This window comes from Anomaloglossus baeobatrachus, chromosome 3, assembly GCF_048569485.1.
Source record: "Anomaloglossus baeobatrachus isolate aAnoBae1 chromosome 3, aAnoBae1.hap1, whole genome shotgun sequence".
NCBI lineage: Eukaryota > Metazoa > Chordata > Amphibia > Anura > Aromobatidae > Anomaloglossus > Anomaloglossus baeobatrachus.
Genome location: NC_134355.1, coordinates 645,325,067 through 645,397,155, shown reverse-complemented (window position 1 = coordinate 645,397,155; position 72,089 = coordinate 645,325,067).

The following is a 72,089-nucleotide window of genomic DNA, read 5'->3' as shown; positions in this document are numbered from 1 at the left end:
CAAGAACAGCATTACAATCAAACAGCCCCAGCAACTCCCTTAGCACCTGGAGAACAAGTCCTCAAGAAGAAGCGGAAGACGCATAAGTTGGATGATCAGTGGGAAAACGAGCCCTACACCATTATGCCCTCCAACTTTGACAATAGTAAGGTATGCCTCATAAGCAAAGATGAAGGCAAGACCTGTCAAGCAATTTCCCGAGACCGCCTGAAAGCGTGCCCTGAACGGTGCCGAATCCAAAGAGAAATGGAAGGAGTACAAGGAAGTCCCCAAAGTCAAGAGAAAGAAGGGGAGATGATTCAAACCATCCTTGGGAAGTTCCCCAAAACTTGGACCCGAATCAACAATGCCATAGTGGTACCAGTTTTGGCGTTTCCGCAGTTGGTCGAGCCAGAAACAGAAAAGGTTCCGGATCCACCTAAAGAATCGTCCGCTCCAGCACGAGATGACACGCCAGCAGTGGAACAGGAGGATTAACCCCCTGTCAGTGGTGAACCTGTCATACCCTTGGCGACTCCTAGACCACAAAGGCAACCATCACGCTTACCTATTGGGGTTAGGCCCACCTGTAGTGCTGAGATAGAAGACGCACCACGTAGTCAGGGGCAAACACCAGAGCTACGTAGGTCCCAGCGCAGCACTCGGGGACAACCCCCTCTAAGGTATAGGGAGTCTACTGTATAAAGTAAAGAGTACTTATTAGAGTGTAAATAGTTATGCAAAATGTCTGTCATGTTGTGTACAAAATGTTTTCTTTTTCTTTGATTGCGAAAATGGACAATTGGGCCACTGGACTATGGGTGGCCAACACCTAAATTGTTCATAGTTAGCACCAGTGTGCTCAAACACCCCTGAAGAAAAACCCGTCCGGCGTGCATAGAGTGGGGTCATCAATGCTCTGACGCACGCCCAGAGCCTACGTTGGGGGTTTGATCGCGGCGGGTCCCCCATGGAGCAGTGTAATGGACACCCGGCAGGGAGCCACACTGGACTCTTATAGAAATGTTTAAGATTGTAACGTTAAAGAGAATGTGCCTCCCATATTGGGATGAAATGTATGACATGTTATGTTTTGTTTCTACAGTCCGGGAGTACTGAATTTAACTAAGGGGGAGTGTGGCGCCCTAGGACCTGGTCGCCACAACGGCATTGCCCTCCTGAGGGTTAATGCTGAGCCTGGAGGTAATGGGGAAATCTACTGGCCAGTAAGTTAACATCCACCGCAGTTTCTCTCTCAGGCCAGTAGGGGGAGCTCTGAACCTGAAGTTTCAGGGAGCTTCCTTAAGCCTGACCTGGGGGAGGAGTTAGTTAGTCTGTAGGGAGCAGCAGAAGTGAACAGACACAGAGTGAGCTGTCCTGTGAATCTGGGGCCTAGAGCTGGAGCAGTTTGGCCCAGAGAAGCAGGAGTAGCTGAGAGGCAGCAGAGAGACTCGGACATCGGAGTCTGTGGTTGCCAGGGTATAAAATCCGTCCCTGGTAGCCGAATCCGAAGGGCAGGGGAGCTGCAAGCCCCTGGCCCAGACACATCCAAGGTACAGCTGCAGCATCAGGGCCCGGTGTGGACCCCAGCGGAGAAGCACCAGAGAGTGGGCCTGCGCAGCCACCTACAGAGGGAAGGGACGTGCCATTGGTCCCAGCAGCAAAGAGGGCCATTGCTGGATTCAGAGAAGCAGGGTCCTATCATCACCAAGAAAGGTACAGGAGTAGGCCTCATACTCAGCTGGCCAGAAAGATCACCCCAAGTACTTCCAGGCCGACCGGATCCCCATCACCACCTGTAACGGTCTCCCAGGACTGGACTGTTCCCAGAGTAAAAGAGGAAAAGGTAAAGAGACTGTTGTTTGTGCCTGGTTCTTTCCTCGCCTGTCGGCCCTGCACCGTGTTAGTCACACAGCACCATAGACTTTCACAAGCACCAACTGTGCCCCGGGCATTGCTCCACCTGTGGGGAGCAGTACTACCATAGCTGCTATATCATCATCCCGGAGGCCTCACACAGCAGCGGCGGCTTAATAGCCGCATGCCACAGGTGGCGTCACGAACACAACCATTAACAAGCAAGCCACATATTCAACTGACACCCACCAGGGCCACGGAGCCGGGCCCAGCCACCACTGACTACCACCGGACTAGTCCGGCCCGGCACCGGGTGTCCCATAGCCCTGGGGTGGGCGAGTCAATTTCATCACGAATCCACCCAGAATGATGTCATAGACCTGCCCACTGACAACCTGGACCTGCCCACGATTGTCATAGACCTGCCCACTGACGTAATTGATCCGCCCACGATGATGTCATAGACCCGCCCAAGATGATGCCATAGACCCATTCACGATGACATCATAGACCCGCCCACCGACAACATGGAGCCATTCAAAATGACATCAAAGACCCACCCATGATGATGTTATGGATTGGATCTGCCCACCAATCAGCCTATGGTCTAGCCTATTGACCAACCCACTGACCAATGGACACACCTGGACATGCCCACTGTAGAGATGACCATGTCCCTTTTTCAAGTCTATATAAGTCGAAGCTCTGTTGAAATAAAGGTCTCTGGGGCCAATCTCTGATCAAGGAGAGATTTCACATCTGACCCTTTGTCTGGTGTGAATTCTTCAACGCATGCACTTGACCAATACCAATTAGGTCAGGAGCAGGAAACTAGTGCACATTTCAGAGTGTTCACAGGTACGTGCAATGCACAGTGTCTGGCTTGAAAATTATATCAAATGATAATTAATGTGAGGTATTGGTCCATAGTTTGGCCAAAATACATACGCTCGTAACCCACACTGCGAGTGCATTTGCCATTTTGACCTGTGCTGGCTGGTGGCTTTTTTCTGGTGAGTTTTTTTTATTTTTTTCTGAATTTGTCCCTTTTTGGTAAATTATTTTAAATATATTGTAGGGACTCGTAAGCGTGTGGACCTTTGACGTTTGGGTTACGAGCATCCGTATTTTGGCCAAAATATGGACCAGTGCCTCACATTAATTATCATTTTATATTATTTTCTATTGCACAATTATCAGCAGGATGCATCCAGACCCCTTGGGATGTCTGTCCTGTCTTTCAATGCACTTATATAGTGCTGGGTAGCCCGCCTGATCTACTAGTATGGGCGTCATCATTAGGCTATAAGGCAGACATTGTGCATTGCACGTATCTGTGGAACTGGTGCCCTATGTAAAACCAGCAGCCACCCCCTCCATGAGTTGGTAGGTTGAGAGTGGTTGTCTCATCGGTATTCTGCACCAGTGTTACCCCCACCTTAATCATAGGGGGTCGGCTGCATCCTGCGAGTTCATTTGTCATTTTGACCTGTGGCTGGTGGCTTTTTTTCTGGTGAGTTTTTTAATTAGTCATTTGGGCAAACAAACAAAAAAACACAAAAAAATGATTAATCCATCCTCCCAATATTACATATAAATAATAAACTAGGTAAAAGACTCCAAGATATTAGCGCCTACACAAACAGGAATAAAGATGGATGAAAATATCATTTTTTATTGAAATTCATTATTAAATTATGTTTATACATATCAAAATGGAGGCAGAATATAGAAAATTGTAAATGAAGAGAGAGAGTGGAGTCAAACATATTTTGATATAAAAAATAAACAAACAGGAAAATATATGGGTGTTAGGATAGCTCATCTCCTGAATCAATTTATACGAAAATATGAACAATTCAGAAATAAATAAAGAGAATACAATAAAAGGATACAATAATGAATCACTTTACTGTTATGTTACCTAAATGTAGCAAGGAAATATCAAAATGGAGATTAAAACAATAGTATAAAAATGTAGTGCTTACACAAGTGGTGCTATTGAAGGAAAGGGCCGACAGCATGGGGGCCACTCTCCTTAGCTAAAGAGCCTCCGTGTGCAGACATGGCTCCAGGTGAGGTGCATGGCACTTACTTGCTGCTTCGGGCCAGTGCTCATCACCCCTCCTGCCAAACATCGATGACATAAAGTAGTAAGACACGCAACACCAGCGTTCACTTAGCCAACCAGTTTATGTTCACTTTTATTCTTCACACCGTTATTATGGACATGGTGTTACTTCCTCTCTCTGTGGGGTACTAATCTTTGGTCTGTCACCCACTAGTTCAGGCCTCATCCTCAATACTCCGGGGTTTGCACCTCCTTCCCCTCCTTTATCCCATTCTGGGACCTCATGGCTTCTCTAGCCAGATGACTCTCTATGCCTGCCGGGGTGAGCCATAGGCTCCGGACTCCCAGAGGTTACCTCGGGGTTCCCTGACTTTCCCTATCACTGAGACCACATCTTCTCACTTTGAACCCACTTCTTGACTGACGTCCTCTGGAGCTTCCTCTCCGTACTACAGCTATCTCTTCTTAAACCCGATTTACCGCTGACTAACCCAACAAGATGGCAGCATTTGGTAACCTGAAAGACAGTCCTAACTCTGTTACATCATTACAGTATTCTTTTCTAAAAACACTTAAGTATTAACAAAATGCATTATATTCAACAGTAAATGTTAAATACATAAAACGTAGCACAGTTACATCATGGGGGCACTGTCCACCTATTGCACTATACTGTTTGTTCCTCTCTACACAACTTGGGTGAGGAGGAGCATTGGTTGTGTTTCATTTTGCAGCTTAGTTCCTGAACAAGAGTGGTGCTGTTTTTGAAATAAAGCAACCATGTTTTTCTTAAATCCCCCCCCACCTATTTACTACTACATAGCCATAGTGCCCCCAAAAATGTCATATGCAAATTGCTTTTTCAGAGAGGAAAAGAACTTAAACTCTAGTGCCACTTATTGGAAGTAGCAATCTTAAAAGTCAATGTCAACCCTTTCACAAGCCTTACCATATGATTTCTACTTCCAATAGGTGACACTAGAGTTCAAGTTCGTATTTCTCTCTGAAGAAGCAATTTGCATATGATATTTTTAGGGGCACTATGGCGAATTTAATTTCCCAGGGGAGCAATGTATGACCTATAAGACTCCTCAAACTGGTATGCCAAACCTGGTTTTCCCTTCAAATACTAGAAACATTGGTTCCACTGGAATACGAGTTGCTCCCCCTTCATTGTGTAGTAATGACCCCCATCCTGTACTAATATCTCCTATTCTGGACCAGTTCCTTGTAAATATGTCCCCCATCCTAGTATATGTCCCCATCATAGCCCCATCCTGGTATATGTACCCCATCATTGCCCCAGTCTGCTGTATGACCCCAACATGACTATGTCCTGGTATATATGGCCCCATTCTGCTATATATGTCCCCATCGGTATAAATGTCTCTAATCATGGCCTCATCCTGATATACATGTCACTGTCATCGCCCCAACCAGGTGTATGACCCCCCATCATGCCTATATTCTGGTATATGGTCCCATCCTGGTATACATAACCCTATCCTGGCCCCATCCTGGTATATATGTTAAGGCCCCACCCTCGTATATGTCCCCATCATAGCCCCATCCTGGAATATATGTTGCCATCATGGCCCCAATAAGTATGTATGTCCCTATCATGGCCCCATCCTAGTATATATCTCCCCATCATAGCCCCATTCTGGTATTTATGTCCCCATCATAGCCTCATGCTGGTAAATGTCTCCATCCATGTAAATGTCCCCATCATGTCCTCATCCTGGCCACATCCTGGTACATATGATCCCCCATCACGTCTCATACGGGAGGGTGGGGGATATTATGCTCACTTTCCCGGTATCTTCCTCTGATGCTGTCTTGCTGGCAACTGACCTCAGAGCAAATAAGTAAGCTTGACCAGATACCGCACATGTGCGGTATCTGGTCAAGCTTAGTCAATTAAATACAAGTTTATTCAGCTATTTGAGTGCCAAGTATTTGCTCTTTGCCACATATGGCACTGGATCCTAATTGAGCACCTAGCACACAGAAGTGCCGTGTTTATCCACAAGATGGCAACGGACCTCAGACTGAAAGCAATGCAGCGCATGACGTCATTGCCATGCACGGCCACTTACATCACTGTCAGCTGCTGGCATATTCATTGCTCCACACACCCGGGATTATGGGCGTGGGGAGCAGTAAATATCCACATTCTTTAATAGTAGCACACCCGACCATACAGCCTCTGCAGAAAGCTGGATGCTGGGTGGTCATGTTTGCTGCTATTACGAAATATGAATATTCACTGCTTCCTACACCCATAACCCCACCCATCTTTCAGCACTGGCTTCAGTGGGCAGATTATAGGCGCAGTAAGTAGTGAATATTCATATCAATAATCGGTGGCTGGCTAGCACTTTAGCATTCTATCACTGTAAATAACCTTGGATCATACCAGAATGGGTATTAAATACCATTCCTCAATAGAATCATAGAATGGTAGAGTTGGAAGGGACCTCAATGGCCATCAGGTCCAACCCCCTGTGAGTACAGGTTTTCCTAAATCATCCCAGCTATATGTTTATCCAGTTTCCGCTTGAAGATTTCCATTGATGGAGATCTCACTACCTCCCGTGGTCGCCTGTTGCACTCTCTGACTGCCCTCGATGTCAGAAAGTTTTTCCTAATGTCTTATCTGAATCTCCTTCCTTTAAGTTTCATCCCATTGCTTCTTGTACTTCCTTGTGCTAATGAGAATAGGGTAGTTCCCTCTGCACTGTGACTTCCTTTCAGATATTTGTGGACCGCTATTAAGTCTCCTCTCAGCCTTCACTTTTTCAAACTAAACCATCCCTAGTTCTTTTAGCCATTCTTCATATGACATAGTTTACAGACCTTCTACCATCTTGGTTGCTCTTCTCTGGACATTCTCCAATATATCGATGTTTTTCTTGAATAGGGGTGCCCAAAACCACTTCTGAGAAATCTCTTATTTTGAGGGGTAATGCATCAGGTAGTCTTTCTGACCATTTTTTCATATACAATGGTTCATTATTGCGGACCTTGGGTAATTGTGTAATTCCCCTGAATTATTATTACTGGGGAAATTGTCATCCTGTTTCTTTTTTGACATTTGGTATATACCCTTTGATTGGTGCATGAGTGTAGTGTTTTCACTGTGTGTAATTTCTGCTGTCCCTTTTTCATACTGATAGTGTACCGCCCCGCGAACTCGGCTGCGACCGCCGAGCCGCTCAGATCCGTGCTTGTACGGTGGGTGGCTCGAGCTCCTCACGGACCTGGGGGTCATGTCGCTCTGCAAGGGGGTTTGGCGCTACACGCAGGGACTTCGGTGGGGGGTTCCATGGCTGGGGCCGCGGTGGTTTGTAAGGGATATAAGTTCGTGATGCCACCCACGGGTTGTGGTGAATGGATGGACACCACCGCTGCCGTTGACTAGGCCTCCCGGGGACGGTGTTGCGCAGCTTGGTGTTGACCCCTCCGTGGGTAGGGGAGTGATGGTCCCGGGGGCCCGAGGGAGGTGCTGACACATGGGGACAGGTGCGTGCTGGATGCTGCTGCGGTGCGCAGCCCGAAGGCACTGGTGTACTCACTATGACACAATACACTGGAGTCTCTGGTAAACCAAACGGGGTGATGAACGGGGCCCGCAGCCAGCTGCAGCTTCTCCCTTATCAGGTTGGTGGTTTCCGCCTTTCTCCTGCACCTCTTTGTGTGAATGCTTGACTCCTATGCCTAAGCAATGGTAGTCCACTCCCCGGCTTGCTGGGTGTCGGAAGAGCCCTGTTTGCCCGCAGACGCTGGCCCCTTGGGTCTCTATGCCTTGGCGGTGACTTTACCCGGTATGGTTGGGCTGTTGTCTTCTAACGGGTCTTGTGTGGGAAAGGTCCTTAAGTCCAGTCCTCAATCAGTTGATTTGACTCGGCCCTGTCGGTTCGGGGCTTCTTACTGGATCTGAGTACCCCTCCTGGTGCTCCGGTTTCCAATCGGTTCCTCGGTTCGGTACCGGCGGTCCACCGCCCGACCCCGGTCCCTAGGGTTCCACCGGCTGTAATCCCAGCTCCTGCAGGCGGCCACCACCGTCTGCCTCCTTGCCATAGGTGACTAGGCTCCAACTAGCCACCTGAGTAGACTATTGGCAGGCCTGGTCACAGGTCTGTCCTTGAACTCGACCTCTCTCCTTCACTGTCAAGACTAGTCTACTACACACTGAACTTGTGTTTTTATCCCGCCTCCAGGCCTGTGAACTCCTTGGTGGGTGGTGCCAACCGCCTGGCTCCACCCCCCTGGTGTGAACATCAAACCTGGAGGGTGGTGACAAGGTTTTGAAGTTTGGCTGCTGTCACCTTTTTAGGGAGGGGGTGTGTGTGCATGGGACTACCTGGGACGACCTGACTAGTACAGGGCGTCACAATAGGGCTTATTAGGACCCTAAGGGTCAGCTGTCGGTGACTGGGGGCTCTATATGCGTAGGATTAGGGTGCTAACCTCCGCGGTATGGTAGAGATAAGAATAGGGCCTACTAGGGCTAGTCCCCTCCTCCTGTGTTAGATAATTTTTCACACAGTGTTTTTTCTTTGCTGTTTATGAGGTTACAGCTTATTTTAAATGTATTTATAATAAATTCTAAGTTTTAGTAATTAATAAGTTAGTTTAGTGCAGCATAAATCTAATGACATGTTCCCTTTAATTTTATGGGAACACGTTTATATTTAATTTAGCAAGTAAACTATTTATGTACTTGTTAGTCCCTAAGGTCAGCACTCTAGGACTCAAAAGTAGAACCAATATGTCTTGCAGGCATTTAGAGGAAAATCAAATCTGACACTTCTAGGGCTCCTATGACTATGGTGTAGTAACAATTGTCGCACATGGGGAGGCTGAGGCTAATACTTATTGGAGCTCTGACTAGCAGTTTTCTCATATGAGGGCACCCTGCTGGAATTTGTTGCAGAATTTTGCTATTTTTCCAATCACCAACATGAAGTATAACTGGCAATTATAAGGGCTCTGTTTGGCACCTGTTAGTTGAGAATTTTTGCTTTGTTTCTCATGGGAACATGAAGCTCTTATTTAAAAAGTACGATATGATAGGCTAAGTTAGCTTGCAGCTCTAGTTTATTTGACTTTAAGAATGTATGCATTGAATTTTCAATTAATTTCTTGTTCTTCTTTTAAGGTGTAAAATTTCTGAAAATCGGAATGTGTATTGCTTCTTGGAAATTAAGTATAAAAACATTTTCTTCACAGAGGAAGGGAATAGGGTTCTAGTATCACCTACTGGAAGTAGGAAACCTACAAGTCAATAGAAACCCTTTAAAGATAATTTGTCTCCAAGTTTTTGCTATGTAATCTGAGATCAGTAATATGGAGGGTCAGAAACCCCGATTCAAGCGATGCTTCACTTATTGGGTTATGTTCTGCTATTTAAAAAAATTCCATGTTTTATTAGCAGGAGATTATCACTAGAAGATTGCTTCTCGTGCCTCCTGGTCCAACCTAACCCCCACTGTTGATTGTTAGCTTTTTGTGTACACTGTATATTGACAGAATGCTGCAAATCAGTGCTTGGGGGCTGAGTTATACACAGCTCAACTGTCACGCCAGTGAATGTTAAATGGGTGGAATAGTGTGCAACTAAGCTGTCCCTCAAGCTACTGATCCCTAGGCTAATCCTTGTCCCTGGGTTTACCCATGACAATGGAGATGCCTGGGTTTCATACCTTGCTATGCTCCTGGAAATAACTCACTTGGAAGTCTCCCCTCACACCAAGGCAGAGAAGGGTCAGGGAACTCTGGCAATGCAACAGGTACTCAGTGGCTTTAAAATCTTCTCCAGATGGCAGCATAACTGCTGCTAAAGAAACTGCATGTCTCCTTAACAGAAAGAAACTCCTCCATCATTGTCAGAATACAAAATTCTATATCTGGTATGGAGTGAAGCCTGGAGAGGGGAAATATAACAGAAGGAGAAAGTATTCATAAACCACAGCTGGGATAAGGGGTAAGAGACTCCTCAGCTAGCAGTGAAGTGGTCCTTAACCTCTTCAGAATAGAAAGGAAAAGTATATAAGTAAGACAACAGTCAAGTGAGTTTTACAGAGAGCCTAAGATCAAGTAAACGCTGAGAGCTCCTGACCCCAAAGGTAACATCAGGATGCAGCACACTCATAGCATTAGCATTCCGACTTCTGCTAAATCTGCAACTGGTAAAACTGTCATTCTTTCAAAACTGCTGCATCCAGTAAACTAAGTGACACATAGGGTGGCACAGTGGCTCAGTGGTTAGCACTGCAGTCTTGCAGCGCTGGAGTCCTGGGTTCAAATCCCACCAAGGAAAACATCTGCAAGGAGTTTGTATGTTCTCCCCGTGTTTGCCTGGATTTTTTCCGGGTTCTCTGGTTTCCTCCAACACTCCAAAAACATACTGATAGGGAATTTTGACTGTGAGCCCCAGTGAGGACAGTTTTCGCAATGTATGTAAAGCACTATCTAATTAATAGCACTATAAAAGTGAATAAATATTATTATATATTATGTCTGGAATCAAGGTCTCTGTCCCTACATAATGGTGCTCTCAGATTCCATAGCAAGATCCTGCTGACAGATTCCCTTTAAAGAGCCAAACAATATGACTTAGGAAGGCAAGTCCAAACAAGAATCTCCTCGAAAACAATCCTAAATTATTTGGCAATGGTCAATATTGACCTGTAGGATTGCTACTTCCAATAGGTGACTGTGACGGGGTATGCGACAGAGCAGTAAGGGACGCCAGGCCGAGGAACAATCCAAAGGGCTTTATTAGAACCACAAAGATAAAGCACCAAATATGAATATAAATCCTTAAAGTCTGCAAGGAGTCCACAACAAAACAGATCCAGGGGCGACTCCCGGTATTCCGATGCCAGGGAAAATATGGCAATGGTCCTTATATGAGTGAACAACAAAAGACAATCCCACCTGGTCACTGATCTCCAATCTGTAACAGTCCATACACAGGCACTAGGATCCAGCCTCAACCATAGATCCTAGTACGTCTCCAGCTGAGATCCAACTAACTGACTAACATTTGTCTCATTATTCTTCTCTCCTGGGATCAGCCCCTTAGGTGGGCAGAAGGGCCCACCTCCCCTGGACATTTGATACATGAAAAGATTCTAGACATCCGGACTCTATTCTGTGTACCAAGTTGTGGATTGGAGGAGTCCCATGCTGAGAAGAACAAACAATCTCCCACCAGAAGCAGTACAAAAGAGGGACAGACTATTACACCATGAGCACAGGTGGGGGAGGGACACGCTGTTACAGTGACATTAGCCCCTTGACGACCTTTGACGTAACGGTATGTCATAGGTTGTGTTGCTCCCTTTGATGCAGGCTCACATGCTGAGCCCACACCTTTACTGGCACATGTTGGCTGAGCAGATAAGGCGACATGTGCCTCTAACAGAGGCGGGCAGATCAGATCTCCACCAGTTGGTGTTAACTAGTTAAATCCTGCTGTCAGTTTCTGACAATGAGCTTTAACACGCTGTAGGAGATTGATGCTGATTATTCCGCTATGCCTTTAATGTATTTATAGCCTTTTAGGGGTTTTCATATCATCCCCAATAGATTTAGTGAAGTATGTAAGAAATATTGTTATAGAATCTGCACTAAAATCTACAATGAATTGATGTGATCTGCGTCTCAGATTTAAAGTCTTTATTTCTGACCATTTCCTTGAGGGAGACTTGTAATTAATCTCTCTGCACCCATTCAATCCTCTCTTTTAAATTAGTTTTCTAATTATGATTGTAGTGGAGTCTTCTAAACTATTCCTTAACTTTTTTTTGCCAGTTTTAATTACCGTACTTTTAGTTTTGCTGTTTCTGAGTAAAATCTAACACTGTGACCTACATCCATAAATGTTAATTACAGCGTGTCCCCAGTCATAGCTGTGCAGAATTTGTCCTATTTATGTGCATGTCTACGAAATAAACATTTTCTTTATGGATTTGCTTGTCAGAATTTATATTTAGTAAATGTCAATTTAGTTGAATAAAAGCCAATTGCATGGAGTCAACATACACGATTTTCTTGGGTAAATAAAAATAAAAGAAGAAATACAAAAAAAAGTCTAGAATTTTTTTCTTGCATGGTCCAAATTAATAATCCTTTTATACTATGCAGTTTCAAATGTTATGCCCATCATTACCATAAGTTACCACATACCCACAGAATAGTTGATTACTTGCTGATCATTGGGCCAACTAATGGGATCCCCAAATCAAACTGAGTGTAGTGCTCAATTACCACCACATTCTAACTAGAGATGAGCGAATTTGTTCGAAAAAGATTCGCCAACTTCAAATTCGGTATGTGCCTTGGCTCGTTTGGGTCGGGCTTGGATTCACGAGCACTTTTCTCAAAAATCCTCAAAGATCGGTGTTGTTTGGTAACTATTCCTGGTTGCACTAATGCGTTTCTTCTACCTTATTAACACTTTGGCTAGTATAGTGGTGCTGTATGATGAGCTGGAGGACGTGTTTGAACAGGGGAAGGGGTCAGGACTAGAGATGAGCCACCCCCCTGGCGTTTGAGTTCGGTTCGTCGAGCGGAGGCCCCATTGAAAACAATGGCAGGCAAACACAAACACATAAAAACACATGGAAAACACCTTCAAAGGTGTCCAAAAGGTGACAAACCACTCCCAAGACACCACAAACACATGGGAAAGTGACAATGACATATACTAATGCAAAAATAAAAGAGCTGGACGAGTAAAAAGAGGAGGAGACTCAGATATCGGAATATCTGCAAGTGAACATCGATGCCATTACTGTGCAACTTGAGCCTTGCTCATTTTGGGCTTCCCATCTGGATAAATTGCCAGAGCTCGCCACTTACGCCTTGGTGATCTTGTCGTGTCCCGCAGCCAGCGTTCTCTCGGAACGTGTCTTCAGTGCTGCTGGGTGTGTGTTGACAGATAAGCGCACGCATCTGTCCAGTGACAATGTGGACAGACTAACGTTCATCAAGATGAACAAGTCATGGATCAGCAAGGACTTTGCTACCCCTGTGTCATCCAGGGAAGGCGAAAGGCTGGTGTATTTTTGGGCGTGCTTCATGCAAAGCATCTTTTTAAGTTTGCAACTGGGGGACAACTGATGCCAGTGAAGTGGTGTGTGTGTGGCCCAATTTTTGGAAAAGAGGGAGACTGTGATTGGAGTCCCCTTTTTTTTGAAAAATGACCCAAGATCAAGAAGTCATGGATCAGAGAGGACTTTTCTACCCTTGTGTCATCCAGGGGAGGCGAAAGGCTGGTGTATTTTTGAGAGTGCTTCATGCAACTGGGGACAACTGATGCCAGTGAAGTGGTGTGTGTGTGGCCCAATTTTTGGAAACGAGGGAGACTGTGGTTGGAGTCCCCTTGCTGTGTTTTACATTATTTTGAAAGGGCATGACATGCCTAAGAGGTTGACTTTCAGCATCTGCAAGCTGTTGGCTACAGAAATGCTGCCTTTCCACCCTTTTTACACAGGGGATTTTCGAGACCTTATGCCCATCGCAGTGCCCCAAGAGCCGATGCCTAGTTGCCACTCCTTCTCCAAGAAAGGCGTGCTCGCACTACACCAGCATGTTGCACACAACATCACCGCTTCCTTGAGAAACTCTGTGTGTGACAGGGTGCATTTCACCACAGATACTTGGACCAGTAAGCATGGACAGGGGCATTGCATGCCGCTGACGGGGCACTGGGTAACTATGGTGAGAGATGGAGAAGGGTCTGTTGTACAAGTCTTGCCGTCCCCATGAGTTGTGTGTCAATTTTTCCTCTGTATGTAGAAGTTCCTACATAGGTCCTCAACCTCCGCTCAAAACCTGTCTGGTAAGTCCACCTGCGTTGTAACTGTGCACAAGGAATCACGCACACCTCTATACTATGCTGGCAGTAGAGCTCAACATCATCAGGTGGTCAAATCTTTACTTTGAAATGTATGGGAAATGTGAGTCACACCGCTGAGGAGTTGTGGACGGTTAGCTCTGGAGACCGATTTTCATCAATGGTTGTCTCCACTCAACCAGCAGCCAGGGAAGGGTGTGTGCGACAATGATGCAAACCTGGGTGCGGCACTTTGCCAGGACAATGTGACACACGTGCCTTGTATGGCTCATGTGTTGAAGCTGGTTGACCAGCAATTTTAAAACAACTATCACGGCCTACATGGCCTTCTGTTGAGGGTACGCTCGCTATGTGCTCACTTCCACCGTTCACACCCAGCAGATGAACAACTTGCATCGCTCCGGAAGTCTTTCTGTCTGCCTGTTCAATGCCTGGAATGCGATTTGCCGACACGCAGGAAGTTGAATCTGCATATGTTGCAGTGCCTGCGGCGACGAAGATGTTAAGCGCTGACGATGCCATTATCATTATGACAATTCCGGTCGTCTACATGCTGGAGCACACTCTAAACATTATTCAGAGTCAGGTAGTGGGACAAGAGGAAGGGGAGAAAGTACAGGAGGAGTCATATGCAGAAGGGATAGCAAGATCGACAAGGTCCACACGTTCAGCAGCACCAAGGCGGCAGGCATGGGATGGTGGGAGAGAGGGATTAACAAGGGCGCATATTATCAGCCAAACTGTTGAGGAAGGTGCAGGAGCCCAGGAAGAAATGGAGGACAAACTGGCGATGGGCATGGAAGACTCGGTAGATGAGGGAGAGCTTTATCACATTTCTGTTGTGCGAGGTTGGGGGGAGAGGGCAGAGGAAGGAAGCATGATTCTCACCTCTCCACCACCAACACAGCAAGGACTTGGTCCTCCTGGATGCGCAAGACACATGAGCGCCTTCTTGCTACACTACCTACAACATGACCCTTGGATTGTCTGAATTTGAAGGAATGCTGACTACTGGGTGGCCACACTCTTAGATCCCCGGTACAAAACAAAATTTGGCAAAATAAGTCCTGCTATAGAAAGGGACGCATGTATGCAGGAGTATCAGCAGAAGCTGATCTTAGGTGGGCTTTGCACGTTGCGACATCGCAAGCCGATGCTGCGATGTCGCACAAGATAGTCCCCGCCCCCGTCGCAGGAACGATATCTTGTGATAGCTGGCGTAGCGATAATTATCGCTATGCCAGCTTCACATGTACTCACCTGCCCTGTGACCGTCGCTCTGGCCGGCGACCCGCCTCCTTCCTAAGGGGGCGAGTCGTGCGGCGTCACAACGACATCACACGGCAGGCGGCCAATGGCGGCGGAAGGGCGGAGATGAGCAGGATGTAAACATCTCACCCATCTCCTTCCTTCCGTGTATCCGCGGGCGGCAGGTAGGAGATGTTCCTCGTTCCTGCGGCTTCACACACAGCGATGTGTGCTGCCGCAGGAACGAGGAACTACATCGTACCTGTCGCGGCTCCGGCATTATGGAAATGTCGTAGCCTGCACCGATGATACGATAACAACGCTTTTGCGCTCGTTCATCGTATCATCTAGGATTTACACACTACGACATCGCAAGTGACGTCGGATGTGCGTCACTTTCGATTTGACCCCACCGACATCGCACCTGCGATGTCGTAGTGTGCAAAGCCGCCCTTAGATCGGCTTTTCCACTAAACAACAGTGCTGCAAAGAGTGAATCTCAATGCTTTGTCATAGCTAGGAGGAAATGGTCTTTCACTTGTCCACATCTGAGGAACCGAGGGGTGGATGCTGTGCTGAGATGACGTTGAGTAGGGTGTCCCTGCAGAGTTGCAAATTTGGTCATCTACAAGATGAGTGGAAAAAGGCCATATGCTGGTGGAAAGGGGAACAGGTGTGTTGTAAAGGGGAAAAAAGTATGTGTCCGTGGGTTTGGTGGTAAAGCAACAGTAACATCAGCTGAAGAAACACCATCTGTTACGGGGGGACTGGCAGATTTGGATAAGGTGGTATATATCCCAATCGCCAGTCGGGGTCCACCGTGCTCCTAGATGGAAAAGGAGATGCTGGCAACCTGAAGGTTAGGTGGAGGATACTGAGCTGGGTGGCTCAGAAACAAATAGTAGCCTGAACCAAGTTAGACGACAATCGGATTTGGAGACTGGGAACCCTGTTAGCGTCACAGGGTCCAAACTGTAAATCATCCTGGTGGAGACAATGGGGAACATGCTGAGGAAACTCAGATACCTGGTTGGAACTACAACTTTATTATTCCGTCAGGGCAGGAAAGGTTGGCTCGGAGGAGTCAGGACAAGGGGAGTGAAAACACACAGGGTGATGATGAGGTTGGAGACCCCACTTAATTTCAAACCAAAGTCAGCCAGTCTATGAGGTCAGCAGAGGAGGTGGAGGAGGATGCTACTGACGATGAGGTTACGTTGCGTCTTCCTGGACAGAGACAAAGTACTGGAAGCACGTCAACAACTGAATCCTCAGCCACAGTACTTTGAGTACTTCGTCCATGAACTGTCAAAAGGATATGAAGTGATAGCATGATGGTGTATTGATGAGCTTTATCCATTGTGAATGCAGCATGCTTATTTGCCACTCATTGCATGCATTGTTGCAGACTACCCACAAGGGGCTGCTGTTCTTTTGCATCTGCCTTTGACTGGTCACTATAGCAATAGCAAAACGGTCTTCATCTGTGGACTTGGAGAGCGGAGGAGGTGCTGTGTGTGAAGTGAAGGAAAAGCTAAAGGTGTGCGTTACAGCAAGGAGCCACCGAGGAAACACTTTGGTGAATTGTGAGGGGACCCGTGTTGGAGTTTGGTGAGGAGGACCGTAACGCCTGTGAGCAGCATCCTGTGCCGGAGACCGACATTCTTCTGGTGCTGGCTATACTGTTTACCGGGAGAGGATCGTAAACTCTGTATTGATGGCAACTGGACATCACAGTACCCGGGTACGGTAGGCTGGGACCAGTCAGTAATGTGTGCACGCAACACTTTGTTTTCTTAGCAAAACACATATCTGTTCTGCTTAGGCCAACTATATAGACAATAAGACTTAATGCCTCTGCTCTGTCAATTTGTCAGTTACAGTTAAAATCATAGAGGGACAGCGACACATGTTTGCATTGACTGTTGCTTTACAGGATTTTCAGGACTGTGTTGTTGAGCTCTGTGGTTTGCATTCACACTGTTATCATCTGCCTTATCTGTGAGGCTTCAGATAACAAGGGTATTCAGGGGGGGTAATGGGTTTTGTCTATATTTAGGTAGATAAGTTGTAAACTCTTGTGATGCGACACTGGTAAGTCGTGTTCGCGCGCGCGCGCGCACACACACACACACACACACAATTACTCCTGCTACGCAGAGGGATTACCAGGTAGTGGGCAACTGTTTAGACAGTCGCTTGGTTAGGCAAAAGTTGGTGAGCAGGGGGTATAAATCGCCATTACGAGTGTCGCAGCATAGGGGTGTAGGCTTTTGGATTTGTGAATAGATTCTTTTATTCTTTCAGTTTTATGCATGGTTCTTATTGTTTGTTTTTGGAAAGTTAAACAATAATTTATCAACCCAACTTCCTAGAGCCCTTTTCCTAGTGTGTGGTTTTGCTGCATACTGGGGAGCCCACCCTGTACACGACTTTAAATTAATCATGTCGCAATGGGAAATTCACTGTGCTACAATACGGCCTAGCGGGGCTGTGCAAGCACCGTCTGCCCCATCAAGTGCATCTGCGTGCTCTTCATCCTCTGTGACTGTGGGGACAGCAGTCACACATGTTTTTTGACGCTGATCTTCCACCCCCTTACCCGCTACAGGCAGTGTGATTGGCAGGTCGTCAGTTGTTTTTGAAGTGGAAACAGCTGCTGGTGTTGGGCTGTCTCAGAAATCAAGAGAACTACCTTTGGATGAAGGCAACATTATATCCACGCCTGCACCGTCGCCACAGATTGCCTGGACTACCTGCAGTTAAAAATTGCGTAGCAAAAATGGGCAGGTGTGTAGAATGCAGAGGTGGTGTACCTTGCGTGGCACCAGAGGAACACTTAGTATCCCAGACACTTTTAGTATGCCGCTAAGTGTCAGCACTAGTGATGAGCGAGTACCAAAAGGCTCGGGTGCTCGAGGCTCGGGCCGAGCATCCCAAGATACTCGTGTACTCGGCCCGAGCACCGAGCCCAATGTTATCCTATGGGAGACCCGAGTATTTTTATGAAATGACCCCCCGGCAGCATGTAGAAACCCTAAAAATGTCACAAAAGTCTTAGAAGAGTGCTCAAATGACATGGCAACAGCATTTATTTATAAATGACCTTGTTGGGGGCATGCGGAGTAGAATTTCAATATTTGCAGATGATACTAAACTCTGCAGGGTAATCAATACAGAGGAGGATAATTTTATATTACAGGGAGATTTATGTAAATTGGAGGATTGGGCTGAGAAGTGGCAATTGAAGTTTAATGTAGATAAATGTAAGGTCATGCACTTGGGTAGAGGAAATAAAATTTATAATTATGTACTTAATTGTAGAGCACTGGGTAAAACAGACACAGAAAAAGACTTGGGTGTATGGGTGGATGGTAAACTTCACTTTAGTGGACAGTGTCAGGCAGCTGCTGCCAGGGCTAATAAAATAATGGGATGTATTAAAAGAGGTATAAGTGTTCATGAAAAAAATATAGTTCTACCTCTGTACAAGTCACTAGTGCGACCGCACTTAGAATACTGTGTACAATTCTGGTCACCGATATATAAGAAGGATATAGCTGAACTGGAGAGGGTGCAGAGAAGAGCGACCAAGATTATTAGAGGAATGGGTGGGCTGCAATACCAAGACAGGTTATTAAACTTGGGGTTATTTAGTTTGGAAAAACGAAGGCTTAGGGGGGATCTAATCACAATGTATAAATATATGAGGGGACAGTACAGAGACCTTTCCAAAGATCTTTTTACACCTAGGCCTGCGACTGGAACACGGGGGCATCCGCTACGTCTTGAGGAAAGAAGGTTTAATCATAATCACAGACGAGGATTCTTTACTGTACGAGCAGTGAGACTATGGAACTCTCTGCCGCATGATGTTGTAATGAGTGATTCACTACTAACATTTAAGCAGAGCCTGGACGCCTTTCTTGAAAAATTTAATATTACCAGTTATGTATATTAGATTTTATGACAGGGTATTGATCCAGGGAACTAGTCTGATTGCCGGATGTGGAGTCAGGAAGGAAATTTTTCCCCATTGGAACTTGTTTGCCACATTGGGTTTTTTTTGCCTTCCTCTGGATCAACATGTTAGGCTACGGGTTGAACTAGATGGACTTAGAGTCTCCCTTCAACCTTAAAAACTATGATACTATGATGGGGAAGACCCCTTGAAGCATTTATCACTCAAAAGTCACAGCTGTGAACAATTTTGTCCGAGTTTTACGCCATTTTTACGGACTCACCAGAAAACCTTCCAAAATGACACCAAAATGAATTTTCGTGGCGGAAATGTTAAGGGCACATACCCAATAGTGAGATAGAGCTGGTGTATGTTACTTTTTGAGATTACATGAAAGATTTTACGTGAAAACATTGTGTGGCACTCCGATGTCCAAAACGCACGTTTTGTGCTTTTTAGTAGCGATGTCGGTCATTTTTTTTTTTTCATTCTATCTCCCTCAGTCCGTCGGTCGGTCTCTCTGTTTGTCTGTTGGTCTCTCTCTGTCTTGTCTGTCCCCCTCTCACAGTCTGTCGGTCAGTCTCCCCCCTCTCTCATACTTACCGTTCCCCGATCACTGCCGCGACGCTGCACAGCTGTTCACTAAACTCCGGCGGCTTTTCCTCTTTTGAAAAAGCCGGCCGCTCATTGAACAATCTTGTATTCCCTGCTTTCCTGCTTTTCGGCGCCTATGATTGGTTGCAGTGAGACACGCCCCCACGCTGAGTGACAGGTGTCTCACTGCACCCAATCACAGCAGCCGGTGGGCGTGTGTATACTGTGCAGTGAAATAAATAATTAAATAATTTAAAAAAACGGCGTGCGTTCCCCGAAATTTTAATACCAGCCAGATAAAGCCATACGGCTGAAGGCTGGTATTCTCAGGATGGGGAGCTCCAAGTTATGGGGAGCCCCCCAGCCTAACAATATCAGTCAGCAGCCGCCCAGAATTGCCGCATACATTAGATGCGACTGTTCTAGGACTGTACCCGGCTCTTCCCGATTTGCCCTGGTGCACTGGCAAATCGGGGTAATAAGGAGTTATTGGCAGCCCATAGCTGCCACTAAATCCTAGATTAATCATGTCAGGCGTCTCCCCGAGAAACCTTCCATGAGTAAGCAGCAGAATACACCGCCACTCCTGTGAGCTCCACGCAGCTAATGAGGTGAGTAGCGCGACCAGCTGAGCTGTCACTAAGATTATCCGCGGCCACCGCTGGATCCAGCGGTGGCCGTGAGTTACCTGACTGACAGCAGCTAATCGCGCTACTCACCTCAGTTGCTGTGTGAAGCTGACAGGAGCGGCTGTGTATGCTGCAGCTCCTGTCACCTGCATGCAGCAGAGCTGGAAGTGACGCTGGAGGTCCGTGCATTACGCCGTACATGGAGGGCTTTTTGAGCCTTAATACATTGGTTACGAGGGAAGTGGTTTGTGTTTTTTATTTCTAATAAATGATTTTTTCAGGTGTGTGTGTGTTTATTTACTGTAATTTACAGATTAATCATGGAAGGTATATCGGGGAGACGCCTGACATGATTAATCTAGGATTTAGGGGCAGCTATGGGCTGGCAATTACTCCTTATTACCCCGATTTGCCAACGCATCAGGGCATCGGGAAGAGCCGGGTACAGTCCCAGAACTATCGCATCTAATGTATGCGGCAATTCTGGGTGGCTGCTGACTGATATTGTTAGGCTGGGGGGCTCCCCATAACGTGGGGCTCCCCATCCTGAGAATACCAGCCTTCAGTATGGTATTAAAATTGGGGGAACTGCACGCCGGTTTCTTTAATTATTTAATTATTTATTTCACTGCACAGTATACACACGCCCACCGGCTGCTGTGATTGGGTGCAGTGAGACACCTGTCACTCAGCGTGGGGGCGTGTCTCACTGCAACCAATCATAGGCGCCTGTGGGTGAGGAAAGCAGGGAATACGAGATGGCTGTGTGCAGAGCACAGCGCGCCCGCCGGTATAAAGGCTCGGTCACGCTGTGCGGGCCGGCCAATCACTGCAATTCCACAACTAACAGGGCTGTGGCATTGCAGTGGTCTTCCAGCCAATCCCTGCATGAGAGTTGGCTCTCAAAAGAGCATCAACATGCAGGGATGAAGACCACGAGTACAGCATGAGTATCGCGAAATTACTTGGTACCAGCCGAGTAGCCCGAGTACAGTGATACTCGTGCGAGTACCGAGTAGTGACAAGCATACTCGCTCAATCACTAGTCAGCACTGTTTGCTATAAAAATTGCGTAGCAAAAATGGGCAGGTATGTACAATGCAGAGGTGCTGTAGGTAGCAGGACAGCAAAGAAAGCCTCAGTTTCTATCCCTGCAAATGAAAAAATACAGCAAGGAATTGCCTGGGCTGATGTAGCCAGACGCTGTTATCTAAAGCCCCGCACAGCGTTGGCATGGACCTGCCTAGCAACAATGCCTATGAACGGCTGTAATGCAGCCCTGAAAAGGGCTGAAATTGCAAGTAGTCCCTAATCCCTAAAGTGCTGTGTAGATAGCACTGTCTGTCTATAGCGCACACAGCAGCAGCAGCAGCAGCAGCAGCGAGAGCAGTAACCGTCACCCACTCGCAGCAGAGAGATAATGGTGGCGTCGGGGAAAATGGCCGGGTCTTATAGGGCAAGGACATGTGACATGCACAGCCTATGACACACGCCCTTGGTTGTCTGGCAAAAATCCACTTTGCTGTGTGTGTCTGTGATTTGCTGACAGCCTGGCCCGCCCCACTGTACGCGCGGTTAGAAAAAAAGAAAAAAAAAATGGCGATCGGCATTCTTTCAGCACTCAGCAGCAGCACTGATGTAAACCCCGTCCCACCCGTACACTATATGCTGAATTTTGATAATATCATGATTCACAGTGACTCACACTATTACAGTGAGAATCCAGCTATTAACTAGGTACGCTTTTTGTTGATCGAACCATTCTCGAATGTAACTCGAACTACCAGTTCGTCGAACGACTCGAACACCCCCTAAAATCACTTGAACATGAAATTGAAGAACCTCGAACATTGCTCATCTCTAGTCAGGACAAGAGGTCAGAGGAGCGGCAGACTGTTTTTTAATGTGTGGATATTCCGGCAGTCAATCGGGCACAGAAAACATCCACAACATTCAGACACAAGGACTTGTGTCATTGGCTGCCTAAGCCACATGTCCCACTGCATATAAAAGGCAGACATGCAGCATTAGTGCCATTTTGTGATTACTAAGCTTAGGGGAGGTGCTGCCACTGGTAGACAGATAGCTTGGTTAGTGGGTTTAGTTTTAAGTAGTTGTGATAGTTAGGAGGGCGATAGTGTAGACTAGGAAGTGAGGGGCATGCAGTGTAATGAACATTGTGTGCCACAAATCAGTATTTCTTCATCTTGTGATTGTTAAATGTGTTTTCCTTCCAAAAATTGCTATTTCATCATCTAGAGATTGCAAAATCTGTCATCCAGCCAAAAATTACTGAAGGGTATAGAGATGCTCCACCTTTGTAAAGCTGTAAATTTCCTGTCCCTTGAGGTGTATTCTCTCTCTAGGGAAGAAAATAAATTGCCATTTTATTATCTAAATAGTCGCACTTGTGTGTTCCAGCCCAAAATTGCTATTTCATCATCTACATAGCGCCAAATCTGTCATCCAGCCAAAAATTGCCATTTCATCATTTAAGTTGTGGTAATAGTGTGGTCCAGCCCAAAATTGCTATTTCATCATCTAAATAATGCCAAATCTGACTAAAAGTTTGGACACACCGTCTGTTACAGGGGGCTGTCTGGTAATAAAACCTAAAGGAGTATCAGACAGTCAGGGTCCACCGTGCAAAGACTCTGCTGCAGACTATGGCAGAGTGCAATACCTCTGTTAAACTCACAGAGGAATATAATTAGTAAATAAGGCAATTCCTCCCTTACTTGGAGGGTGTGTGGAATGGTCTCTGTTAATAATCACAGAGACAAAGGCAGTGAGTGTGAAATGGCACCTACCTAGGTCCGTTCCTCTAGTGGTGCCAGGAGACGGACAGCAGCGTAAGCCGCACAAAGCTCCTACCTGCGTTCGCTCCACTAGTGTGCGAGGACACGAACCACTAGATATGGCACCTGCTTAGGTCCGCTCTTCTAGTGGTGCAAAAGAGACGAACAGCAGCGTAAGCCGCACAAAGCTCCTACCTGCGTTTGCTCCACTAGTGTGCGAGGACACGAACCACTAGATATGGCACCTGCCTAGGTCCGCTCTTCTAGTGGTGCAAAAGAGATGGACAGCAGCATAAGCCGCACAAAGCTCCTACCTCTGTTTGCTCCCCTAGTGTGCGAGGATACGAACAACTGCCAGACGCAGTATAAGGAACGTTACCCTAGCGGCAACGTCCACCTATGAGTAGAATCACAAGGCCCAGCCAGACCATGTGCCTCAGGCACCTGCCTATGTCCGCTCCCCTAAGAGGTAAGGATACGGACTGCAGCCGAAGCTGTAAGGTATAAGAACGCTACCCTGCCGGTAGCGCTCCCCTAGCATAGACAGAGAGATGCCTAGAGGAACGTGCACAGTGCGTCTACTCTCATGCATGAACCAAGAGGACTGAGCGCCATGCGGCGTGCGTCAGGGTCTTATATAGACTCTGTGCCTCATCCAAGATAGAGGACACCAGAGCCAATCCGCTGCCAGAACGACAGAAATGACATCACGCTGGCCTATAACTGAGCAAAGCGTCACAAGCACATGACCAGCGACCAATCGGCATAGAAGGTGTCAGAGACATGTGACCTTGTGTCAGCGATGATGTCACCCGCACATGTGCAATGGCTCCAAGATAAGACTTAGTCTCCAGCGCTTGCACATGTGCAGTAGCAAGAAATCTGGACATAGACTCCAGTGCCACAGCAACCGTAACAGTACCTCCCCCTCAAGGGCCCCCCTCCCGGCGACGCAGGTAATCGGCAACTAAGTCGGGAGCATGGACAGCCTCCTCAGGCTCCCAAGAGCGATGTTCCGGGCCGTAGCCCTCCCAATCTATCAAGAAGAACCTGCGCCCTCTAACCATCTTAGAACCAACTATGTCTCGTACCTCATAGCTAGAGCGAGAGGAATCAGAGGCAGGAGAGTGCACTTCACGAGCGTGAGGTAAAATAGCCGGCTTTAGCAGTGAGACATGGAATTTGTCATGGATCCTAAGATGGACGGGTAACTTCAATTGGTAGACTACAGGATTTACCTGTCGAAGAACCTCATAAGGACCCAGGAAGCGAGGAGCAAATTTGACAGAGCTCACTCTAAGTCTCACGTGTTTTGCAGAGAGCCACACAAAGTCCCCCGGAGAAAAGACAGGAGCCGGGCGACGAAACCGATCGGACACAGTCTTCATACGGTCCTTAGCTGCATGGATCGACTCTTGAGTCCGATCCCAAACCTCTCTGGCATTAGTTGCCCAGTCGGCCACAAGAGGAGGAGGTGCAGCAGCGGGAAATGGTACCGGTACCCTAGGGTGTTGCCCATTATTGAGTAGGAACGGTGTCTGCCCAGTGGCCTCAGCCAGCGAATTGTTAAGGGCAAATTCTATCCAGGGTAGGAGGGAGGACCAGTTATCGTGGTTCTCAGCAACAAAGTGTCCAAGGTATATAATCATGGATTGATTGGTACGCTCAACCAAACCATTGGTCTCCGGATGGTATGCCGAAGAGAGATTCAACTCAATTTGCAGAAGGCTTCAAAGATCTCGCCAGAAACGGGAAGCAAATTGCGGGCCTCTATCACAAATGATACGATCTGGCATCCCGTGAAGCCTAAAGACATGCTTGAGGAATACTTTGGCTAGTACCCTGGAAGATGGGATTCTCGATAACGGTACGAGATGAACCATCCGGGAGAAATGGTCCGTAATGACCCACACAAATCGATGTCCCTGTGAACACGGAAGATCACCCACAAAGTCCATGCCTACCACCTCCCATGGTCTATCTGGCACTGGTAAAGGATGCAAGAGCCCAGCCGGTCTCTGCCGTAATGGACGGTTGCGAGCACACAAGTAGCAGGAACCGACATATCTCTTGACGTGGCTGGCTAAGTGTGGCCACCAATACCACCTCTCCAGTAACTCTCGTGTCCGCCTAATACCAAAATGCCCACCCACCTTTGAGGTGTGGGCCCACGACAGTATATCATTCTGTCGATCAGGCGGAACAAAGGTCTTGCCCGGTGGGATTTGGTCTAACGTCACAGGGGAGAGCGTATGAAAAACCCTGGAGGGAAGGATAAGACGAGGTTCGTCAATCTCTTCCTGGGTAGAAACCATAGAGCGAGACAGGGCGTCTGGCTTGTTATTCTTACTCCCAGACAGATAGTTGATGGAGAAGTGAAAGCGGGAGAAAAACAAGGACCAGCGGGCTTGGCGAGGATTCAGACGCTGAGCGGTTTGTAAGTACGTCAGATTCTTATGGTCTGTATAGACCTGGAAAGGAGGTTTGGCTCCTTCCAGCAAGTGACGCCACTCCTCCAAGGCTAATCTCAGGGCGAGCAGTTCCCTATCCCCAATGGTATAGTTTCTCTCTGCCGGTGAAAAGGTTTTAGCAAAGAAGAAACACGGCCTTTTTCTACCTGCACCGTTCTTTTGATACAAGACCGCACCAGCACCCACTGAAGAGGCATCAACCTCCAAGAGGAAGGGCTTATTCTCATCGGGTCTTTGAAGAACGGGAGCAGTTGAAAAGTGTCTTTTTACTGCCTCAAAAGCCTGAGATGTCTCAGTAGACCAGACTTTGGGATTAGCACCTTTCTTAGTCAAGGCCACCAAAGGGGCCACCAAAGTAGAAAAATGGGGTATGAACTGCCTGTAATAATTTATGAATCCTAAGAAGCGTTGCACCGCCTTCAAGGAATGAGGTTCGGACCATTCCAGGACAGCAGAGAGCTTCGCAGGATCCATAGCCAGACCCTCTTGTGAGATAATGTAGCCCAAAAAAGGCAAGGATGACTGCTCGAATACACATTTTTCGAGTTTAGCAAACAATGAGTGCTCCCTTAAACGGGAAAGGACACGAACGACATCCTAACGATGAGTCTCCAGGTCAGGAGAAAAAATCAGGATGTCGTCCAGATACACCACTACAGAGGATAACAATAAATCCCTGAACACATCGTTTACGAAGTCCTGAAATACTGCGGGTGCATTACATAAACCAAAAGGCATGACGAGGTATTTATAGTGACCGTCTCGGGTGTTAAAAGCGGTCTTTCATTCGTCACCCTCTCGAATTTGTACCAAGTTATACGCACCCCGCAGATCCAACTTCGTAAAAACTTGAGCTCCCCTCAGTCTGTCAAAGAGCTCCGAAATTAAAGGTAACGGGTATTTGTTCTTTATTGTAATAGCGTTGAGACCCCTGTAATCTATGCAGGGACGCAAATCACCCTCTTTCTTCCGAACAAAGAAAAACCCAGCTCCCGCGGGAGAGACAGACTTACGAATGAACCCCTTCTCTAAACTCTCTCTTATATAGGTCGACATGGCCTCCGACTCAGGTATCGACAAGGGGTAAACCCTGGCCTTAGGTGGAACCGAACCTGGGATAAGGTCTATGGCACAGTCATACGGCCTATGAGGTGGAAGAACCTCAGCACCCTGTTTGGAGAACACGTCAGCGAAATCCAAATAGGGTGTAGGTATGGGAGAGAGATCAGTTGATGCAACCGCAACGACCTTAGGTGGTAAGGGAAGACATCGTGACTGACATTTCGAACCCCAACTAATAATGCTGTCGGACTCCCAGTCAATGTGAGGAGCATGAGTCCGAAGCCATGGGAGACCCAGAAGGACGTCGTCTATACCCTCAGGCAAAACAAGAAAAGAAATCTCCTCTATGTGACCCTGAGACAGGGAAAGGCGCAAGGGAACTGTCCTCAATGTAATGGAGTCAGCCAATATAGTTCCATTAACACGGACAGGAATAGGCGCCTCTAACATGATAGAGGGAATATTGTGTCTCTTTACAAATCCTGAGGACACAAAAGTCCCGTCAGCTCCGGAATCCACAAAAACCATAATAGGCCATGTATTCTCAGAGAATGAGAGCTGACGTGGGATACTACACTTAAAGGGTGCAGAAGACGTCTCTAGTAACCCCCCTCTAATGGTTACTAGGCCTGGGAGTTTCCCTGATGGCTAGGACACTTGTTGGCATAGTGCCCAGCCTGACGACATACGTAACATATAGGAGGACCAGACTTGCGTAGTCTGGAGGACGTATGACCTAACTCCATAGGAGTGGGAGATGTTTCAGATGCTGAGGAAGATGGTAGTGGACCCTCAACAACTGGAATAGCCCGATGCTTAGGGCGTGGGGAAGAGACCTCGAGTCTACGTTCCCTATGGCGTACGTCGATCCTCGTTGCTACTGTGATCAAGTCTTCCAGAGAAGCAGGGACCTCACGAGTAGCAAGAGCATCCTTGACATAGCCTGCCAACCCTCTCCAGAAGATAGGAATCAACACCTTCTCTGGCCAATCTAGTTCTGCCACCAGAGTTCTAAAAGCAATGGCATAAGAACTAGTGGATAACGAACCCTGAGATAGATCTAACAGTCTCAGAGCCGCATCATGGGTAACCTGCGGACCCATGAATACCGCCTTAAGAGCAACAAGAAAGTCTTGATGTTTCAGAGTAACCACATCAGAGCGCTCCCATAGGGGAGTCGCCCATTCTAAGGCTTTGTCCTGAAGTAAGGAGATGATAAAGCCTACTCTGGACCTCTCCGTAGAGAAGCGAGAAGAGTTGACCTCTAGTTGTATCTGACACTGACTAATGAAACCACGACATGATCTGGCATCACCAGAATATCTGTTTGGCAGAGCAAGTCGAGGATCATGTGCAGATGTCACCATGGTCTGAGGTTTATCCTCTATACTCTTGAGCCGTGACTCAAGTACTTGTATGTAACGGTGTAACTGCTGATATTCTGCCATAACTGCCAGACCCTTGGCTCAGTCCTAATGTTACAGGGGGCTGTCTGATAATAAAACCTAAAGGAGTATCAGACAGTCAGGGTCCACCGTGCAAAGACTCTGCTGCAGACTATGGCAGAGTGCAATACCTCTGTTAAACTCACAGAGGAATATAATTAGTAAATAAGGCAATTCCTCCCTTACTTGGAGGGTGTGTGGAATGGTCTCTGTTAATAATCACAGAGATAAAGGCAGTGAGTGTGAAATGGCACCTACCTAGGTCCGTTCCTCTAGTGGTGCCAGGAGACGGACAGCAGCGTAAGCCGCACAAAGCTCCTACCTGCGTTCGCTACACTAGTGTGCGAGGACACGAACCACTAGATATGGCACCTGCCTAGGTCCGCTCTTCTAGTGGTGCAAAAGAGACGAACAGCAGCGTAAGCCGCACAAAGCTCCTACCTGCGTTCGCTCCACTAGTGTGCGAGGACACGAACCACTAGATATGGCACCTGCCTAGGTCCGCTCTTCTAGTGGTGCAAAAGAGACGGACAGCAGCATAAGCCGCACAAAGCTCCTACCTCTGTTCGCTCCCCTAGTGTGCGAGGATACGAACAACTGCCAGACGCAGTATAAGGAACGTTACCCTAGCGGCAACGTCCACCTACGAGTAGAATCACAAGGCCCAGCCAGACCATGTGCCTCAGGCACCTGCCTATGTCCGCTCCCCTAAGAGGTAAGGATACGGACTGCAGCCGAAGCTGTAAGGTATAAGAACGCTACCCTGCCGGTAGCGCTCCCCTAGCATAGACAGAGAGGTGCCTAGAGGAATGTGCACAGAGCGTCTACTCTCATGCATGAACCAAGAGGACTGAGCGCCATGCGGCGTGCGTCAGGGTCTTATATAGACTCTGTGCCTCATCCAAGATGGAGGACACCAGAGCCAATCCGCTGCCAGAATGACAGGAATGACATCACGCTGGCCTATAACCGAGCAAAGCGTCACAAGCACATGACCAGCGACCAATCGGCATAGAAGGTGTCAGAGACATGTGACCACGTGTCACAAGCACATGACCAGCGGCCAATCGGCATAGAAGGTGTCAGAGACATGTGACCTCGTGTCAGCGATGATGTCACCCGCACATGTGCAATGGCTCCAAGATAGGACTTAGTCTCCAGCGCTTGCACATGTGCAGTAGCAAGAAATCTGGACATAGTCTCCAGTGCTTGCACATGTGCAGTAGCAAGAAATCTGGACATAGACTCCAGTGCCACAGCAACCGTAACACCGTCTCATCTCTAGAACAGCTATTAAGAGGAGACTTTGTGCAGCAGGCCTTCATGGTAAAATAGCTGCTAGGAAACCACTGCTAAGGACAGGCAAAAAGCAGGAGAGACTTGTTTGGGCTAAGAACACAAGGAATGGACATTAGACCAGTGGAAATCTGTGCTTTGGTCTGATGAGTCCAAATTTGAGATCTTTGGATCCAGCCACCATGTCTTTGTAGAAAAGGTGAACAGATGGACTCTACATGCCTGGTTCCCACCATGAAGCATGGAGGAGGAGGTGTGATGGTGTGTGGGTGCTTTGCTGGTGACACTGTTGGGGATTTATTCAAAACTGAAGGCATACTAAACCAGCATGGCTACCACAGCATCTTGCAGCGGCAAGCTATTCCATCCGGTTTGCGTTTAATTGGACCATCATTTATTTTTCAACAGGACAATGACCCCAAACACACCTCCAGGCTGTGTAAGGGCTACTTGACTAAGAAGGAGAGTGATGGGGTGCTACGCCAGATGACCTGGCCTCCACAGTCACCAGATCTGAACCCAATCGAGATGGTTTGGGGTGAGCTGGACCACAGAGTGAAGGCAAAAGGGCCAACAAGTGCTAAGCATTTCTGGGAACTCCTTCAAGACTGTTGGAAGACCATTTCCGATGACTACCTCTTGAAGCTCATCAAGAGAATGCCAAGAGTGTGCAAAGTAGTAATCAAAGCAAAAGGTGGCTACTTTGAAGAACCTAGAATATAAGACATATTTTCAGTTGTTTCACAGTTTTTTAAGTAGTTAATTCCACCCTTTTTCATTCATAGTCTTGATATCTTCAATGTGAATCTACAATTTTTAGAGTCATGAAAATAAAGAAAACTCTTTGAATGAGAAGGTGTGTCCAAACATTTGGTCTGTACTATATGTTTTCAAAATTTTGTGTTTGCTTATGGCAACAGTGTTCTACGCACGCGGGCAAACAAAATGGCGGAGTCTAATGCAATATTCACACCAACTGAGAGCAGAGATGTGATAACATTTTTGTTTCTGCAAGGAAAGTCCATGAAGGATATTCATGGGGATATGTCTCAGACATTGGGGGATCAATGCCCTTCATATTCCACAATTAAGAACTTGGTTGCTAAATTTAAAATGGGCCACTTCCGCACCAATGATGAGGAACCTACTGGATGACTGAGTGTGGCTGTTGTTCCGGAGATCGTCGATGCTGTGCACAACCTCATACTGAAGAATGCACAAATTTCAGCTAAAGCAATAGCAGACATCATGGGAATTTCCCGTGAACATGTTTGTGTCATTATCCATGAACATTTGGACATGAGAAAGCGATCTGCAAAGTGGGTCCCCAAATATTTGACAACAAATCAGAGAAGCATGTGAGTGAAAACGTCCCGATTCATTTGTCAGCGTTTCCGGACTGATAAGAACTTCCTAGATCGACTGGTCACTATGGATGAGACCTGGATTTATTTGTATGACTCTGTAAACAAGAAGCAGTCAAAAGAGTGGAAGCACAGTGGTTCTCTTCATCCAAAGAAGGTCAGGGTGCAAACATAAACCACTAAGATGATGGCATCTGTGTTCTGGGATAAGAAGAGCGTGCTGCTGGTGCGCTACCTTCAAAAGGGTTCCTCCATCAATACCTTATTCACCAGATTTAGCTCCCCTCAACTATCATCTGTTTCCAAACCTGAAGAAACAACTCAATGGTACCAAAGTTCACACCATTTCTGATGCCATGCTTGCTATGGATGCCTGGCTTGAGTCACATCCAAAATCTTTCTTTTTGCTAGGCTTACAGAACTTAGAATACTGATGTAAGAAGTGTATTGACATCAGTGAAGAGTATGTGGAATAAATGTAAAGTTTCATCATCCTATCTCATTTCTTTCTGGGTGAAGCCAAAGACTTATCAGCAGCCCCTTGTATATGTCACCAATACTCCCTTTTTTTCATCACTTTGTGAAAAAGAAAAACTCTAAACTAGTGAAAAAGCCATCACCAAGGGTCAAACAAGAACTAAAAAGGAGGGAGGGAAAAATAGAGGGGGCCATCGGGGGTCTGGAAAATCTAATTACTGGTAAATAATTCCAATTTATTTTTAAAGGAATACCTAAGGCTGGACCACCGCTTGTAAAACTTTCCTAGCAAATAAAAGGTCATTAGAACCCAAATCCAACCTATAATGTCTGAAAAAGGTGTAAGGGGAAGACTAGGTGGCAGCTCTACAGATTGCTCAAGAGAGGTTTCAGCCCTTTCTGTCCAAGAGGTTGATATGGCCCTAATGGAGTATGCCCTCAAGCCCACAAGAGAATCCTGATCCCCTGACATGTACACCAGAAAGATCCCCGATTTGACCCTTCTGGCCAGAGACCCCCTTTGCTGGCCTGGCCTTTACTGGGACTCTGAAAAAGAACAAAAAGGGAGGTAGATTTCCGAAAATATTTGGTGGACTCTAGGTGTTGAAAAAGGCATTTCCTAACATCCAGTTTGTGAAATATATATTCTGTTTTATTCTTGAGGTACTCAGAATGAATGAAGTACTATCTCCTTGGTACCTGTGGAATATAGAGACTACCTTTGGCAAAACGGCTAGGACAGGCCTAAAGGCCCCGTCACACTAAGCAACATCGCTAGCAACATCGCTGCTAACGAACAACTTTTGTGACGTTGCTAGCGATGTTGCTGTGTGTGACATCCAGCAACAACCTGGCCCCTGCTGTGAGGTCGTTGGTTGTTGCTGAATGTCCTGGGCCATTTTTTAGTTGTTGCTGTCCCGCTGTGAAGCACAGATCGCTGTGTGTGACAGCGAGACAGCAACAACTGAATGTGCAGGCAGCAGGAGCCGGCTTCTGCGGAGGCTGGTAACCAATGTAAACATCGGGTAACCAAGAAGCCCTGTCCTTGGTTACCCGATATTTACCTTTGTTACCAGCCTCCGCCGCTCTCACTGTCAGTGCCGGCTCCTGCTCTGTGCACATGTAGCTGCAGGACACATCGGGTTAATTAACCCGATGTGTGCTGTAACTAGGAGAGCAGGGAGCCAGCGCTAAGCATTGTGCGCTGCTCCCTGCTCTGTGCACATTTAGCTGCAGTACACATCGGGTAATTAACCCGATGTGTGCTGTAACTAGGAGAGCAGGGAGCCAGCGCTCAGTGTGCGCTGCTCCCTGTTCTCTGCACGTGTAGCTCCGTGCACTGGTAACCAAGGTAAATATCGGGTTGGTTACCCGATATTTACCTTAGTTACCAAGCGCAGCATCTTCCACGCGGCGCTGGGGGCTGGTCACTGGTTGCTGGTGAGCTCACCAGCAACTTGTGTAGCGACGCTCCAGCGATCCCTGCCAGGTCAGGTTGCTAGTGGGATCGCCGGAGCGTCGCAGTGTGACATCTCACCAGCAACCTCCTAGCAACTTACCAGCGATCCCTATCGTTGTTGGGATCGCTGGTAAGTTGCTTAGTGTGACTGGACCTTAAGAACAACCCTATCTGGGAGTATCTCTGTAAACGGCTGATTTACTGAGATAGCTTGTAACTCTCTTTTCCTTGTAGCAGATGTGAAAGCTACTAATAGGTGTGGTTTTGAAGGTCAATGAGATAACTGTGTACTCAGAAAGGGGTTAAAATGGAGCCCTAGTCAATGTTTTCAAAACTAGGTTGAGATCCTAAGCGGGGGGAGGGGGACACTAGGTTGGGGCACTGATTTAGACAGACCCATGGGTGAACTGCCACTTTAGAATCAAAGACAACCTCCAGCGCTGAGATGTCAACTTTAAATATATTTAAAAGTAACCCCATCTATCCACCCTTCTATAGGAATTCTGACATGGCTGACCAGGGTACCAGCTTATTCACAAGTGGACTAATTTCTGAAAATTCTAAACTTTTCTCCACACTGCTATAAATATCAGTAATACTCTTTCCTACTTCCCATCAATGTGGTTACCAGGTTTTGTGAAAACCCCTTGGCCTTTTATAGCTGCTGCTCAAACGCCATGCTGTCAGATACAAATTCTTTAGTTTGGGATTCTGGAAGGAACCCTAAGATAATAAATATGAAGTCTCTGGATGGACTCATGCATCTCTTAATGACATCAGATGGAGCCAGGTGAACTAAGTTCTTCTGGGCCAAAAGGGGGCTATCAGTACCGCTTCTGCCTGAACCATATGAATCTTCCACAGAACCATTGGGATTTGAGCAATGGGCAGGAAGGCAGAGACTAACCTTTTGGACTAGAGAAGGGCATCTACCCCCTGGGCAGAGTCCCCTGGGTTCAGTGAAAAGAACTTCCTGACTTTTCTATTTGCCCGTTGGGCAAACTGATCTGTTACTGGCCTGCCCCATCTGTGAGCAATGTTTTTGAACATTTCTGGATTCAGTGACCAATCGTCCTGACCTAAATGATGATAGTTGAGGAAATCTGCTCTTGTATTTTCCTGCCCTTTTTGAAAATCTGCTCATAGTGGTAGAAAATTAAGACTGATATTTCCTTTGCCATCGCCATGAGTTTGCTGGATCTCGTGCCTCCCTGCCTATTTACATAGGCCACTGCTGTTGTATTGTCTGAGAGGACTTTTACATGACGGTCTGATAGGTCCAGCAGGGCTCCCTGAGTGCAAGTTTTATGGCCGACAACTCTCTCGGGTTTGATGATGCCCCCTTTAAGTCCCGTCACTATTGGCCTTGAAGGATCTTCCTTCCAATGTGACCCCATTCTGAGAGCCTTGCTTCTGTTGTGATAACACTGGGATTTTTTTTATCTCCATGGGATGCCCAAGGAGAGGTTGTTTCTTTCCAGCCATCACAGCAGGAATTCTCTGGTGATCTTTGAGATGTAGATCCTTTTGTCTAGAACTCTGCTGACCTCCCTTAGGACTTCCCATTAAAGTTTTCAAAAATGGATCCGGGCCCAAGTAACCGTAGGGATGCATGATGTTAATGACCGAAGAAGCGACATTGCTCTTCTCAGAGTGGTAACAGGGTTAATTATTAATGTGAACACCAACTCCCCTATTCTTGTTATCTTTTTTCCCGGAAGGAATTACCTCTAGCATATGGAGTCCAGCAGAATCCCTCAAAAGATCTGTTTTTGTTTTGGGGCTAGCTTTGATTTTTTTGTATTTATTAACCAGCCTAAGGTGACTAAAATATACTTGACCTGATTAATTGCATCTCTTCAGTCCAATTTTGATTTCCCCACAATCAAGAAATCATCTAGGTATGGAAAGAATAGGATATTTCTTTCCCTGATATGGGCTAACATTTCCGCCACCAACTTTGTGTACACCCTGGATGCCATTGAAAGCCCAAAAGGAAGGGCCTGAAACTATGGGTGAGTAAGTTGACCCTGAATGATTACCTCCACCCTGAGATATTTCTGATCTTGACTTACAAGGCTTGTTGGCCACTCTTCGAGTATTGGGCATTTGTGACCATGAGTCTATCTGGGGGAGGGACGTTAAACTTGAGTTTTAACCCTTTGGCTATTTTGACCAGGACTCAACGACTTGCCGAAATCTTCTAATAAGCAGGAAAGAACCTAAATAGCCTCCCACCTACCTGGGTCCTGGCATCATTGTTTTCCTGGTTCTTCTAAAAGTCCTGGAAAAAACACCATTCTTCATGGAATCCTTTCTGAATCCATCCCATTTCCATCTCTGATTCCTTATCTTCGGGACACTGGTCTGTCTGTTTCATCTGGAAGGTTGGAATGATCTTTAAAAACTCGGTAGGTCCGTCTTTGGGAACCCCTTCCTTGAATCAGATTCTTTTTCTAATATTTTGTCCAGGCCTGTTCCAAAAAGACATTTTCCCTCACATGGAAACCCACAGAGTCTTGACTTGGAGTGAAAGTCTCCTTTCCAGTTTTTTAATCAAAGTGTTTTCCTGGCTGAGTTGGAAAGGGAACAAGTACTTGCAGTAAGTTTAACTACATTCGCCAATGTGTCTGCCAGAAAATCTGACACGTTTGTAGTGACCGGAAAATTTGTTAGCAGCTAGTCACTTGAACATTTGTTCCCTATCTGTGTCTCCAGCTTATTGAGCAATACACTAAGTGACCTTGTTGTACATGTGGCCTCTATATTTTGTTTAAAGGCCACTGCTCCCAACTCCCAAACTCTCTTCAGGAAACTGTCCGCTTTCCTATCTAATGGGTCTTTTAACAAACTAGCATCATCAAGTGGGAGAGCTGTATTTCTAGAGACTTTTGAGATGGAGACGTCCATCTTAGGGACCTTGTGCCAAACATCTGACTCCTCAGAATCAAAGAGGTATTTCCTCTTCATTTGTTTTGGAATGAAGGCCTTGTTATCTGCTGTTTTCCATTCTTTTTTAATTAGTACTGCAATGTTCTTGTGGAAACATTAAGGGCATGTGCGCACGTTGCCGAATTTCATGCATTTACGCTGCGTATTTCACCGCAGCATAAATGCATGTGACCTGCATCCCCTGCACAATCTATGAAGATTGTGCATGAGACGTCCGCACGTTGCGTTGGAGAGCGCAGCGATTTGGATGCCAAAATTTTGTTCCAAATCGCTGCGTTCCAAAAAGCAACATGTCAATTATTCCATGCGTTCTGGATGCAGCTCCCACTCTGTATATGGGAGAGGGGCATTAAGTGCGCATGAAATCGTCTTTTTTCCTGCAGAAACACTGCATCCATTATGCAGTGTTTCTGCAGCGATTTGAAGCGCACATGTGCTGTCAAATCCCCGCATAAATTTCTGCTCTGCAGGGACACGACGCAACGCGTGCACACAGCCTAAGCCTGCTTTACACGCTGTAATTAATCGTGCGATCGCACCCGCCTCCATCATTTGTGCGGCACCGGCAATTTGGTCCCCGTGTCGCACAATGTTGTAACCCCCCCGTCACACGTACTTACCTCCCGAACGACCTCGCTGTGGGCGGCGAACATCCACTTCCTGAAGGGGGAGGGACGTTCAGCGTCACAGCGACGTCACACAGCGGCCGGCCAATAGAAGCGGAGGGGCGGAGATGAGTGGGACGTAAACATCCAGCCCAACTCCTTTCTTCCTCATTGCCGGCGGGACGCAGGTAAGCTGCAGTTCATCGTTCCCGGGGTGTCACACGGAGCGATGTGTGCTGTCTCGGGAACGATGAACAACCGACGTGCAGAAGGACGTTCGATATTTTGAAAATGAGCCTTAGGCCCCTTTCAAACGTCAGTGATTCTGGTACGTTTGTGCTTTTTTTTAAACGTACCAGAATCACGGACATACGCAGACCCATTATAATGAATGGGTCTGCTCACACGTCAGTGATTTGTCACTGCACGTGTCTCCGTGCGGCGTACCCGCGTGTGCGTGATTGCTGCACGGAGACATGTCCACTTTTTTCTGGCATCACTGATGTTCCACGGACCACGCAGTGGTGTGGTCCGTGAAACACGTGCCAGAAAAAAACGTGCTTTTAAAATAATAAACATTTTAACTCACCCGGCGTCCAGCGATGTCCTCTGCAGCCTGTTCTCTCTACTCCTTCTGTGCCGGCTCATTACTGTCGCGCATATTCATTATGCGCGACACAGCCGACCCGGAAGCAGCTCCTGCAGGGGTCACCGCTGGCCGGATGCTGCGTCGCGGGAGGATTCAGCACCACGGACAGCGGGAGCGGGCACAGGTGAGTGAATCTCTAAGTGCAATCTCGGGCCACGGAGAACGGAGCCCGGATTGCACTTAGACAACCCACATGTGCCATGATTTTCGGCACACGCAGGGCCATGTGCGTGTTTTACACGCCAGTGAAAAACGTCTGTGTTTTTCACTGACGTGTGAAACGGGCCTTATTCTCATAATACCTCTGATTGCCTAAGGTCCTGTGCGCACGCTGCGGATTTACCGTGGATTTGCAATGGAATTGCTGCAGAAAATGTGTCTAACATTGATGCAGTCATTCCCCAGCAAATCCTATGGGTTTTAAAAAATGCTATGCGCACACTGCGTTTTTCTATACCCGCGGATTTACCTGCGGATTTTCCGCTGCGGAATTAATGAGCATGTCACTTCTTTTCTGCAGTACCTGCGGTAAAATGGTAAATGGTAAAAATCGGCAGGGACCAACCTGCGGAAAATCCGTGGTAAATCCGCGGCAAACCACAATAAAACCGCCTGCGGTTTTCGTGCTTTTTTTTACCGAGGGTGTGGGATTCTTTAAAAGGGTCCGGATTTTTCTTAAGAAAAAGGCACTTTCTAGGGTGCACATAGCCTTAACTAGCTTTCCCGTGTTTTCCATAGGAAAACATGTTTGGCCCCCTTCGTTATCTGAACATGATGAGGGTGAAGCATTGTCTGGATAAAATCCACCCAGCTCTCTGTCTTCTCCTTCTTTTTCTGGGCTAGAGTCACTTGTGGCCATCTATCTCCCTGAAGACATACACGGCTTCATTTCTTTCAATGATTTCTTAACTTCGTCTTTGATTAGGGATCTCATGCTTCCTAAAAGAGACATAAGGGCACTTTACACGCTGCGACATTGCTAGTGATTGCTAGCGATATCACGAGCAATAGCACCCGCCCCTTTCATTTGTGCGATATGTGGTGATCGCTGCGGCAGCGTCACACGCACATACATGTTCCGCGACGTCACTGTTGCTGCCGAACAATCCCTCCTTCAAGGGCGAGATGCGTTCGGCATTACAGCGACGTCACAGCGGCGTCACAAAACAGCTGCCCAATAGAAGAGGAGGGGAGGAGATGAGCAGACGGAACATGCTGCTGACCTCCTTTCTTCCTCCTTTCCGGTGGACGCAGGTAGGATGATGTTCGTCGTTCCTGCAGTTTCACACACAGCGATGTGTGGTGCCGCAGGAACGACGAGCAACCAGCGGCATGCACCACCAACGATATTATGAAAAGGAGCTACGTGTCAACAATCAACGATTTTTGCCGTTTTTGTGATCGTTGATCGTTGCTCCTTTTAGTCACGCACAATGATATCGCTAATGACGCCGGACGATATATCGTTAACGATATCGTTGTGTGTAAAGTACCCTATAGACTTTTCTGAAAGCGTCCTGTCAATGTAGGCCTCACGCAGCTTCTTGCTATAGGTAGGGGCCAGTTTTGTTTTGCATAGCAAACACTCCCTATGTTTAGTCTTGGACTGAACCTTCCTGGCTCCTCCTTTTTTTTCATTCTTTTTGCATTTATCTTACCCATTGCAGTTTTGTAATTATTTAATATCTGTATATATACTCACCATCTTTAGCGGACCGCTACATGTTCGCGCTGCTGTGGTTGTGGGCTGCTGGCCGGCCTGTCGTGTCTATACTAGTCATGTGATTTCTCAGTCATCTGACTCATTCGCGTAGCTTTGACGCTGCTGCCGACAGGCGTCCCATGTTTCCATAGTGACGCGCACGTCATTAATGCTATCTGCTCCTGATTTGTTGGTGGCCATTTATAAACCCCATCCCCTCTCACCCTAATACCATCCCCTGACCAAGGTTTCCGAAACAGCCGTCGGCTTCTGTCTTGCCTTCCTGCCAACTCCTTGTGCCTCTCAGCTGTTCACACAGGGGATTATTACCCTAAGTGAGCCATCTCTTTAGGTTGTTTTTTTGATCGATGGTGCTAAATTTACACTATGGCTTATAGGCTAGTGATTAATATTATCACTGAATCTGATAAAAGCTACATTTAATAGCTGCTGTTTTGACACTCTCTAGTTAATTTGACTGGTATATAACCAAATACCTTTTGGTGTCAAGGTTATTGCTAGTGGCATGAGGTTAAATTATACTTAATAGATATGCAATTTTTGCTTCACCCAAGCGTAAGTTATATATATTTTTTGGAATATCTGGTATAATATAATGTTGATTATCATTCTAACTCTGGGTTGTAGCTATTTTTCATATTGATATGTATTTGGTGGGTAATGGCTTGTTTTCACCACTATTTCTATCCTTGAACCATATTACCTTTTCTATTTGAATAATAATAAAAAATAAAAAATTGATAATGTGGACAGTTGTTTGCCTCATTTTTCTTTGTTTGGTTGTCCCTTAAAAGTGTAGACCTCTTAACCTTCATCAAAATGAAGAAGTCATGGATCTCCAATTACTTTTCAGTCCTAGTTGCAGACTGTGAAGATTAGGCGGTCTGCTTTGATCTCACATTATTTCAGTCTGTGACACCTTCGTCGTGGCTTGTGTGGCCACTATTGCAACTGTTGCTGATATTGCTAATAAGTGCCTTGGCAGCGTAAAAATTAAATGTATCCACTACTGTTACTTTTACAATATGACTTTTTTTTATTTATGAAGCACCTACAATGCCTCCTAATATTCCACCTATTCGTCCTCCTTTTGCTTTTTCCTGAGTCACAACAAGCCAATAGGGGAATGTGGAGACTCCAAGTTGGTTCTCCAAGCTATATCTTGTCTGTAGTGGCAGGGGTCTCAGAAGAGCAGGTCTACTCCTATCACTAATCCATCTCTTCATTTGAAAGCTGTAAATTCTGGGCCAAGCCCTGTCTGGTGCATGGCCTATGCCTAACTGCAAAGACACTATGGGTACTCTGGGGAAATTGATCAAAAGCAGTTTGAGCTGTTGCATGAGGTATGAGGGCTCACAGCCCACCAGGTCTATACCTGTCCCTCATCCACCTCAATAATTCTCATGTTAATAGTCTAGAAAAAGTAATGACTGTGCCACTGCAAAGTGGCTCCACTTTAAAATGGTTTGAGCAGTTTTGTCAGCTTTTGGGCCCCACTAAAGGTGTTATCTATGTCTTTGCTTTTGCCTTCCATTAAATTCAATGAGGTTTGGATATGTTCAACAAGCCCTTCACACAATTGAAGTTGGCAAACATGAACCAAATCGAACCTTGAGAGGTTCACTCATCTGCAATTGTAATATGACATTTTAGAATTTCATTCTCGAGATCTGTGACTATGTGTAGTAATTGGACCCCAAGAAATCACCCAAACAAATTGCACTTCTCTGGTTCGTAGTCCAGTTCGGTCCTTTGTACATGCCAGACCAGAGCTTACTTCACTTTTGCAACAGAACTGGGCAGTACAAATATGTTTGCTTCATTGTAAGAATAACCTGTGACATACATTTAAAAATGAGTTATAATAATTAGAAAAATTAGATTTTCCTTTTCCCATTTTTGTGGGATGAGTTTTTATTTGAATGACACTATTGATTTTGTCCTAAATTGTACTGGAATATGGGATAAAAAAAATCCAAATGCAGTGAAATTGCAAAAAAAAGTGCAATTGCATGACTTTTTTTATTTCTTTTTTTTATGTTGTTCACTATTTGGTAAAACTGACCGGCCATTATGATTCCACCGGTCAGTTCCAGTCTGTAGATACCACACATGTATAGTTTTACTTCTATCTAAGTGATGAAATAAAATACATAATTTTGTCAGAATTGAGTATTGTCGCCATTTTCAGAGCCCCATAGAGTTCTTATTTTTCAGGATCTGGGGATAAATTGATGGCTTATTTTTTGCATCTTGAGGTGATGTTTTTAATTTTACCACTTTTGGATAAATGCAACATTTTGATTGCCTATTATTGCATTTTAATGCAGTGTTAGCATTCACAGGAATCATATGTGAGGGAACGGATGTTGTTCTTGTGCCTGTGGAGCCACAAGGGATGGTATGCGGTCGGGGTAACCCAGCCCACCACAGAAAAGGAGGTTGAGAGGTGAGAGGAGGAAGCCGAGGAAGAATGGCAAATCCGGAGACAAGGAAGGACCCCGTCTGTCAGCCACAGGGAATCCCCTTGCCAAGGGGAACCTCTTTAGCAGCCAAATCTTTCTGCATCCTGTGATCTTACAAATACAACAACCAAAGACTGAGTATCCTTTTTGCAGTATTTATTACAAAGCATTCTTGGACATTGGTGTTGTTGAATTCCATGTTCACTGTATTTCTAGGTATATTCCAAGGATAACCGTGGCACCCTGGACTAGCCAGGTAGCCACAGACAAAACACCCCCACCCCCCCCACCCCCCAGACAGTTACATTAGTCAGACAAAAACCCTTGTTGCCTCCCTCCAGGGTCTGATGTCCACACCAGGTGGGGCGAAGCCAGGCGGTTGGCCCCACCCACTGAGGAGTTCACAGGCCTGGAGGCGGGGAAAAGCAGTCAGTTGGAGTTTGGAGGTGAAAGTGAGAGGTCATGTACTGCGAGTGTCTGGGTAGGTTCCCAGGCACTGACAGCAAGGTTGGCAGACGGTGGTGGCCGTCTGCAGGAGTTGGTGGAACTCCGCAGAGCCGTAAGGACTGAGGCTGGGCGGTGGCCCACCGGTACTGGACCGGGGAACGGAGAGAACCTAAGCACACAGGCAGGGCCATCGGACCCCGACTAGGCATGGAGCCGCCGTCAATAGTCAAATCCGAATGTGACAGGAACCCCCGGGGTTCCCTAACAACCAAGTCCCGATTGAAGGCAACCACTCACACCGTGATGATATACAACCACCACCACCAGCTAGAAATCCGAAGGCCAGCGCCTGCGGGCAAAACGGACTCCTCCGGTATCTATACACCGGGGAGCAGACTACCGTTGGGAAGCCATTAGAGTCAACACAGTACAGAAAGGTGCAGGGAAAGACAGCCACCATCACCTTTCCGGGGAGAGATACTGCAGCCGGCTGCGGGACCCGTCCATCCAGCCGTTTGGTTTACCGGAGACTTTGTGCATCTATTGCTGAGTGAGTACACCTGTGCCATCCGGCACCGCGCCATGCTGTCCCTGCAACCCTGCACCTCACCAACTCTGCCTCTCCGTCACACCACCGGGCCCCGAGACCACCAACCCCTACCCACGGAGGGGAAAAACAACATCCCAGCTGCTCCCTACCATTGCTCCCGGGATCCCCGTCACCAGCAGCGGTGGTGCCTGTTACATCTCGTGGCTCTCCTGAGGCAAGGACTGAGGCAGTCTCCCATTCCTTGCCTGCCACGAGCACTCCTGCTCAGCAGCGCCGAAGGTCTGCCAGACTGCGCAGTGTGCAGGAGATACCTTCTCAGAGAGGCAGCAGAAGGGTGACACCTAGTGGTTCTCCTGTTACAAGGAGTGAAGCGGTCTCCCATTCCTGGCCTGCCGCAGACTCTCCTGCTCAGCGGCCCCGAAGGTCTGCGAGGCTGCGCAATGTGCAGAGGTTTACTGCTCAGGGAAGCAGTGAGATTCCCGTTATCTCTGCACATTGTGAGACCGAGGATCCCGCCTCTATTTCCCAGAGGCAGGAGGGTGAGCATGTGCAATGCGTGGTGGGTCCTGATTCGCTCACTGACGTCACACGGCTTGATGACAAGGCTGGTGACGTGGTGAATCCTGACTGGCCAGGCTGGGACGTCGTGGACCCTGATGGGGTCAAGTCCGTCATCTCCGCCTCGCGCCCGCCCTCGGGTGGAGCTGCACCTCCTTAAAAGCTCCCCCTGCCATCATGGCGGCGCGCGACCGTCCTTCTATGTTTGGATGTCTGGCAGCGTGCTGCCACGCCACTGCTCAGGCATTACTGTCTCTTGTGGGCTTGGCCCTTGCTGCTCTGGCAGTACCTCGTTTGCAGGCTGTGTTCCTGCCTTGCTGCTCCGGCAGTACCCCCGTCAACAGGCCGTGTTCCTGTCCCAGGTGAGCTCCTCAAGTCTCCATTGGACTCACCTGGTTATTGAAAGCACACGTGCGTGGGCACCTCTGTGCTACCCTCGTGCCATATTCTCGTGACTTCCACTGGCACACATGCGTGGGCACCTCTGTGCTTCCCCGTGCAACAGGTACACCGAGCCGTGAGATCTGTGCCATACAACCCTCACGGGTTAGGGCAGATCGGTGTACATAGATCGTCTGTGACATTCCAGACGATCGCTAGCAGCAACCCGCTCACTCTTCACCCACCATAGCGGCGGTCCCTTACACCGCACAGTGGACCTTGACCGGCGGAAGCAGTCCATTTCCCATCTTGGCACGCTTCCCTGGGTCCCCCTCGTAACATTACGGTCGCGCCAAAGGTCTGGCTATGGCTGAAGAGCAGCAGCAGTTGCTGCGTTATGTGCAGCAGTTGGAGTCACGATTGGCAGCAGTGGAGCAGTCTTCCTCCGATAAGACTACTCTGACGACAGTCGCCACCCAGGCGGCTACCCAGGCTGTGCTATTGGGCGGAAGGTCTCCTCGCCTTGCGCTTCCAGAGCGCTTTAGCGGCAACAGCTCTGAGTGCCGTGGTTTTATAAACCAGGTTACCACCTACTTAGAGCTGTCCGCGACTCTTTACGCTACCGAGAAGGCGAAGGTAGCCTTCGTCCAGTCCCTGCTCACAGGGAGAGCGCTGAAGTGGTCCACGCCGTTGTGGGAGCGCGGAGATCGTGTGGTGAGTAACTTAGCAGCGTATCTTGGGGCCATGAGAATGGTGTTCCTCGGGCCTCAAGTCACCCACGATTCCGCGCTGCGCCTCCTACGACTTCGGCAAGGGTCTGCTTCAGTCGGGGACTTTGCTGTACACTTTAGGACACTGGCCGCAGAGCTGGACTGGCCGGATAAGGTCCTTGTCCCTGTGTTTTGGGAGGGCCTGGCAGGGTTTGTCAAAGACGCACTGGCCACACGTGAGGTGCCTGCCACTTTAGAGTCCTTGATTCAGGTTGCCTCTCGCATAGACATCCGCCAGGCGGAGCGAAGGCTCGAGGTCTCTTCAGCACCCACGTCTTCTCGGCCTAAAAAGCGTCTGACTCCCGTCTTCCATCAGACAGGTCCCCCAGCCAGTCCTGTAGGCGACTCCGTGGAGTCAATGGAGGTGTCCAAGGTGTTCTCCTCTGCCCCAGGTTCTCGGTCTTGTGTCATCTGCTTTTCCTGTGGGCAGAGGGGACACATAGCTACCCGATGTCCCAAACCGTCGGGAAAAGAGAGCGTCTAGTTTCTATCAGAGGGGGGACTCTAGACGCTACTTCTCCCTCTAGGTTGACTATCAGCGCCCAGTTGCAGTTCGGCACTACTCTCTTCTCTGCCCTGGCTTGCTTGGACTCAGGCGCTGAAGGCAATTTCATCTCGACCTCCCTGGCAACCCGATACTCAGTTCCCCTGGTTCTGTTGCCCAAGCCACTCAGGGTCCGGGTAGTCGACGGGTCCATACTACTCGATCCTATCACCCAGATCACCATCCCTCTCAGGATGGATGTACCACCGGGACACCATGAGCAGGTGTCCTTCCTGGTGCTTCCAGGGGGGACGGATGAGATCCTACTGGGCCTTCCCTGGTTGAGACAGCATGCTCCTATACTCAACTGGGCAACAGGGGAGATCTCATCATGGGCAGGATCCTGTAGAGAGCACCTCGTGACTACCGAACCACCCGCTACCATTAGGTCGGTTGGGTCCTCAGGGAATACTGAGGGGCCGGGTTTACCGACACCTTATGAGGCCTACAGGGATGTCTTTTCCAAAAGGGCCGCAGATACTCTTCCTCCCCACCGGCCATATGATTGCCGAATAGACCTGAAGCCAGGCTCCGAGCCCCCTAGGGGCAGAGTGTATCCACTCTCTGCTCCAGAGACGGAGGCTATGTCCAAATATATTCAGGACAGCCTGGCGAAGGGGTTCATTCGCAAGTCTATTTCACCGGCTGGTGCAGGGTTCTTTTTTGTGCAGAAGAAGGAAGGGGATCTGCGCCCCTGTATCGATTACAGGGGATTAAATGCAATCACAATCAAGAACAAATACCCTTTGCCCCTCATTACTGAGCTATTTGATCGATTCCGCGGGGCAAAGGTCTTCACAAAGCTGGATCTACGCGGGGCGTATAATCTAGTGCGAGTCCGAAAGGGCGATGAGTGGAAGACCGCCTTTAACACCAGGGACGGTCACTACGAGTATCATCTAGTAATGCCCTTCGGACTCTGCAATGCCCCCGCCGTATTTCAAGACTTTGTGAATGACATTTTCCGGGATTTGTATCTTTCCGTGGTTGCATACCTGGATGACATTCTTATCTTCTCCCCCGATCTTACCACCCATCGGAGGGATGTCATCCGAGTACTTAAGAGGCTCCGCACCCATTCGTTATATGCTAAGCTGGAAAAGTGCGTTTTTGAACAGGAATCCTTGCCGTTCCTGGGGTACATTGTGTCCAGTCAGGGGTTAGCCATGGATCCGGGGAAGTTGGAGACAGTGATGAACTGGCCTGAGCCCCGCTCGCTGAAGGCGATCCAGCGATTCTTGGGGTTTATCAATTATTATCGCCAGTTCATTCCCAACTTCTCGACGGTGGCAGCACCCATCATTGCCCTTACCCGCAAGGGCGCTAATCCCAAAGCATGGACACGGGAAACGGTAGAGGCATTTCACACTCTCAAAACTCACTTCTCCAGAGCTCCCATCCTTCATCGTCCAGATATCTCCAAACCCTTCCTACTGGAGGTAGACGCCTCTTCGGTCGGTGCAGGTGCAGTCCTGTACCAGAAAAACGAACGAGGAAGGAAACATCCGTGTTTCTTTTTCTCCAAGACCTTTTCTCCGGCCGAGAGGAACTACTCCATAGGGGATAGGGAGTTACTGGCGATGAAACTAGCATTCCAGGAATGGCGGCATCTCCTGGAGGGTGCGAAGCATCCATTTGAGGTTTTTTCTGACCACAAAAACCTCACATACCTCCAGACAGCACAACGCTTGAACCCAAGGCAGGCCCGTTGGTCTTTATTCTTCTCCCGGTTCCGCTTTATTATCTGCCACCTGGCCGGTGAGAAGAACGTACGGGCCGATGCCTTGTCACGTTGTATGGTTGTGTTGGAGGAGGACGAGGAGGAGCCTCGTCTTATACTACCCCCGGACAGCTTGAGGATGGTCACTCCCACTTCATTGGACCAGGTGCCACCTGGCAAAACCCTCGTTCCCCCTGAACTACGGAACGAGGTGCTATCGTAGGCCCATGCCTCCAAGGTCGGGGGTCACTTCGGGGTCAAAAGGACCAGAGACCTGGTGACCAGGCATTATTGGTGGCCGAGACTACCCCAGGACATACAGGAATATGTGGGAGCCTGTATGTCGTGTGCTCGGAATAAGCCGTCCCGGCAGAGACCGGTAGGTCTTCTTCACCCACTGCCAGTGCCGGATCATCCCTGGGAAGTGGTAGGGATGGACTTCCTGGGAGATCTGCCCAAATCAGCAGGGCACAGGGTCGTATGGGTCATCACGGACCACTTCTCTAAAATGGTCCACTTGGTGCCTCTCCCACGACTCCCGACGTCACGTGCTCTCGCCACCTTGTTCATTCGGCATGTATTTAGGTTGCATGGCATGCCTGACAAGGTGGTGAGCGACCGGGGTCCCCAGTTCGCGTCTCGCTTCTGGAGAGAGCTCTGTAAGCTCCTGCAGATAGAGCTGAACATCTCCTCCGCATACCATCCCGAGACCAATGGACTAGTGGAGAGGACTAATCAGACCTTGGTAACTTACCTCCGCCATTTTATATCCGCGCACCACGACAACTGGGCTAACCTCCTTCCTTGGGCCGAATTTGCCATTAACAATTCGGTCCATGAATCCTCTGGCCAGACTCCGTTCCTACTCAATAACGGACAACATCCCAGAATCCCGGTTCCGATGCCCATTACGTCACCTGATACTAGAGTGGAGGATTGGGCTACCAAGGCCCGGGAGATCTGGGATGACACCCAAGAGGCTCTTAAAAGGGCTAAAGACCGGATGGTGACAACGGCTGATGTTCGCCGCCGCCCTGCACCATCCTTCGCCCCTGGTGACCTAGTATGGCTGTCCTCTAAGAATGTTAACCTACGGGTACAGGCAGCCAAATTCGCCCCTAGGTATCTGGGTCCGTTTAAAGTACTACTGCAGGTAAACCCAGTGGCATACCGACTCCAGCTCCCTCCACGCTGGGCTATAGCCAACACCTTTCACGTGTCCCTCCTGAAACCCGTACGACTTAATAAATTCTCGGGGTCCCTGCCGGCTCAAACCGACTCCCCGTCCGACGACCCTGAGGTGGCAAAACTTGTGGAGACAAAACTCATACAGGGCAAGAGGTACTACCTCGTGGAGTGGGCCGGCCGTGGTCCGGAGCATAGATCCTGGGAGTTGGAGGATCATATCCGCGCCCCGGGTTTGATAGCGGCCTTCGAGCACGGACGGGGGGGGGGCCTAGACGGGGGGGTAATGTTACATCTCGTGGCTCTCCTGAGGCAAGGACTGAGGCAGTCTCCCATTCCTGAGGCAGCAGAAGGGTGACACCTAGTGGTTCTCCTGTTACAAGGAGTGAAGCGGTCTCCCATTCCTGGCCTGCCGCAGACTCTCCTGCTCAGCGGCCCCGAAGGTCTGCGAGGCTGTGCAATGTGCAGAGGTTTACTGCTCAGGGAAGCAGTGAGATTCCCGTTATCTCTGCACATTGTGAGACCGAGGATCCCGCCTCTATTTCCCAGAGGCAGGAGGGTGAGCATGTGCAATGCGTGGTGGGTCCTGATTCGCTCACTGACGTCACACGGCTTGATGACAAGGCTGGTGACGTGGTGAATCCTGACTGGCCAGGCTGGGACGTCGTGGACCCTGATTGGGTCAAGTCCGTCATCTCCGCCTCGCGCCCGCCCTCGGGTGGAGCTGCACCTCCTTAAAAGCTCCCCCTGCCATCATGGCGCGGCGCGCGACCGTCCTTCTATGTTTGGATGTCTGGCAGCGTGCTGCCACGCCACTGCTCAGGCATTACTGTCTCTTGTGGGCTTGGCCCTTGCTGCTCCGGCAGTACCTCGTTTGCAGGCTGTGTTCCTGCCTTGCTGCTCCGGCAGTACCCCCGTCAACAGGCCGTGTTCCTGTCCCAGGTGAGCTCCTCAAGTCTCCATTGGACTCACCTGGTTATTGAAAGCACACGTGCGTGGGCACCTCTGTGCTACCCTCGTGCCATATTCTCGTGACTTCCACTGGCACACGTGCGTGGGCACCTCTGTGCTTCCCCGTGCAACAGGTACACCGAGCCGTGAGATCTGTGCCATACAACCCTCACGGGTTAGGGCAGATCGGTGTACATAGATCGTCTGTGACATTCCAGACGATCGCTAGCAGCAAACCGCTCACTCTTCACCCACCATAGCGGCGGTCCCTTACACCGCACAGTGGACCTTGACCGGCGGAAGCAGTCCATTTCCCATCTTGGCACGCTTCCCCGGGTCCCCCTCGTAACAGGTGCCCATCTTCACCACAACCCGTGGGTGGCGTCACGGACTAAATCCCCAAACAAACCACCCACCATTTTCACTCACGGGCAAGGAGCGCCGCTCGAGTCCCCGGATCCGGCCCACCGCTCGAGCCACCGAGCAGCAGCCGCAACGCCGAACCCGAGCGTTAGCGAGCGCAGCGCCCCGTCGCCTGCGACATAACCTTTAAGTTTTCCTTGCCCGTAGCATTAATGTTTCCAATTGTTGTTGGATACTATAGCTAATTGAACAGGCTAAGGACACTTACTCCCAGCTCAGCGCCACGACCTCAACTGCAGTCATGAGAAATAAAGGATCCATAGGGAAAATGTGGCATACAGTTGGTGCCTATGTAGCACACCTGACACCCTCAGGGCACTACAGGGAACTGCATCCTCTTGGGGATGCAGGACCTACCCCCTGGGACCTGGAGTACCAGTGCCTTTTCCACCAAATCACAATCTAAATCCTAGTTCTCCTCTCCAAACTGGGCATAGTGGGTCAATCACGTAAAGAGAGGGTCGCCATGGGAACGAGTCCCTGGGTATAGCCAGCCTGGGTGGGAGTGGTCAGTCAGTCAGAGAGTAGTCTAGAGTTGAGTAGCACACAGGAGAGGTGTGCGGACGTGCCTGAGCTGGGTCCATTTAACGGTGACTCCGGGGGCACAGGAGAGAGGTCGCCAGGACGGGTACTGAGATACCGCTGGGACCGGAAAACACATGGGGCACAGGGCCCTAGGTCAAGCACACGTTTTATACTGTTTGGCAAATACCTGCCTGGTGAGGACACCTTTACGGACTTCACCGAACCAAATAATCCGGGGGCATCAGCAGTAAACTAGGATCGGGGTTCGGACACTTACCTCCCCACAGGGTCCGCACTGCCCGCTGTACAGAGAAGGAGACTGTACCCCACGCGGGACAGTCGGGTTCCCCAAACGCTCCACGCTATGGGGACTCAATCTACAGAGAGTGCCGGGGACAGAGCAACCTGGGTCACTACATTGGCACTGGTGCTCCTGGGACCTGAACCAGCAACCCCTGGGTCCATTGTGAGTAGAAACTGTTAAAGACAACCTGTGTAGTCTCCATTATTGCCCCTCTACATCTCCCAGGCACAGCCCTACCTGTGGAAGGCCTACTATCACAGCTGCCGCTACCATCAACCGTCGGAGTACCTATATTAAGGAGCAGCAGTTCTCCATCCCTAACCGCAACCTGCAGGTGGCGTCGCATGACAAAAACTCTTATCTACCTTGTAAATACCCCCCATTAACAAAAGTGGCCCAGAACACGGGATCGGGCAATGGCCACCAGAGTGACATTCCCACTTGTTACCGCCTGGGGACCGGGTACCAAATTCTCTGGGCGCTACACCTATGTATATATATATTCAGTATATATACATACTTAGGAAACAGACATCTCCTGTTTCTTTTTATTTTAAGGGGAAGACGGGTGAAACAGAATGGTGTCCCTTGGATAGTGGCATTGCTGGTTCAGTGGCAATTGACATTTTCAACTTGGAGATGCAAATGAGGTTGAAATGCTTTTGACCTGTGAAAGCACTTCCCAAGCCTACTGCAATCAGGCTCTATTTCCTGCCTAGGGCTATCTTCTTCTCCTTCACTGACAAAGCTTCTTAATTTGAAGGAGCCCTCAGTGAAGAAGAAGGCAGAGCTAGGTGGGAGAGCAGAGACTTGGCAATTGCTTCTACAAACCAGAAGCATCTCACACTCATTTGTGTGGCGCCCTGGACAAGCCAGGTCGTCATAGAACTACACCAACACACCCCACACCCCGGTTAGGCACACCGAAGTCAAACACAAAAATCCTTGTTTCCTTCCTCCAGGGGCTGATGTCCACACCAGGGGGTGGGCCAGGCGGTTGGTCCCGCCCACCGAGGAGTTCACAGTCCTGGAGGCGGGAAAAGGAGTCAGTTTAGTTTTGAGTTTTGAGTGGAGAAGAGTGAAGTGGTAGAGGAGCAGTCTGACGGCGTCCAGGTGTGTGGCCCGGACGGTACAGCAAGGTTGGCAGACGGTGGTGACCGTCTGCAGGAGAGGCTGATTGGAGCGAACCGTAAGGACCGTGCACGGGCAGTGGCCCGACGGTACTGGATCGGAAAGCAAAGAGAAGCCAGCACCATCCGGCAGGGCTTATGGACCCCGACCAGGCTAGGAGTCGCCGTAAAACTGGTCAAATCCGTTAGCGAAGGGAACCTCCGGGGTTTCCCAGCAGTCAAGACCCGATTGAAGGCAACAGCTCACACCGTGAAGGGAAACACAGTCACCGCCAAGGCTACAGTTCCCAGGGCCAGAGCCTGCGGGCAAAAGGGGCTCCTTCAGCATCCATCCAAGCTGGGTAGCAGGTTACCGGTGGGAAGCCATTGGAACCGTAGAGATAACACAGGTGCAGGGAAAGGCAGTCACCATCAACTTACCGGGAGAGCTACCGCAGCCGTCTGTGGGACCCGTCCATCCAACCGTTTGTTTTACCGGAGACTTTGCATTCATCATTGGCTGAGTGAGTACCACCGTGCCGTGCGGCACAGCACTGCCCCCGCGACCCTGCACCTCACCAGGCCCCGTAACCCGCCTGCCATCCATCCCTACCCCTCACCAGGCCCCGGGACAACTTACCCCCTACCCACGGAGGGGAGAACCAACATCCAAGCTGCTCCCTGTCATCGCTCCCGGGATCCCCGTCCAGAGCAGCGGTGGTGTCACAACCTCACCACAACCGTGGGTGGCGTCACGGACAATATCCCTAAACCACACACCAAACCACCCCCTTTCACTTACGGGCGAGGAACGCCGCTCGAGTCCCCGGATCCGGCCCACCGCTCGAGCCACCACCGAGCAGCAGCAGCAGCCAGACCCGAGCAGTGGGTGAGCGCAGCGTCCCCTCCTCCACCCGCGACATTTGCATATCCATTGAAATGGTGATTTCTTCATAACTTGGAATTAAATAAATAGCTTAAAGCATGGATGGACATTATTGAGGTGATGTACAGTCATGGCCAAAAATTTTGAGAATGACACCAAAATTATATTTTCACATGATCTGTTGCCCTCTGGTTTTTAATTGTGGTTATCTGATGTTTACTCACATACATAAATATAATTGCAATCATATTATGAATACCAAAAGGTTATATTGACAGTTAGAATGAGTTAATGCAGCAAGTCAATATTTGCAGTGTTCACCCTTCTTCTTCAGGACCTCTGCAATTCTCCCTGGCATGCTCTCAATCAACTTCTGGACCAAATCCTGACTGATAGCTGTCCATTCTTGCATAAGCAATGCTTGCATTTTGCCAGAATTTGTTGGTTTTTGTTTGTCCACCCGTCTCTTGATTCTTGATGATTGCCCACAGTTCTCAATGGGATTAAGATCTGGGGAGTTTCCAGGCCATGGACCCAAAATCTCTATGTTTTGTTCCATGAGCCATTTAGTGATCACCTTTGCTTTATGGCAAGGTGCTCCATCATGCTGGAAAAGGCATTGTTGGGCGCCAAACTGCTCTTGGACAGTTGGGAGAAGTTGCTCTTGGAGGACATTCTGGTACCATTCTTTATTCATGGCTGTGTTTTTAGGCAAGACTGTGAGTGAACCGATTCCCTTGGCTGAGAAGCAACCCCACACATGAATCGTTTCAGGATGCTTAACAGTTGGCATGAGACAAGACTGGAGGTAGCGCTCACCTCTTCTTCTCCTAATAAGATGTTTTCCAGATGTCCCAAACAATCGAAAAGGGGATTCATCTGAGAAAATGACTTTACCCCAGTCCTCAGCAGTCAAATCCGTACTTTTTGCAGAATATCAGTCGGTCCCTGATGTTTTTTCTGGAGAGAAGTTGCTTCTTTGCTGCCTTCCTTGAAACCAGGCCTTGCTCAAGCAGTCTCCGCCTCACAGTGCATGCAGAAGCACTCACACCAGCCTGCTGCCATTGCTGAGCTAGCTCAGCACTGCTAGTAGTCCGATCCCGCAGCTGAAACAGTTTTAAGATACGGTCCTGGCGTTTGCTGGTCCTTCTTGGGCGCCCTGGAGCCTTTTTGGCAACAATGGAAGCTCTCTCCTTGAAGTTCTTGATGATGCGATAGATTGTTGACTGAGGTGCAATCTTTGTAGCTGCGATACTCTTCCCTGTTAGGCCATTTTTGTGTAGAGCAATGATGGCTGCACGTGTTTCTTTAGAGATAACTATGGTTAACTGAAGAGAAACAATGATACCAAGCACCAGACCCCTTTTAAAGTGTCCAGTGGTGTCATTCTTACTTAATCATGACTGATTGATTGCCAGCCCTGTCCTCATCAACACCCACACCTGTGTTAATGGAACAATCACTAAAACAATGTTAGCTGCTCCTTTTAAAACAGGAATGTAATGATGTTGAAATGTGTTTTGGGGGTTAAAGTTCATTTTCTTAGCCAATATTTACTTTGCAAGTAATTGCTGTTAAGCTGATCACTCTTTATGACATTCTGGAGTATATGCAAATTGCCATTAGAAAAACTTAAGCAGTAGACTTTGTAAAAATTAATATTTGTAGCATTCTCAAAACTTTTGGCCATGACTGTACCTTACACAATGGCACTTGCATTCTGGAAATAGAGAAGGTCGAGGCTAATGTCTATACACAAAATGTGACATCTCTTTTGACCATAGAGCCATTTGTATTCTACTAATGGAAGTTATTCAATGGATGCATTCTCCACCTGTAGGGTCAATTAAGCTTATTTTTATGATTTTTTTTCCCTCAATTTCTCTTTTTATTTGTTTTTATTTTTTTGTGTTTTCCTTTTGGCTGATTTATAACCACAGATCAAAGTTCAATGTGTAAGAAAACAAAAGACTGTAAAGGCCAAATAGGGCAACATCTAATATATAAAGCTGAATGTGTGTGTGTGTGTGTGTGTGTGTGTGTGTATGTATGTCCGGGATTGACATCTGCACCGTCGCAGCTACAGCCACAAAATTTTGCACACACACGTCTAAACCCCGAGAGCGTCATAGGCTATGTTTTGAGGGGAAATTTTAACCTCGCGCTTTACAGTTATTCGCCAAAAAACCTGCCTCCATTAAAGCGAACAGTGCAGCCAGAACTTCAGAAGAATGCGCAGCCACGCCCTTATATGGAATGTTGGTGTGTCACAATGCAGCCAGGGAAAAAGACAGATGCAGCCAGGGAAAGAGACAGACACAGCCAGGGAAAGAGACAGACACAGACAGGGAAAGAGACAGACACAGACAGGGTAAGAAACAGACACAAAGAGACAGACACAGACAAAGAGACAGACTGACAGGGAAAGAGACAGACACAGACAAAGAGAGACAAACACAGGGAAACAGACAGGGAAAGAGAGAGAGACAGGTTAAAAGACAGACAGGTAAAGAGACAGACACAGACAAAGTGAGACAGACACAGAGAAACAGACAGACAGGGAAAGAGAGGGAAAGAGATAGAAAGGGTAAGGGACAGACAAAGACAGGTAAAGAGACAGACACAGGAAAAGAGACAGATGGAAAGAGTGAAAGAGACAGACAGGGAAAGAGAGGGAAAGACAGGGAAAGAGACAGCCAGGGAAAGAGACAGACAGAGAAAGTGACAGATAGACAGACAGGGAAAGAGATAGATAGACAGACAGGGAAAGAGATTGAGACAGATGGAGAAAGAGACAGAGACAGTCAGAGACAGACAGGGAAAGAGACAGACAGACAAAGAGATATAGAGGGAGAGACAGAGAGACAGAGAGATATATGCAGAGGGGAGACAGACATTATAATTACATTTATATCTATTTGTTTTGTGGTTTTTGTGTGCAGAATAAATTTTTGTTAATATATTCTATTTTGTTAACAGCCGTTATTAACCCGGGCGAAGCCGGGTAGTACAGCTAGTTTTTAATAAAACTGAATTGCGTAAATGATCTTTAGTCCGATTTACATGCATTTAAGTATAAAAATGTTCATAAATAAATACAGTTAGGTAATAGAAAGAAAACAGGGAATAAGGTGAGCCTTGGGATTTGCAAAAAAAAAAATAAATAAAAAAAATAAATACAGTATATCCTCCGTGCTCTGTGTGTGCACACTTAGGCACATTTCACCTGCTGGATGCAGTGTGTGGTTGTTTGGGGATTATTTAATAGAAAGTCACATGAATAACGCACACATAATAACACTGTTGATGAGCACTTGCAAATGTGACATGTGAAGTGCGCGGCTTAACCATATTTTGCATCTCAAAATAAGCCCCACAGTATGGGGCAATCCAAAGCATTTCATACACAAAGAAAGCTTTTCTTATTTCAACGTCAAATAAAATATATTGCAAAAAATGTAAATCCCGTCACTGGCTGAACTTGAATAGAAGTTCAGCACATCGGTCTAAGGCAGGAACGTTAAACTCAAATGCACAGAGGGACAAAATTAAAAACGTGGACAAAGTTGCCAGCGAATCAAGTCGCAGGCCCCACATAGTCCTCCACACAGAATTATGGGCCACAAATAGCTCTGCACACAGAACTATGGGCCCCATATAGAAATATGGGCCCCACATAGCCCTCCACACAGAAATATGGGCCCCACATAGCCCTACATTCAAAATAATGGGCCCCACATAGCCATCCATACAGAATAATGGGCAGCACATAGTCCTCTATGCAGAATAGTGGGCCTCACATAGTCTTTCATACAGAATAATGGGCCCCACATAATCCTCTATGCAGAATAATGGGCCCTACATAGCCCTACACACAGAATTATAAGTCCCACATAGCCCTCCATACAGAATAATGGGCCCCACATAGCCCTCCATACAGAATAATGGACCCCATATAGCCCTCCATAGAGAATAATGGTCCCCACATAGCTCTCCATACAGAATAATGGTCCCCACATAGCCCTCCATACAGAATAATGGGCCCCACATAGCCCTCCATAGAGAATAATGTGCCCCATTTAGCCCACCACATAGAATAATGGGCCTCATATAGCCCTTTATACAGAATAAAGGGCCCCACATAGCACTGAATAGAGAATAATGGCCTCTAGATTATTCTCCATACAGAATAATGGACCACACATAGTCCTCCAAACAGAATAATGGGCCCCACATAGCCCTCCATACAGAATAATGGGCCCCACATAGCCCTCCATACAGAATAATGGGCCCCACATAGCCCTCCATACAGAATAATGGGCCCCACATCATCATCCATACAGACTAGCATTGTGGGCCAAATAATATCGGCCTGTGGGCCTGATTTGGCCCATGTCCACTTATAAAAGATCATGTGACCAGCACAAAGCTGCACTATCATGGCAGAAAACACAGGTACAGTTTTTAAAAAGTAACCATTTTAAAATTTATTTTATTAATCATCAATAGTAAACAAAAAAGGATGTAGGGATGAGCGAACCTGAACAGTAAGGTTTGGAGTTCATACTAGACGCCTTAGGCTTCAACTTGAACATGGAATTTTTATGGAAGCCCGTGTCCCAGTTTCAAATTTGGGTGTTGTTTGTACGTTAATAATGATTTTGATTGGCTGCGCTGCTACCTATCAACAAGCTTTTTGACATGGGCAAGATGACTTCATGCTGTTGTGAACAAAATACATTTAAAAAGTGGTGCCCCCTATTTTTGATAACCAGTGGAGGTAAAGCAGACAGCTGGGGGCTGGTATTATTAGGTTGGAAAGGCCCATGGTTTTTTGGCCCTTCCCAGCCTAAAAATATCAGCCTGCAGCCACTCCAGAAGTGGTGCATCCATTAGATGTGCCAATTCTGGCACCTGGCCCGACTCTTCCAGATTGTCCTGGTGCAGTTGCAATCAGGGTAATATTTTGGGGGTTGATGTCAGCTGTGAATTGACAGCTGACATCAGCCTCAAGGTTTAGTAATGGAGAGGGATCTATCAGACACCCCCATTATTAACTCAATAAATGTATGCTTAAGAAATACACATTCATAAACAGAAAAAACCTGTTTATTTCAATAAAAAGTCTCCAATTCCTTGTTTACCAGTTTATTAATTATAAGGAAATACTCAAACTTCCAACATAATCCAGTGGAGTAATGTCCTATGATGCCCATCTAATCCTATGGAACATGAGGAATTCTATGCTTGCCGCCAACTCTCAAGGGCTAATAGAGCCTCGCTCTCAGAACAAGGTTCCATAGGATTTGATGGACATCATGGGACATTACACCATTGGATTGTGTCGGAACTACGTGGATTTCTTTCTATTTAATAAATTGATGAACGAGGTAGTGCAAGGGAGTGTTTATTAAAATAAACCATTTTTTTTCCTGTTTTTGTGTGTGTGTTTTTAACTGTATGTGACGCCCTGGCCGGGCTAGGTAGTCACAAATAGGGCCCCGCATTACACCTGTCCCTCATAGGTAACATTCAGCCAAACATTAAAACCCTAGTCACCCCCCTCAGGGCTTGATGGACACTCCAGGGGGCAGAACCAGGCGGTTGGAAGACGCCCACCGAGGAGTCTAAGATAGCCTGGGGCGGGAAAGTAAACAGTCAGGAGAGAAGGTAGAGAGTTCAAGTTGGAGAGGTGTGTGGGCTGGAGCTGTGTGCAGCTCCAGCACAGGAGAAAAAAAAATTTGAGCAGGTGCCGGGGTAGGAGCCCTGGTACTTTTGGCTAGGAGGCAGACGGCGGTGTTTGTCTGCAGGAGCCGGGAAGACGGCTTGGTGGAACCGAGGTGTACCGGGACAGGGTAGTGGCCCGCCGGTATCGACCCAGGGAACCGACTCGGAAACCGGAGCACAAAGGGGGGTACTCAGACCCTGAAGCTAGGTCCAGAAGCTACTGAGGGCTAGCTAATTAACTGATTGCGGCCAGGACTAGAGGTCCTGTCCCACCCAAAGTCCCGACTGAAGGCAACAGCCCAACGAGGGGGATAAATGGCCACTGCCACGGCTCAGAGATCCCACGGGACAGCGTCTGCGGGCAAAGGGCTCCTTAGGCAACAACAAGCCGGGAGCGGACTCCTGAAGTTGCAAGCATAGGCAGTCCACCATCCAACACAGGTGCGGGAGAAAGACAGAGACCACCAGCCGGCTGGGGGACCAGATCGCAGCTGGATCCGGGCACCGACCACCATCACCTTTGTTTACCAGAGACTCATGTGTTTACTAATAGTGAGTACATCAGCACCCTCCGGTTGCCCATCTCCCTGCCCCGCCAAACACCCCTAACGGGTCCCGGGGCCACCATCCCTGCCCACGGAGGGGTTAACAACTTGCTGCGCAACATCTCCCCTGGGTACCCCGTAACTGCAGCGGTGGTGTCCACCTTCACCACATCCCGTGGGTGGCGTCACAAACTTAACACTGCTCCAGCCGTACATCTACGTCCCCAAACCACAACCCTCCTTTTAGTTTAAGTGACCGCGAGACCCCCGGGTCCGGAAACCCTTGAGCCACCCATTGAAGGTCCAGATCCAAGTGGTACACCCCAATTTCTGGTGCTATGAACAGGATACGTACCCATCCACTTACCTTGTGGAAGTGCGCCTTGTGGTGAAGTCAGCGGTGATCCGTTGCAAAAATGTTCAGAATCCACCATCTTGTCGCCATCTTGTTGGCATGAAAGTTCCCGCCCAGGGTCTCCTTCTCCGAGAAAGGGCGCGAAACTGAAGCCTGGCACCCTGGGAACACAGACGCAAAGCAAGCCCGGAAGTTGAAAAACGAAACTTACCGGCCGGCGAGTGGAGTGCCACGAAAAGACCAGGGGGGAGAAGATGGAAGATGTCTGCTCCTGAACCCTATGCCGGCCCCGCGCCGACAGCTGGAGCGGCGGCGTCTGAAGGGGAAGCAGCTGGCGAGGTGGCTGCGGCTCCTGCTCCAGACGCGGGAGCGGAGGCGGCGTGGGATCGGCTGCTGCCAGGAACAGCTGCCTCATTAGAGTGAAAGCTGGCGCAGTTCTGTATCCAGGTGCGGGTTGAGTCGATGCAGGAAGCCTTGGGCTGGAAGACGGACATGCAGAAGATGGTGGCCGTGGTGTGGGCAAACGAGAGGCCCACCTCGTGGAAGGCACCCCGGCAGGATCAAGCCACGCAGACCTCTCCAGTCCCGCCGACCCGTCAGGAGGGAGGACCCGCTCCCGGTGAGACCGGTGAACCCCGGATGGCCCAGATCCTGGAGGAAACGGCGCTGCCTGTGGAACTACCCAGGCCCTCCGTGCAGGCCCTGAACCCCGGGATGCAACGCACTTGGTTCGGAAAGCCTGTCTCCTGACAGCTGGGGGAGCGGCACGACCTTGTGCAGTAGTCTGGCTACCTTTCTGCCCATCCCCGTTGGGATCAAGTTGACGTTCCCGTTGTTTTAATGTTCATAAATAATGACATGGCTGAGAACTTGCAGGCCAACCCAAAAACTATTGTGCCTTGTAAATAGTCCCTGGACCGCGCTTTTGCACCGTCCTGCAGTCTCTGGAGAGGCTGGTTGGAGGAAGGGCCTGCGGGAAATTGTAGCCTGAGGTCCTGTCACTAGCGAGACCAGTGACGACCCTCCGGGTCAGGGGTCCCCTGGACGTGTGGCCTCTGAGCGAGATTGCCGGGCAAGGAACTTATTACCCGGCCTGTGTGGGCAATACCCGGACCTGAACCCGTTTCCTGGACTGGGGAAAAGGGGTGCTGACCTGGTTTTAAGAGGCAGCATCAGAGCTAGGTTTGCTTGGGTGGGCAAAAGTGAAAAGGACCCGGTCCCGTCTCATCCCGGTTAATAAAAATCTTTTATTGTAACGTTTAAGTAATATGCCTCGCATCACAGGGATGAAACAAAGCCTTCATAAATGTAAATATGTTAGTATAATTGTACATGTGTTTTATCTTTTACAGTTGAAAAATAAAAATAAACCGGTGGTGGTCGGACAGCCCGCGGATGGTCTGTCTTTAACCAAGGGGGAGTGTGACGCCCTGGCCGGGCCAGGTAGTCACAAATAGGGCCCCGCATTACACCTGTCCCTCATAGGTAACATTCAGCCAAACATTAAAACCCTAGTCACCCTCCTCAGGGCTTGATGGACACACCAGGGGGCAGAACCAGGCGGTTGGAAGATGCCCACCGAGGAGTCTCAGATAGCATGGGGCGGGAAAGTAAACAGTCAGGAGAGAAGGTAGAGAGTTCAAGTTGGAGAGGTGTGTGTAGCTCCAGCAGAGGAGAAAAATCAATTTGAGCAGGTGCCGGGGTAGGAGCCCTGGTACCTTTGGCTAGGAGGCAGATGGCGGTCTTCATCTGCAGGAGCCGGGAAGACCAGCTCAGTGGAACTGAGGTGTACTGGGAAAGGGTAGTGGCCTGCCGGTACCAACCCGGGGAACCGACTCGGAAACCGGAGCAAAAAGGGGGGTACTCAGACCCTAAAGCTAGGTCCAGAAGCTACTGGGGGCTAGCTAATTAACTGATTGCGGCCAGGACTAGAGGTCCTGTCCCACCCAAAGTCCCGACTGAAGGCAACAGCCCAACGAGGGGGATAAATGGCCACCATCACCTTGGTTTACCAGACACTCATGTGTTTACTAATAGTGAGTACATCAGCACCCTCAGGTCGCCCATCTCCCTGCACCGCCAAACACCCCCAACGGGTCCCGGAGCCACCATCCCTGCCCACGGAGGGGTTAACAACTTGCTGCGCAACATCTCCCCTGGGTGCCCCGTAACTGCAGCGGTGGTGTCCACCTTCACTACATCCCGTGGGTGGCATCACGAACTTAACACGGCTCCGGCCGTACATCTACATCCCCAAACCACAACCCCCCTTTTAGTTGAAGTGACCGCGAGACCCCCGAGTCCGGAGACCCTCAAGCCACCCACTGAAGGTCCGGATTTGAGCGGTTTGGCTGCCGAGCACGGGGTGGTACATGTACACTTACTGGGTTTGTAATGGGGATGTCTGTTGGACGCTTCTCGATTACTACCCCCTGGATTTGATGATAGCTGTCAATTCATTGCTGACTAGAGATGAGCCACCCCCCTAGTGTTCGAATTCGGTTCGGTTCGTCGAATGGCGGGTGTGTTCGTCGAACGTTCGTCGAACACTTTCGAACACCTTCGAACACTATTGAAAACAATGGCAGGCAAACACAAACACATACAAACATGTACAAACACGAATGCACACACACATATTAAGCTCATTTTACCTTCTGTTCCATCGCCGGCCTCCTGGGACTTGCAGTTTGCTGGTACAAGATGTGTATTGGGTAACCATCGCGACTGATGCCGGAACTTCCACTGCCAGAGTGCTGACGTCAAAGGCAGGAGCCGCTTACCTCTGATTGGTCAGCACGCTGCTTTTGAGTAGCGTCTGACAGAGGAAGTTCCTCCCTCGTCACGATGGTTACCCGATATACAACCTGTAGCGGCGAACTACATGTATCGGGTAACCATTGCCTTTGACGTCAGCTCTCTGGCAGCGAAAGTTCCGGCATCGGTTGCGATGGTTACCCAATACACATCCTGTACCGGCGAACTGCAAGTCCCAGGAGGCCGGCGATGGAATGGAAGGTAAAGGGAGCATAATATGTGTGTGTGCGTGCATGGTTGTGTATATCTGTGTGTGTTTGTGTTTGTTTGTGCATGTGTGGAATGACACAATAGGGGACGAGGATGGGACATTAAACAAGTTGTGGAAGAAATTGTCTGCATTGCAATGATTTCCTATTTGAAATCTTGCTTTGCTAAACGAGTAATTTGGTTAACAAGTACACTCCCAGAACAGATTGTCCTCGTTAACCAAGGTTCCACAGTATTAACATTGAATGACAGTATTACTGTGAAAAGCTAGTTACGCTTTTGGTGATCGAACCATTATCGAACATAACCTCGAACTGTCGAACTTGATGCTAACTGTTCGCGTTCATTGAACGACTCGAACATCGCCTAAAACAGGTCGAATTTGAGATTGGCGAACAGTTCGATTCGAACACCGCTCATCCTTACTGCTGACATCATCCCCAAAAGTATTTCTTTGATTGCCACCACAACAGGGCAATCTAGAAGAGTGGGCCAAGTGCCAGAATCAGAATTGGCAGATCAAATGAATAGGGTGACTGCAGGCTGCTGTTTTTAGGCTGGGAAGGGCCAAATTGGCTACGGGTTGAACTAGATGGACTTAGAGTCTCCCTTCAACCTTAAGAACTATGATACTATGAAATAACCATGAGCCTTAAGGAACGAGGAACCTCACCGTACCTGCGGCCGCCCGCAATGAGGAAGGAAGGAGGTGGGCGGGATGTTCGTCCTGCTCATCTCCGCCCCCTCCGCTTCTATTGGGCGGCCGCTTAGTGACGTCGCTGTGACGCCGAACGAACCGCCCTCTTAGAAAGGAGGCGGTTCGCCGGTCATAGCGACATCGCTAGGCAGGTAAGTAGTGTGACGGGTGCAAGCGATGTTGTGCGCCATGGGCAGCGATTTGCCCGTGACGCACAACCGATGGGGGCGGGAACGCACACTAGCGATATCGGTAACGATAACTTTATGAGCACCTACTATTCATCTTATATGTATAAGGAAGGTGAAGGAAGAGGACAAAACTAGAGGCAGTGGCGTAGCCACCAGGAGAGCAAAAAGTGCGGTTTCCCTGGGCTTCGCACTCATCAGGGGCCCACCCGGAGCTACGCAACTGTCAACTATAAAGGCGTGCACAGCACGTGTACAGTGTGGGAGACCCTTGTACACTGGGGGAGCTAATGTTTGGATTACTTTGGGGCCCCTCATACAGTGTGGGGGGCTACTATTGAAACCATTATACAATGTGGAGGCTACTGTGGGGACACTGAATCAGTATGTCGGCTACGCCATGTCCCTGATAATAGCTGCTTCCCTACAATCCAAAAACAGGGGACATGGCCGGCGTGCGACTACGCCCTATACATATATAATAGGATACAATGGTTCTTGCTGGTAGAATTGAGTCTGGTGTTATCCCCTAAGGAAAGCAAAAGTCATGCAGATATGCGCAAGAGACACTGCAAGATAATGGTATTTGCAAAGACTTGATAGTTTCAAAACATCTCACAAGGGGAGATAACTTGAACAGAGGTGCATAATTGGCATAAATATCAACAGTTGTCTTCAATTCTTGTAACAAGTGGGTGAACTCCATTTCAACACTTTTATAAGCCATCATATATCTAATGCTGACTACCTGGGGGTCCCAGCAGTGTACATTAGATAATTAGATTATTGAGACCCATAACCTCCATTAAGTATCCAGTGAAGCAAAGCCACAGGCTAGGCTTCATAGTAGAATGCAGATTATTATACGCTGGAAAACTGCAGTATGTGGTATGTTTTTGGGCTTTATTTTCTATTTTTCAGTGCTTTAGGATTTTTTTCCCTCACTTTAAGTACAATATATGGTAAAATGAATGGTGGCGTACATGACTTCTACTTGTCTTACAAACAACAAGCCCTCATATCATTATGCAAGAGGAAAAATAAAAAGACTCTTGGGAAAATAGGAGTAAAAAACAAAAGTTTAATACAATGGTGGAATAGAGAGACATCATCCTAGTGTAGGTTGATGGCATCATATTATGCAAGGGGGATCACTGTGGGAGCCGTCATAATCTGTGAGGAGACTTTGGTGGCATCATACTGTAAGGGACTCAATGTATGTATTGAGAACTGTGGGGAAATTATAGTGTGTTGGGGAACTGTGGGGAAATTATAGCATGTTGGGGGCACTGTGGGGATAGTATAGTGTGTTGTAGGAACTGTAGGAAAATTATGATGTGTTGGGGCACTGTGGGGATATTATAGTGTGTTAGGGCACTGTAGGGAAATTATAGTGTGTTGGAGGCACTGTGGGGAAATTGTAGTGTGTTGGGGCATTGTAGGGAAATTATAGTGTGTTGGAGGCAGTGTAGGGAAATTATAGTGTGTCGAGGGCACTGTAGGGAAATTATAGTGTGTTGGAGGCACTGTGGGGAAATTATAGTGTGTTGGAGGCACTATGGGGAAATTATAGTGTGTTGGAGGAGGCATTGTGGGGAAATTATAGTGTGTTGGAGTCACTATGGGGAAATTATAGTGTGTTGGAGACACTATAGGGAAATTATAGTGTGTTGGAGGAGGCACTGTGGGGAAATTATAGTGTGTTGGAGGCACTATGGGGAAATTATAGTGTGTTGGGGCACTGTGGGGAAATTATAGCATGTTAGGGGCACTATGGGGAAATTATAGTGTGTTGGGGCACTATGGGAAAATTATGGTGTGTTGAGGACACTACTAGGACATCATACTATTTTGGGGGCATAGTGGCAGCATCATACTATGTTACTGTGGGGGTCTTCAATGAAAGTGTGGGGTCACTGTGTGGAAATTATAGTAGTTTGTGGACAATGTTGGGACAGTGTAGGGTTCACTGTGGTGTCATCATCCTGTGAAAGTGGTGGTTATAGTGTATGTGGGAAGCATTTTTGGGAGTATCATACTCTATGGTGCATTTAGAGTCATAACTTAGTGGGTGAGACACTAAGAGGCTCCAATAGGGGCAAAATTACTCCCTAAGAGACACAATACATTCCTTCTCCTTGTCTTTAAAAGTTAGGAGATTTTCTCTTTGACTTCACCTATGTGCTGTGACTTCACCTTGGATACAGAAGTATATTTTACGGCTGTATGGGGGTCCAATTAGAACTTTTGTTCTGGGGCCTCCATGATTAGTATATATGCTCTTTGAAGGGGTTAAACAACATCATTGCAATTAATCAAGATCGATTCATCAACTTCAACCTACAATATTTTTTCAACCTATCTAACCATGTACGGTATTTTTCATTTTATATGATGCACCAGCTTATAAGACGCACCCCAAATTTAGAAATAAAGAAAGGTAAAAAAAAAAATGGGGTCCATCTTATACTATGGTGGTGTCTTAAAAGATGGGGGTGGCAGTGGTGGTGGAGCGGTGTCACAGGAGGCAGGGGCGGTGCTGGAGTAGGGTGATGTTGCTGGCAGCACTATGGTCTGTTGTGGCAGTGGTTGGGCTGTGCTGGCTGTATGGAGCAGATGCTCCATACAGAGTGTCAGATGCTCTATTGATGGTGAGGGCTTCAAATAAATGGTGCCCAGAGCAGCGCATGTGAAGACTGAGCTCTCAGTAAAATGACAAGCCGAGATCTCATCTGCGCCATGTTCCAAAAAGTCCGCTGCTGGGAGATCAATATGCCGGAGGCGGTACGTGCGCAGATGAGATCTTGAGCTGAGAGGTGCCATCGGGTGCCATCATTTTGAAGCCAGAGCATCTGGGACACCCGCCGTACTGCACTGTTCCACACAGCTACCGCAGCCTGCACAACCACCACAAGCCACACAGCCAGACAGCTGCACAGACACATAGCCGGCCGCCCAAGAAGACTGCCACCTGCACAGACAGCTGCCTACACACCAGTGGTGTAGCAAAGGGGGGTGGAGGGGCGGTGTGCCCCGGGCGGCACGTGTCAGGGGGGCAGCATTTTGGGGGTAAAAAATAAAAAATAGAAAATAGAAAAATAAAGAAGAAATAAAGAGCTAAGTAATAAAAGGCTAAGTAAGATTTGCCGCCCCCCGCTTGACCTTGGGCTGCATATAATTTACATATTAGCTTATAGAAAAGGGCCATCCACAGCTGCATTCTTGAACATCTTTAAATTCCATTCATAGTAACGAGGTTAACCATGCCCAATGCAGCCCCACTATGCTGCCAGCTTCCTCTCTATGATTGGATGCACGTGCTAGCGAGCTAGGCTCTCACCGCACAAAGAAATCCAAATTTGATTGTAGTTCCATGAAAAATAAATATTTTGATGGCTTTCCGGATTTTTGAAGGTTTCTGGATTATCAACGGCCAACGGACAGGGGCGGCAAATTTGACGACCGTCCCGGCGTCAAAAGTAGTTGCTACGCTACAGCTGAACACCTTCACTGCAGCCAGCACGGCGCCAATTCTCCACCTCCCGGTCAGCTATATTCAGTTTTTAAAATGCACCCCCCATTTGCCTCCCAAATTTTTGGGAGGAAAAGTGCGTCTTATAATCCGAAAATATGATAACTTTCTAATAATGGCTTTTTGCTTTTTAGATTAGGACAAAGGTAGATACTTTTCATTATTGGTATGAGACTCATGACAAATGCAGCGCAATTCCATCCCCATCTATGCTCTTGAATTATAATCCTCTTATTACTATAGAAAATGTAATTTTGAAAAAAATCAACGTTATACTTCACAATTCATAGATAAAATGATAAAATCAAAAAACAATAAAAAAAAGATGTCTCCTACAGAAACTAAAGCTAAATAGGTATAAATCATCTGGCCGCTCTTCCGAAAACAACCACCATTACAGAGATATAGGGGATGCACTCCTAGGAAAGGACATCAAGAAGAAGGGAGCATAGACATTTATATTGCTCTTCCCTGCCTCTCCGAACAAGACAATTACGAGATAACGGAGGTGAGGAAAGAAAGAAAATTCTTTCATTTTTTCACCGCAAGCCAAAAAAGATCCAATAGCTTGTTTATGAGGAACAATAAAGAAGATACATGGCCAAAGGAAGAGATTATTACAAATATATTGCCCTATTTTGAAGGACCGCGCTTTCCCCCTCCCCCTCTCCGGTATAGAGCTGTCAGCTATGTTTAGAATTATATTTTCCACTAACGAAAAAAAAATAATATCGCTTTCCGACACACTACTCTCTAATAGCCAGACTTATCACTTTTAAATGGGGCTGACAATTATAGCTGACAAGAGTACAGAATGTCATTGTGCTTCAAAGGTGACACACGGCAGTAATGCAAAAATATTTCCATATATTTAAATCTCCGGATATCTCGCCAAACCCAAACAGGACACTCATCCCTTGAGATCCGATGACATATTATTTTCGTCTTTGCAGCCTAGCAGCATACGGCGCAGAAGGAAATTGAGAGAAATGTGTTGTGTTGGTGCGGGGCTTGAAGTCGGTGCGTTACAGAGGGAATGACATGCAGAGTCCTGGATTGTAAATCAGGATGTCAACACTACACAACTTCTTAGTTTTGCTATTCTTTTTTGCATAGATGACACTTGGATGATTTTATCGGTCACATTGCAGATCTGTTGCTCCTGGAATAAAGTCGTACGCTGGAAGATTTTCTCAGTAGTTGCAATTCTCTCTCTGTGTTAAACAGCGGCACAGTGGCTCAGTGGTTAGCACTGCACTCTTGTGGTGGCTCAGTGGCTAGCACTGCAGTCTTGTGGTGGCTCAGCGGTTAGTACTGCAGTCTTGCGGTGCCAGGGTCCTGGGTTCAAATCCCCCCAAGGGCAACCTATGCAAAGAGTTTGTATGTTCTCCCTGTGCTTGTGTGGTTTTCCTCCCACACTCCAAAAGACATACCGATTGTGAGCCCTAATGGGGACAGTATTGCCAATGTATATAACGTGCTATATAAGTGGATAAATGATTATCTAATATATAAAGCTGAGTGTATATGTGTGGGTATGTCTGCTAAAGGAATCCGCACCGTCGCATTTACAATCACGAAATTTTGCCCAGACACCCTACACGTCATAGACTATGTTTTGACGGGAAAATTTAACCCTGCACTTTACAGTTACTCTCCAAAAAACCTGCCTCCATTAAAGTCAATGGAGATGCAATCTAAAGATTATTAGGTTAGTAGGTTATTAGGAGCTGTGATTGGTTGCTATAGGAACAAAGGACATTCATAGTATAAGAAGCTTATGTGTGAGGTAATAAGATGTCGGTGGGGAGACGGATAGAGAGAGAAAGAGACAGACAGAGAGAGACAGAGTAAGAGGCAGACAGGGAAAGAGACAGACAGAAACAGACAGGGAAAGAGAGAGAGACAGACACAGACAGAGACAAAGAAACAGAGAAAGAGAAAGACAGACAATCAAAGAGGCAGACAGACAGACAGACAGGGAAAGAGACAGAGAGAGACCGTCAAATAGACAGAGGCAGACAGATACAGACAGGGAAAGAGACAGACAGAGACAGAGACAGGAAAGAGACAGGAAAAAGACAGGAAAGAGACGGGAAAGAGACAGGGAAATAGACAGGGAAAGAGACAGGGAAAGAGACAGGAAAAGAGACAGGGAAAGAGACAGACAGACACACAGAAACAGGAACACAGAGACAGACAGACAGAAAGACACATAGACAGACAGACACAGACAGACAGAGACTGGGAGAGACTGGGAGAGAGACAGAGACAGTTACTATCCCGAGCAATGCCGGGTACTACAGCTAGTTTACTGTATAAAGTCAGAAAAAAATCTTCAGAACGTGTGTATTAGTTATAAGCGGATGGTTTGGAATTTTAATTCATTGCTGAATTTTCCCTAAAAATTTGATTTGTGGTAAACAAACCGGCTGCAAATTGAGTTTTCCTTATTATGCTCATGAGTCTGTACATATGCCAGAGTATAATAAAAGCATGATGTAAAAAACAAGCAAACAAACAAACCTTCACCACTCACCTCTCTGGCCGCTTTGCTTCTCACTGCTAGCTGTCCAGTCTTCTTTCTGACTTTGAGCACTGCATCTTCAATGTAAGCCAAAAAGTTTTGTCACACTTTTTGGCACAACGCAAAAGAGAAAATGAGGGAAGTAATACAAAGGAAGGCCCTGGTGTTTGGGAGAGGAGAGTGGGTCTACTCCTAGTACTCACTTGATTCTCATTCCTGAACTCCCTAATATCCCTTGACAGGTTCTTCCCCCTGTGTGCTGTCACGTGCCTATGCCCTCGCTGGCCTTGAACTCACCCTAACTAGTGAAGGCCAGCAAGATGCTAAGCTTGCTACTACAATAAGACATCATGAGGATGGTAATGCAAACAGGTGGGGAAAGTCGCAACAAAAAACACTCCACAGCTTTTACAGCAGGAACGTCTCAGCTGCAACAGAAGCGACACGTCAGCTTATCTAGAGACAGGCTCATTTAAAGTAGACATTAAATAAATAAGAAAGTAAATCTTAATTTTATATATCACTAATGACCCGCCCCAGGGCCGTGGGGTACTCGGTTTCGGGTGTTGGTTAATGGGATTATGTCACGGGGGCCTGTACCCGGTTCCGTGGCCCTGGTGGTCGCTGAAAGTCAATAAATAATAAAAATAAAAATAAATAAATAAATAAAAAAAATAATAAAGAAAAGAAAAAAAAAAATAAATAAATACAAGTATTTCGTGACGCCACCTACGGTTCCAGTATGGTTACTGGGGCTGCAGGTCAGACCTCTGGGGTGATGGTTAGGCAGCCAGTTGTTTACGCTTCCCGTAGGTGTAGCGGGGTCCCCAGGGCAGTATTGGTAGTACACAGATATGGCGGCCGTTTTTCTTCACAGCCTTTTCAACTGTCACTTTAGTGCAGCAGCCTATGGCTCCTCAGATGAAGAAATAAAGTGCATCACACCAATTCATTAACTCTGACCAGGTTTTACTTGCAGGTGTTATTAAAGGGGTTCAGTTTCTGATGTTACAGTTTTTGGGTAATCTAGGAACAGTTCAGGATCTCTGCACCAGGCTAGTTGTGAGGCCTCCCTGCTGCGCTATGTTTCTCCTTGGTACTAGGCTGCCTGGAGCTATACCTTGTCCCTCTCTCACTGTCTTCACCTGTATGGCAGGCGGCGGGAGCTTCTCTAAGGGGCACTGCTGTACTCACTGCGGTCCCTAACCTCTGTGTAGCAGCTTTGCCTTCAGGTGCTGCTGCGGCCAGGAGATCTGCAGTCTGCCTGGCCCCCGGTCTTTATTGCTGGGCAGATTAGATACCTCACAATCTCGGACGCCGGTGTCCGATAATCAGCGCTGTTCCTTGGGGATGAACCGGTCAGGCTCCACCTCCCCGGTCACTCCTCTTTTGCCTCACTCTTGATCCCTCAGGCAGTCACACAGTTACTTGTGCGGGCTAAGCACTGCCCTCTCCATTTTGATGTCTTCCCTCACTCTCTGCTCGCACAGTCTCCTCTTTTCCAACTGTCAACTGTCTCTCTGACTCCGCCTCCAAACCTGGCTTTAAAGGGGACCTCACCTGAACTCTACTTGTAGAGCTCCCCCTCCAGGCTTGAAGTGGAAATGTTGTATGTGGGATTACCTAATGTGGAGATCCTTCCCTGCCCAGGTACAGGTATATTTGTGGCAACTGAACCCTTGGGTGCCACACTAATATATTCTGCAGTGCTTTACATACATCAGGAACACTGTCCCCATTGGGGCTCACAATCTAAAGTCCCTATCTCTATGTCTTTGGATTGAGTGAGTAAACCAGAAAACCTAGAGCAAACCCACACAAACACAGGGAAAACATACAAACTCCTTGTAGACATTCTCCTTGATTAGATTTGAACCCAGGACCCCAGCGCGCTGCAAGACTGCAGTGCTAACCACTTTGCCACCATGCTGCCCTAAACTATCTCCAGCATAGGGAGCAGTGAGGAGTGCATACTTATAGCAGAACGGAGTGGCTGCAGTTGAAATTACAACTGCCTGTTAGATTGATGCAGTATAGAAAGTAACCTTAACCTCTGTAGCAATGTATAGAATTAAATAAGCTCCATCTCAGGATAAACAATGAGCAGTCTGGTAATAAGGGGTTAATGACAGCTCACAGCTGCCCCTAAGCTCTAGATTAGTAATGGGGAGGGTCTATGAGACACCCCATTACTAATCTTTCAGTGAAAATAAATAAACACAAGCACTGAATAAAACCTTATATGAAATAAAATAAAAAAAAAAAACCTTTTCACCCATTTATTAACACCCAAACACCCAATTCAGATGTAATCCAAACAAGGTCCCACAACGATTCCGGCTCTGCTACATATACCGAGGTCACAGCGAGCAGGCACAGAACATGTCCGCATCCTGTGGCTTCAGGCAGAGACTAAGCCGCAGCAATGAGCGTTGACGTTAATCAGTTTATTTGTGGTCACAGCTGCAGGTTCCCTTAGTACCTTAGTTTAGACCGCAGGTAAACTGACCTCAGGTGACCTCATTAAACCTAGTGACCTCACCTCAGGTGAGGTCACTGAGTTCACAGTCCTGCATCTTCTGGCAGAAGTTTGCATTTTTTTTTGCCAAGAGATGCAGATTTGGTGATGAAATTAAAACATTATATTCCTGCACCTAATCTGCATCTTCTGGCAAAAGTGTATCACAACACAGTGAAGTTTTGATGTGATTTTTTTTGCCAGTAGATACAGATTTGGTGAAGGAATATCGTATATAACTCTCAGCACCAAATCTGTGTCATTTGGCAAAAAAACAACGAAAAATGGTTTTGACACCATTTCGGTGCAGTCTTCTGTCAGGAGGTGCAAATTTGGTGCATAAATCTGGTGCAGACATTTCAGCACCAAATTTCTACCTCCTGGCAGAAACCACACCGAAAAAGCGTCAAAACCGTTTTTATGCATTTTTTTGCCAAGAGATGCAGATTTGGTGCTTAAATTTGTACATTATATTTCTGCACCAAATCTACATCTACCATAATAAAATCGCATCACAATTGAATCAAAACCTCATTCAATTTTCATGCACTTTTTTGCCAGAATATGCAGATTTGGTGAAGGAATATGGTATGTAAATTTTAGCACCAAATCTGCATCTCTTGGCAAAAAAGCAGTTTTCTGTTCGGAGATGCAGATCTGTGAACTCAGTGATCTCACCTGAGGTGAGGTCACTGAGTGTAATGAGGTCACCTGAGGTCATTTTACCTGTGGTCACACGATGGGTACTGTGGGAACCTCCAACTGTGATTGTAAATAAACTGAGTGACATCACCGCTCATTGCTGCAGCTCAGTCATGCTCTGCCTGAAGCCCACAGCATGCGGAGAGGTTCTGTGCCCATGTGCTGTCTCTTCGGTATGTATGTAATGGGGCCGGAATTGTTGTGGGACCTTGTGTGGATTATGTCAGACCTGGGTGTTTGAGGTTAATAAATGGGTGAAAGAGGGTGGGTTTCTTTTGTATTTTATTTCAAATAAAGAATTTTTTCTGTGTTTTGTGTTCTATTTTTTTTGACTTCCAGATTTGTAATGGGAGAGGGGTAAAATAGATTCCTCCCATTACTAATATAGAGCTTAGTGGCAGCTGTAAGCTGTCATTAACCCCTTGTTATCCTGAATTTGTGGGGACTGCATGCCGTTTTTTTAATTAATTATTTATGCAAACATTTTTTTTAAAAAGATGCATTGTATTGTGTGCGGAGGGTGCATTGTATTGTGTGTGTGTGGGGGGAGGTGTAATGGGGGGTGTAATGTATTGTGTGTGTGTGTGTATGGGGGGTTGGGGTGATGGCGGTGCATTGTATTGTGTGTGTTTGTGTGAGGGGGGTAACGGGGGTGCATTGTATTGTGTGTATGTGTGTGGGGAGGGGTTAAAAAAGAGCAGTTTGTGGGTAATATATAAATAAATATTATTATTATTATAATTATTAATAATAATAATAAAAAGGGGCAATATGGGGGATATTATGAAGAGAGGCAGTGTGGGGGTATATTATAAAGAGATCAGTGTGGAGGGGACATTATGGAGAGAAGCTATGTATGGGGACATTATGGAGAGAAGCTGTGTATGGGGACATTACGGAAAGAGGCAGCGTGGGGGTATATTAAGGAGAGAGGCAGTGTGG